This window comes from Cebus imitator, unplaced genomic scaffold (genome assembly GCF_001604975.1).
Source record: "Cebus imitator isolate Cc_AM_T3 unplaced genomic scaffold, Cebus_imitator-1.0 Scaffold102, whole genome shotgun sequence".
NCBI classification, from domain to species: domain Eukaryota; kingdom Metazoa; phylum Chordata; class Mammalia; order Primates; family Cebidae; genus Cebus; species Cebus imitator.
In genome coordinates this window covers 2123764-2189718 of record NW_016107417.1, presented here as the reverse complement: position 1 = coordinate 2189718, position 65955 = coordinate 2123764, and the positions used below count along the sequence as shown (strand labels likewise).

Sequence of the window (65955 nt, the reverse complement as noted above, 5' to 3'; positions counted from 1 at the left end):
GACGCTGCCGGGGGACAGGGCCCCCCACACTGTCGGGGCCCAGGGCTGCTGTCCGCAAAGAGCGCACCTGGAAGAAAGGAGAGCTGAAGCCTAGCCAGGAGGAGGAGGTTTGCCCCCAAGTGAAGGTAGGAGATGGGGGGATGCACCAGACTCACAATGAAGTACATGAGCGCTGACGAGGTCCAGGCCAGCGCCACATAGTAGCCATCGCTGCCGAACAGCAGCCCTGTGAGCACACTGAGGATCATTCTGGGGTGGGAGGAGGAGAGGGTTGCTGACCCCAGGGGTCCAGGCCTGGGATTGGCCCTACCCCCAACACCCAGAGCCCAGCTAGACCCCGCCTCCCACCAGCACCTTTTACTCTCAATCTGTCCCCACAGGGACCCAGACCCAAAAGGGATGTGGAAGGCCCAGGACTCAGCCCCAGGACCTGGATCTGAGACCCTGTTCTCTCCCCATGACTCTCACAGGGTGACTCTCAACACCTCCCCAACCTCTACATGGCACTCAGGTCTTCAGGAGATTGCTGGAGACAACTGGTTCCCCTTAACAGAGCAGTGCTAGCGGTCACCAGGGACCGAGACATGACCAGGGTCATGGTTTGAGGCTACAGCTATACAGGCCCAGACCAAAGGCCACCTCCCCCTGGCCCACAGGTGCTCACCCCACATATTTGTAGCCACTGTAGGCCAGCAGGTGAAAAGTGCTCAGGTCACTGCGCACAGTGGCCAGGTAGAGGCCCAGGAGCAGAGCCAGCACCTCCATCACCACCCACACCAGCGCTGTGCTTGCACACAGGCCCAGCACCTCCGGGGAGAACCTGTGCCGAAGGAGGGGCGTCTCAGAGCCGGGCATCCTGAGGCAGGGGTGAGGGTGAGAGGTTGGGGCAACAAAGGGTGGGCGGGAACCACCACATATGCCCTAGGGAGGTGGAGAGAAGAGCTCACAGGAAGGGGAGGGTGAGGGAGGGGGTTGGCACTGACCTTTTCTGAATGCCCAGTGCCATCCCAGCCAGGAGCACGTAGGTGATGAAGGCCATCGCTGCCAAGTGCCACAGAGATGCCATCAGCCTGGCTTCCTCAACCAGAGCTGCCCTACTAGGCATTTGGGGCTGCTAACGCATCCATCTTTGCCCCGTACTTCTGTCCCTGCATAGCCCAGCACGGCCTGACCTCCACATTCTGCTCCCAAATGCCCTGCCTCTGAGGCTTGGCTTCAACATGTAAAACAGGAACAACAGTTCCAGCCTTACACGGTGGCTGCGACGGGCAAACGGGATGGAGGGAAGAACCCCTGCCCTGCCCAGCACACCAAGGCTGGCTGCCTGCCCTCAGTCCCACTGGCTGCCCTCACTGGAAGCTCCTCTGGGCTGGCCCCTGTACACTCACTCCCTGTGGGTGTCTACGATGGTCCTAGCCCTGTGCAGCCAACAGGGCAGAGAAGAGTCAGCTGCACATGTGGGCAGCCTGAAAAATGCCATGTAGACAGGCAGTTGTGGGAACCCAGAAGAGAGCCACCACAAAGGGATAACAACATGCCTTGGAGGACAAGTAATAATGATGTCCTTCATTTCCTATGTCCTTCCTGTGTGCCAGGTGAGGTGTTGAGCCAGTATCACCTCACTGAATCTCTCCCACAACCCTTGGGGTAGGGACTATATTAGTCCTGTTTTACTGAACAGTACAAATAACCAGCCGGACGTTCAACAGCTAGAAGCTGCAAAGCCAGGCCTAAACCCAGAGCTCCAGGCTGGGGAGGGACACAGTCCAAATCAAGAGACAGGAAGGTCTCAAAAGGGTATCCTGGGGACACTGCAGACACATCCAGGAAGCTCCTTACAGGTCACCCTGCACTACCTCCCTGGTGTCTTGCAACTGCCACACATACACACAGCAGCAGCAGCCGGTGCTGCCTCGGTAGCTGAGCTTCTTCCTATTCATCCCTCAAGGCACAAGTCCCCGCCACATTCCCCGGCCCAGGTCAGAGACTCACTGGGGATATAGAGGTCAGGGGCGTTGAGGTCTTGCCGAGGGGGAAGAGGCACATCACGACTGTACTGCACTTCCCAGTTCTGGCAGTGGCAGTAGCGGCCACATCAGGAGGGGAAGAGAAAAGAGAGAAGGGGATTGAGGTCTGGGGGCCAGACTGGGGCAGGATGAGGAAGGCCCACCAGCTCCTTTGGTAGGAAGCTCACCTGGTGTGTGTAGGGGAAGACCAGCAGCCCTAGCTTCTTGGCCACATAGGCTGAGTCCACAGCAAAAAAATACTTCAGTTTGTTCACAGACACAAAACGGTGCAGCTGGGAGGGGAGAGAGGAGGCAGTGGGCAAGCCGCACCCCAGGCCACAGGGTGCCCCTCTGCGTGCTCCTTCCCTGAGGGCACTGTGAGGAATCGGGTAAATCCTGAGATACCCCAGCCCTAGCCAAAAATTCTGCCACCCGTGCCCTGGGGGCAGGCCACACCTCCTTGTGCACCATGTCCTTCCCATGGGATGCAATGGAGCTGCCATAGGCCATAGCCACATTGGCCATTGGGTCCCCAAGCAAGTGGTTGACACTGAAGGCCACGTCTGCTCCTGGGGCTGGGTATCCCCCGGGCTGGCTGGAATAACCACCGCTTGTGTCCTCGAAGAGGGGAGGGGGATCCGGAGCTGCCCGGGCCCTGTGCTTGGAGCCTGTGGGTTTGGAGAGATCAGAGTAGGTGACAGAAATACCAAGCATGAGCCCAAACCACCACCCCCTCCCTGGCTGGACGGCCCTGCACGGGTCTTGCAGGCACAATCACTGAGGGGATCCCAAGTTGGGCGAAGGGGAGCTAACTGAGAAAGAACTTTGATAAGGGATCCTTCGCGAGAAATCCGTTGCTAAATGTAGGCAAAGGAAGAGCCGAGGCAGTGCCTAGAAAGTTGTCCACTTGGGGTTTCTGGAGGCCTCTTAAGGGAAGTGACCTCTAAACTGAGACATAGTGAGCAGAAGTTTGCTATGTGAAAGTAACTGGGAGGGCATCCTAGCGTGAACAAAGCGGGGAGAGGCGACAGCTGGCTACCCGGAGTCCCTGGACAGTGCTCAGGGACCCCGCCAGGCTCACAACAGTAAAAGGAGTTTCTGGAGGCGGAGGCGGACCCCGTATGCCCCCGATTCCGGCATGGGACTCCCAGCTGTGCTGCCACAGCCCGGTCTCAGGACTGGGCCAAGAGGGCGAAGTCCAGGACGCGTGGCAGCGTCGCGAGGGGCAGGAACCCGAGTGACACCCCCGCCCTGGGCAGAGGTCCCAGTCGCTATATCCCTTGGGATGAGCGGGCCGCGCCGCCGACTCTCCCCGCGCCGGCCGCGCCGCGCCCCGCCCGCACGCGCCCCACGCACCGTGGGCTCCGTAGCCCGAGTGATAAGCCATGGCCGCGACGCTCGCTCTCCCCGAGGGCCCGCTGCGCCGCCTCGTGGGTGCGAATACTAATAAAGCAGCTGCTCCGCACCCGGGGTACCGACCGAGGCCACCGGGCCGCGCTACACGTCCCCCGCCCCGCCGGTCGCGGCCAAGCGGCGTCATCCCCCGCGCCTGTCATTGGCTCAACGGTGGCGCCGGCTCGCCTCTCCCCTCTCCCAATTGGCTACTGCCGGGCTCTGGACTGAGCGGATTCGGCAGAAGGCAACATCCGGGTTAGGGGCAGGCGGAGCGACTTCTGGTGCCTGGGATTGGATCACTGCCTTGCCAGTTGACGGTGGGAATACCCAATAGAAGGGTTAAGGGAGAAGGTGGGCGAGAATTATTTCCGCGCCTGCGCGGTGAGACACTTGACGCACACTGCCACGACTACACCAGGGAGACAAGAGGAGTCTTGCGGCAGGAGTCAGGAACGAAGCTTCCCTAGTGGGACGTACTCCAGGAGGGAGTACGTCCAGTTTCGACCAAGCCCTGCCCTTCGGGGCCCCTGTCCCTCCCTCTCTGGGCATGTTTTCCTCCTCTGTCCCCCACACTTCACCGAGTCCTGGAACGGAGCCCCGGAAGCCCCGGAGGTGGTGGTGGGAGGCTGGACCTATCAGGGACAGAGCGGCCCAGCAAGCCCCAGGATGCTGACTCCTCCCACCTACCATTCCTATTCTCCGCGTGGGTGCTGTCCGTCGTCCGGTGCTGAAAATGCCCTCGCACCTCTGCCGCCATCCTGTAGACTTTCGGGGCCCTGCTGATGGGAGGATTTGGGGTCTCGAACCACACACTCCTAGCGAGCACGTGGCCACACGCACACATACACGCATACTGCAAAACTGCGGCCCAGAGGATCCGACGTCCCAGAGATTGGGTGGTATAGGTGGGGCAGGACCCTGCCCTGGACCTGCCCATAGACTCTCCTGTAGTCCAGCAGATTTGGCGGCACAGGTGTCCTGATCCACCTCCTGAAGCTGCAGCCGAAACTCCTGAGTCATCACCGGGCCTGTGGTCTTCTCGAAATGAGGCCCCCGAGCCTCACTTGTAGTCCCAGGGGTTCCTTTCTCTCCACCCAGGTTCTGACCACTCCCACCAACCCTGGAGACAGTCTTCAGAGGCATCCCTCTCACAGACCTTCAGCCACCCCTTTCTAGAAAGCACGATCAGGTCCCCTGTGACCTCTCTAATTAGTTACCAGGTGTCTAGTTACACCAGATGACCTTACTGCTCCCCAAACTCAGCCCACGTGGTCCGATTGCAGTGCTATTGCCCAGAGGTCCCCTCCACCTGGGATGCCCTTCCCTCTCATATCCACTTGTCCACAAGCCTAGTTATCTTTAAGAGTCAGTTCAGCTCGTGCCTCTCAAAGGGACAAAGGGAGCAGAGACCTGACCTGGCCAGGGGTGGAGGTCATAGACTAGGTTCTAGGCACCCCTGGGTGCACTGAATTTGCCCTGCATGTAAGCTCCATGAGGACAGGCCCTGTTGTCATTCTCCACTTCTACCCTTGTCTTCCCAGTGCCAAGCACAATACTTGCATACAAAAAACACCCAATAAACATCTGTGTCCAATAAATAAATAATAAATAGATAAGACCCTGGACCAGTTCTTTCCTCTGTCTACATCTCAGTTACCTCATATTTAAGTGCATAGGGGTGTTTATTTTTATTTTTATTTTATTTTATTTTTTGAGGCAGAGTCTTGCACTGTTGCCAGGCACCAGGCTGGAGTGCAGTGGCACAATCTTGGCTCACTGCAACCTCCACCTCTGGGTTCAAGCAATTCTCCTGCCTCAGCCTCCCAAGTAGCTGGGACTACAGGCGTGCACCACCATGCCCAGCTAATTTTTGTATTTTAGTAGAGACGGGGTTTCACCATGTTGGCCAGGATGGTCTCCATCTCTTGACCTCGTGATCCACCCACCTCGGCCTCCCAAAGTGCTGGGATTACAGGCATCAGCCACCGCGCAGGCCTTTTTTTTATTTTTATTTTTATTTTTGAGATGGAGTCACCCTATCCCCCAGGCTGGAGTGCAATGGTGTGATCTCAGTTCACTGCAACCTTCACCTCCCAGGTTCAAACGATTCTCCTGCCTCAGCCTCCTGAGTAGCTGGGATTATAGGAGCCCGCCACCACGCCCAGCTAATTTTGTATTTTAGTAGAGACAGGGTTTCACCATGTTGGCCAGGCTGAAACTCCTGACCTTGTGATCTGCCCTCCTCAACCTCCTAAAGTGCTGAGATTACAGGTGTGAGCCACCACACCCGTTGGGGTGTTTAATTGAATGGTTTTTGAATTGCTCTTTGCCGGAACACGTGCACATACAAAACGAATTAACCCACCAGTATTGCAGCTCATTTTCGACCCAAATTGTCTAGTTTGGGAGCAAAGCCAGACCCAGGCACAGGTATGAAGATCTGAGGCCCTGGAGGGCCAGGAAGTAGTACTAGGGCCACGTGTACCTGGGAGGGGGTCATCCAATGTAAGCCAGTTCCCATGTCCCTGCAAGTCACGATGAATGCTTGTGAACTGAATCCAAACCCTTTCTATGTCTTTCCTTCCCTCCTTCCTTCCTTCCTTCCTTCCTTTCTTCTTTCTCTTTCTTTTTCTTTCTTTCTTTCTCTCTCTTCCTTCTCCCTCCTTTCCTTTCTTTCTTTCTCTCTCTCTCTCTCTCTCTCTCCTTTTCCTCCTCCTCCACCTGTTCCTCCTCATTCCTCCTCCTCCTTCCAGACAGGGTCTTACTGTGTCACACAGGCTGAAACATAGGGCATGATAGATGCTTATAAACTGAACCAAAACCTTTCTTTCTTTTTCTTTCTTTTTTTCTCTCCTCTTCCTCCTCCTCCTCCTCTTCTTTCTTCTTTTGAGGCAGGGTCTGACCCTGTCACACAGACTGGAGCACAGTGATGTAAACACAGCTCACTGCAGCCTCTAACTCCCAGACTCAATTGATCTTCCTATCTTAACTCCCAAGTAGCTGAGAATACAGGTGCACAGCCCAGCTCATTTTAAAATTTTTTGTAGAGGCAGGGTTTTACCATGTTTCCAAGGCTGCTGGAACTCCTGGGCTCCAGCGACCCTCCCACCTTGGTGTCCCAAAGTGCTGGGATTACAGGTGTGAGCCACGCAGTCCGACCTCTATCCCCATTTCTCAGATGGGAAAACTGAGGTTGGGAGTGGAGCCTTCTGGCCCAAGGTCACGAAACCTAGGGTCCCTTGTATCTTGGCCCCAGTCTGCCCCCCTTAAGTTGAGCCCAGCACCGCTTCCCAGCCAGTGAGACTCATCACGCCTTTCAGCTGTTACTGCCCTCTTCCCCAGCAAGTGAGGCTTCGGGGATGGGGTCTGGGTGGGCTTAGCTCTGGGCCTACTCCTTAGAGATGGGACCCCGCGGGCGCCCACCCACTTTGGAGATTCTCCTTCGTTTTACAGTCCCGGAAGCCAAGGCGACAGAGGGTTAGACCAGCTCAAGGTCGCAAGCGCGAGCGCGGCTGGAGGAGAACCCAGGGGTCCAGCCACCCAGCGGGGCTTCTCGGGGGCAGGCGGAGCGTCCGCGGTGCCAGGCGCTGCCGGCGGCGCCGCCGGTGCCGCGGGGGCGGGGTCAGCGGAGGGCGGGGCGCCGGGCACCCGGGCCGCCAACGCCGCCGCCGCCGCCGCCGCCGCGCTCGGGCTCGAGCTCCGCGCACTCCCTCCGCGGCCGCCGAGCCGAGCGGACGCCCCCGGGGGCCGCGCTGCAGCCCTCCGCGCTCCCCCCTATCATGCCCGGTGCCCGGGCTGGGGCCGCCCAAGCAGCCAGGACACCATGCCCGAGGACGGCGCTGGCGACGGCGGGGAGGTGCCCGCGCTCATCCCGGACGGCGAGCCGCTGCGGGAGGAGGTACCTGGCGCTGGTGGGGGGGCCGGAGCCGGGCCTGGGGCGGCGTGAGGGGGACCAGTGCAGAAGGCGACCCCAGGAGAGGGGCTGAGGAGGGAAGTCTCAGAGCCCCTATGGTCAATGACGTCATTGGGGTCACCTGCGTCCTGCCAGGGGTCCCTGGGCCCAGGGTCCCGCGTTGGGGGTAGGGGTGGGGCGGCTGGGCAGCTATGTGGGGGGCGACTTCCGCCCCCGGCGCCCCCTCATCCAGCCTCGCCCGTCCTGTGACGTCAGCGCCTGGCCCCCACAGGTCCCCATGCCGCAGCGCGGCGGGGGATGCTGCCCCCACCTCCAGGGCCGCGGGGTCAGGTCCCCAGCCCGGCCCAGCCGCTCACGAGGTGTTTGGGCAGTGCCTGCAATGCAGCAGCAGTCTCAGGGCCTGGAGGGGAGGAGGGGAAGAAGAAGGGTGGTGCCAGGGTACCCCTTCTCCTTGTCCCGGAGGTGAGGACTGAGGGCCCATTCTGCTGGCTGCGACCCCGATGGCCCCTCCTCAGCCCTAACCGGGAAGGTCTGCAGGACCTGGGGCCGAGTGATGTGTGGGGTAATAGGGTGGTGAGTGGGGCTGTACGTGCGTTTGGGTGAATGTAGCCTGCTTGTTTGTGTGTGCTGTGTGGGTGTGTGTGCCCTACACCTTGGGTGGAACCTGTGTGCCCTGTAGTCAGGTGAGGGGTGAGTGGGTGCCTGGCTCAGGTTGTCACCCAGTGGTCTATGTGTGTGCATGTGAGCAAATCCTGTCGTGGGTGGCTCTCTCTCTGTGGAGTCTGAGGGGCGTGGGTGTCAGATTGCTGTGGGGGGCAGGGAGACGTGCAGTGTGGTCAGGTGAAGGTCTGGTATGTCTCTGGGTTCACTGCATGTGTAACATGTATGTGTGTGTTTGTCCTGTGGTGGATGGGTCTGTGGCATGCCTGTGTATCATCCTACAGTTGTGGGAGTCTGTGCCCTGGGGACAGGTGAGGGATTGGAGTTTTCTGCGTGACCGGCAGTGTGGCCCTCCATGGTGGGTGGGTCTTTGATGAGCATGTGTTGGAGGGGCGTGGACAAGTGTGTGTGCACCCGACAGGCCTTGCAGGTCAGGTGGCGCTGTGCTCCGTGCTGGATGATGGGGACAGGCAGTGTCTGGGCTGGGCTGGGAGGTGGTTCCTCTCCTCCTGGGCCTCTGGAGGCCTGGTAGGTCTGGGGCAGGAGAGGTGGTCCCTTAACCCCTCTTTTGTTATTTCACTTTCTTCCTTCCCTTTGGACCCTTTCCCTCTCCCCACTTTATCCCTACCAGCTTCTCTCTCCATAGGCACCTGGGGGGTGAGGTGGCCAGGCTGGCATCTCTGCCAGGGAGGGTGTGGCAAGCCCTCTGGGCCAGGGAGTGGCCCCTGATGCCCAGCAGCTGTGTCTCACCCCCTCGTTTAGCACAGATGGGGAGTGGAGGACAGCCCTCCATCTGCTCCCTGCCCCAAGACTCGCACCTCCCCCGTTCTCAACACTCCCTCTTTCTTGTTGACTTAAAGCCTCTGCCGAATCTCCTGAGTCCTATAGAACAAGGGACAAGAGGGAGTCTCAGGGTAATGGTGATCATATTTATTCCCACGACCAGACCCTGTGCTAAGATCTTCACACATATGATCTCATTGAATCCTCACAACAGACTCAGTTTACAGATGAGGAAATTGAGGTCCAGAGAGGATGAGGGAGCTGCCCAAGTCATACAGTAAGTGGTGGTGCCAGCACTGGCTCCTGGGCAGTGAAACTCCAAAGACCATACTGTTTACCCCTCAGACCCCCTCCACCCTGGCTTCCCAGACCAAGGGGACCAGGAATCAAGGCCCAGAGAGGGCAGAGATGTAGCTAAGTCCACACGGCAAATCAGTGCAGAGCCAGGACCAGAACTCAGTTTTCTCAATAGCCAGTGCGAGGATCCATTCCTCCTGGCTGAGGTGGGCCTGGTGTGTCCTATGTGTGGTTGGCTGAGTGCTGGCAGGGCACAGTGGAGGATGAATTTGGGGCAGGGAGGCCTGGGTTTGAGTCTGCAGTGCCACTGTTGAGTGAGCTGGAAATGTGAGGCCAGGAGCAAGCTGCTCATCCCTCTGAGCCTCAGTTTCCTCCTCTGTAAAGTGGAGCTCACGGCATCACCTCCCTCAGCCAGGTTAAGCAGAGTGCAGGCCCCACTGATGGCCCCACCTGACACAGCTTCCCTCTCTCTGCCCACCTGCAGCAGCGCCCCCTGAAACAGTCCCTGGGAAGCTCCTTGTGCCGCGAGTCGCACTGGAAGTGCCTGCTCCTCACGCTGCTCATCCACGCCTGCGGGGCCGTGGTGGCCTGGTGTCGCCTGGCCACGGTGCCTCGGCTGGTCCTGGGGCCCGAGGCTGCCTTGGCCCGGGGTGCCGGGGGCCCACCACCCACCTACCCGGCCAGCCCCTGCTCCGATGGCTACCTGTACATCCCGCTAGCCTTCGTCTCCCTCCTCTACCTCCTCTACCTGGCCGAGTGCTGGCACTGTCATGTGCGGTCCTGCCAGGCGCCACGCACTGACGCCCACACGGTGCTGGCGCTGATCCGCCGGCTGCAGCAGGCACCGCCATGCGTCTGGTGGAAGGCCACCAGCTACCACTACGTGCGGCGCACCCGCCAGATCACGCGCTACCGCAACGGCGACGCCTACACAACCACGCAGGTGTACCACGAGCGCGCCGACAGCCGCACGGCCCGCGGCGAGTTTGACTACTCGGCGCATGGCGTCCGCGACGTCTCCAAGGAGCTGGTGGGGCTGGCAGAGCACGCGGCCACGCGGCTGCGCTTCACCAAATGCTTCAGCTTCGGCAGCGCCGAGGCCGAGGCCTCGTACCTCACGCAGCGGGCGCGCTTCTTCAGTGCCAACGAGGGCCTGGACGACTACCTGGAGGCGCGCGAGGGCATGCACCTGAAGGACGTGGACTTCCGCGAGTCGCTCATGGTCTTCGCCGATCCCCGCAGCCCGCCTTGGTACGCGCGTGCCTGGGTCTTCTGGCTGGTGTCTGCGGCCACGCTGTCGTGGCCCCTGCGCGTCGTGGCCGCCTACGGCACGGCGCACGTGCACTACCAGGTGGAGAAGCTCTTCGGCGCCAGCTCGCCCCCGCCCGGAGCCATGCCCAGCGGGCCCCCGCTGTCCCGCGTGGCCACGGTGGACTTCACCGAGCTTGAGTGGCACATCTGCTCTAACCGGCAGCTGGTGCCCAGCTACTCGGAGGCCGTGGTCATGGGCGCGGGCTCGGGCGCCTACCTCCGAGGCTGCCAGCGCTGCCGCCGTTCCGTCAGCAGCAACTCGCTGCCTCCCGCTCGGCCCAGCGGGCCCCGCCTGCCCTTCAGCCGCAGCCGCCTCTCGCTAGGCGCCGGGGGCCGGGCCACGCCAGGGGTCTTCCGCAGCCTGAGCGGGGGGCCGCTGGGGCGCCGTGGAGAGGACACCGAACCTCTGGAGAGCCCGCCCTGCTACGAGGACGCCCTCTACTTCCCGGTGCTCATTGTCCACGGAGACAGCGGCTGCCAGGGGGATGGGCAGGGTGCGCTCTGAGACCCCAACGGCCCCCAGAGTGGCCCCCTCCCACCATCCCACCATGGGCTTAGATGCCCAAGTGATTGTCGTCCAAAACAGGCGGGAAAACAGACCAGCCACACACAAGGGGCGGGGGTGGGGTGAGGGTGGGGGTGGGGTGGGGTGGGGGGTCTTTAAACAGACTAACATGCAGTGACCCGTGGTCAATTTGGAGGAAACGGACGCCACCTAAATTGAGCCTAAGAACCGCCCCCAGCATGGCTTCCCCCGACCATGTTGCACCCCCCAAGATGGCCAATGATGTGGCCTGGAGGCCTCTCAGGAACGGCAGGAGAAGCTTCCAGAAAGGCTGGGACAGAGGAGTCCCGGGGCTAGCTGGCCCCTGCAGCACAGGCTGCCTGTGGACACTTCCCTGCCGGGGTTGAGGCCACACTGGGAGCCCTTCAGCGATGTAGAAGCACAAATTGGCGGGTTGGGGCCATGCCCAGCCAGGTTGGCTTCCCTGGGGCTGAAGAGCTGGCTGTGGTGGCACCGCGGCCTTGGCCCTGCTACTCACCCAACATTCCGTCCTCCTCTGATAGGCCCCTCTCTGTCTGCCCTCTTGCCCGCTGCTCAGGGCCAGTCCTGATTGAACTTAGCAGTGTGGACCCTCCACTGGGAGCCTGGTTCTGGGAGCACAGCCTTGCCCCGCCCACCCGTACTGTTTCACCTGGTGCCCCCCACACCCTCCCCCTCACATTCAGCCACCCCTACAACCTGGGGTTTTTTCTCAGGGCCCCACCTGGTTGCCACATCCCCTGGCCTCTGCTCCTGCCTCCCAAAGTCCATGTCTGCCCCCATCAGCCATGCACACCCAGGATACCCTCTCCCCTCTCCTCGCCCTCCCGGCCTTATCTACTCCTCACTTTCCTGATGATCTGTGGAGCCCAGGCCCAGAGGGCATCCGAGGGGCCCAGCCTCAGCCTCAGCCTCTTGGACGATGCCCCTGCTCCATCATGCAGGCCCTTGCTTCTCCCATCAACAGGTCCTGGCCCAGGGGACACTGTCCCTCCTCCAGGGAGGAGAGAGGAGTTCCTTCCCTTCCAATGAGGGCTTTCACGCCCTCTGAGAGGTGGGGGAAGGGAGAAGGCTGAGAAAATGCAGATTAAATAAAGGTATGGAATGGAAGGCTTGTGCATTCCTGGGTCGTGGGTCTGAGGCCACCACTGCAAGCATTATGGGCCACCGTGGTTCAGGGCACGACTCAGAGTTGGGCTCCACGAACAACGAGGGGAGCCAAGGAGAGGAACCCTCCCCTACCCAGCCTGGAGCCTCTGAGACTCAAGTGTGAGTCACTCTGAGCACCTGGCTTCCCTGACGCTGGTGTCTGGGCCCGGATCACTTCTAAGGCATTGTCAAGGTGGCCCTTCTTCCAGCTCAGTGGGGGGGATTCCAGTCTGCTGCTGGGCATGCTGAGGGCTAGGGGTGTGGTGGCTGGTCCCCAAAGTGGGGAGAAAGAGCTGTGGTCTGTGACTAGAGTTCGGTGCCCCCCAGCAGCTAACAACATTATCAGTTTGAGGGAATGGGCGCGAAGCAGGTCGGAGGACACAACGCTGGAAAGGGCAGCTGAGAGCCAGGGCAGGCTGGCATGGAATCCAAAGGCAGAGAAAACATTAGGACAAAGGAAGGTCCTGACTCCCTGACAGGCTCTGAAAGATTCCTGGAAGTGGCATCATCACACGATCAGCAGTGCAGTGTGTTCACTGTGCAAGGGCAGTGGGCATAGGGGCAAGCGTGGGTGGAATCTAGCCTGCGGGCCACTCCTCAAGCTGTGGCATGGAGCTACATCCACCTGGAGAAAGGGGACCTTTTTCCCATCCACACAATGGTGCCATAAGGGCCAGTGGTGACCCTGGGAGGATGCTGAGAATGGATGAATTTCCCCAAGCAAAGACAGCGCAGGCAGTGTCCTGGACAGCCGATGCTGCCCAGACAAAGGCCTCGCTGCCAGGCATGAGGTGAGGTATGACGAGGAGAGAGAAGCCAGAAGCCGTGGAAGCCTTTGCTGCAGCTCCATCCCAAACCCTAGAATCTGTCCTTAAACTGAAGCAAACTGGGCAATCTGGAGCCATGGAAGGTGGTTGGGCAGGGACAAGATACAAGTCAAGGTGGCATTTTAGGATATTTAGCAAAAGTCCAGCGACATGCTGCCTCCGTGGGGAGGGTGGAGTGAAAGACCAGAGCTCTCCCTGTGCATTCGCCCACAGCCTGTCTTCTTTGGGAGTGAAATAGATTCCTCATTCAGAAGCAAATTAGGTGGAAAACCCTATGGAGCCCAAACATTAAAGAAGGCTGCAGCAGGTGGCCGGGTACAGTGGCTCACGCCTGCAATTCCAGCACTTTGGGAGGCCAAGGCAGGTGGATCATTTGAGTTCAGGAGTTCGAGACCAGCCTGGCCAACATGGTGAGATGCTCCCCCACCCCCCACTGCCCCATCTCTACAAAAATTACAAGAATTAGCTGGGTGTGGTGGTGGTCTGAGGCAGGATAATCACTTGAACCTGAGAGGCAGAGGTTACAGTGAGCCAAAATTGCACCACTGCTCTCCACCTGGATGACAGAGTGAGACTCTGTCTCAAAAAAAAAGAAAAAAGGAAAAGAAGGCTTCAGCAGGTAGGGAGGCCAGCATAATGGTTCCAGCTCCTTGCCAAGGGAAAGACTTCCCTCTTCCACCATTCTGCTCTAACACCATAGCCAACAACTGCCCACTGGCCACTACCCATTCTCCTCCCTTCCCCAGTAACAGAACCCCAGTTTTGCTGCATATGGCAACGTGCCCAGCTAAAAGGCAACACTGCCAGCTTTTCTGGCATATATGATGTGACTGTGTGGCTGAATTCTAGGATATGAGATATAAACAGAAGATATTGGAAGAGATCTCCAAGAATGTCCCTTGAATAGAAACAATATTGGTGAAGGCCATTTTTGTCCTCTCTGCTTTGGCCTGCAGTCAGCCTGGATTGCATATGTGATAGCTGGAACTCCAGCAGCTATCCTGGATCAGGAAGCAACCTTGAAAATTGTAGCCACATGCTGAAGATAGCAGAGCAACAAGGTAAAAGATACTGGGCTTCTGATGACACCATGCAAATTTCTGTATCATCCCTTTGGTTGCCTACCTCCAGACTTCAATGAGAAAGAGAAATAAACTATAAGTCTTCTTAAGGCCACTGTTTTTTCTTGTCTCTGTTACCAGCAGCCTTTCCTAATCATCTACTGCCACATAACAAATTATTCTAACCCTAGTGACTTAAAAAAGCAGTAATTATTATGCTCTCTCCTGGCTTCTGTGGGTCAAGAACTCAGATATGACGCAATAGGAATGGCTTCTCTGCTCCATGACATCCAGGGCCTCTGCTGGAAAACTCAAAAGCTGGGGCTGGAATCATCTGAATGCTCATTCACTCACATGTCTGGCAGTTGATGCTGGCTGAGAACTGAGGGCCTAACTAGGGCTACTGGTGGGAACCCCCACACAGGGCCTCTCCACGTGGCTTGACCTTCCTCAAAACATGGTGGCTAGGTTCCAAGAACAAGTGTCTGACAGGGAGAAAGCTGCGTTGCTCTTTATGATCTAGCCTCAGAAGTCACATGGCATCACTTCTGCCCCTTTCCATTGGTCAAGGCTATTATGAAGGCCCACCCAGTTTCAAGGGAAGGGAATATAGGATCTCATCTCTCTGAGGAGGCTTGTCAATGTCACATTGTTAGAATAGCATGTGGGATGGGAGATATATTAGTGACCATCTTCAAAAATGCAATTGACCGCTGACCCAAATGCCGTTTGCCATTCCTAACTGATTGATACCTGCAGAGTGGTCTGCAAAACGAACACCAACTTCTTTTTTTTTTTTTTTTTTTTGACAGAGTCTCACTCTGTTGCCAGGCGCTAGGCTGGAGTGCTGTGGCACAATCTCGGCTCACTGCAACCTCCGCCTCCCGGGTTCAAGCAATTCTCCTGCCTCAGCCTCCCGAGTAGCTGGGACTACAGGTGCACGCCACCGCGCCCAGCTAGTTTTTGTATTTTTAGTAGAGACGGGATTTCACCATGTTGGCCAGGATGGCCTCGATCTCTTGACCTCGTGATCCTCCCACCTCGGCCTCCCAAAGTGCTGGGATTACAGGCTTGAGCCACCGCGCCCGGCCCGAACACCAACTTCTTTACAGTGCCAGCTTAAGGGAGGAAGGTGGTGGCATGTCAGATGTGGGCCTACTCAGGGCAGAGTGACCTGCTCAGATCATTAATGGGGGCCTTCAGGCCTATGGTAGACTAAATATGGCCACAAATTCTTTGCCACTCCTCTCCTTAAGAGGTGGAATCAGGCCAGGCACAGTGGCTCACATCTGTAATCCCAGCACTCTGGCAGGCTAAGCCAGGTGGATCACTTGAGGTCAGGAGTTCAAGACCAGACCAGCCAACATAGTGAAACCCCATCTCTACTAAAAATACAAAAATTAGCTGGGCATGGTGGTGTGAACCTGTAGTGCCAGCTACCTAGGAAGCTGACACAGGAGAATCACTTGAACCCAAGAGGCGGAGGTTGTAGTGAGCTGAGACCACACCACTGCACTTCAGCCTAGGCAACAGAACAAGACTCTGTCTCAAAAAAAAAAAAAAAAAAAAAAGGTGGAATCTGTTTCCTGTTTCAATCTGGGCTGGACTTCTGATGTGCTGTGGCCAATAGGATATGAGGGAAGAGATGTTGGTCCACTGTGAGGCTAGGCCTCAAGGACTCTTGCAGCTTTCACCTTTGCCCTCTTGCAAACCTAAGACCACTATCTGTGAAGATGCCCAGCCAAGCCTCCTGACAGATTTGAGGCTGCGTGGAGAACTGAGGCCCCCAGCCAAAAGCCAGCATCAGCTCCAGGTATGGGATAACCGAAGCCATCTTAGACACTGGAGCCCCAGTTGAACCACAGATGACAGGAGCCTCAGGAAGATGAGACCAGAGCCCCAAGATGGAACCAGCAGATGAACTACCAAGCTGATCCCCGCCCAAACTACTGTCCTACAGAATGAGGGAAAATAAATCTTTTTTTTAATTCACTACATTTTGGAGTGTTTTGTTACATGCAATAGATCACTGTCACAAAGCTTTAAACCCACCTGCACCTCACGAGGGAGGACACTGGGCCTGCACAGCCAGGAAGAGGAGGGACCCAGAAGCCCCAGTGATCATGAAGCTCTTAGCTCACGATCTCCGGATGGGAGACAGGATGGTCACATGTTCAGACTCTCTTGGAGCCAACATCAAGCCAGGGTGTTCCATTATAAACTATTCTCAAGAGGAGAATTCCTGCCTGAGGAAGGGTGCAAAACCTGCCTCCCAAACCCCAGTGGTCTCTGCCTCTGCTCTCTGACCGAAGCCTTACATGGGCCACACACCATGGCAGGAACAGAACCCCTCATTTCCACCCCACCCCCACCCCCAACTGCTCTTTATCTTCATCTCAGGAAATAGCGCTACCATTCAGTCAGTTGCCTAAGCCAGCCACCTGCATGGCAAGCCTCTTCTTGTTTTTTTTTTTTGAGACTGAGTCTTGCTTTGTAACCCAGGCTGGAGTGCAGTGGCATGATCTTGGCTCACTGCAAACTCAGCCTCCCAGGTTCAAGCGATTCTCCTGCCTCAGCCTCCCAAGTAGCTGGGACTACAGGCATGCACCACCATACCTAGCTAATTTTGTATTTTTAGTAGAGAAAGGGTTTCTCCATATTGATCAGGTTGGTCTCGAACTCCCGACATCAGGTGATCCATGCATCTTGGCCTCCCAAAGTGCTGGGATTATAGGTGTGAGCTGCTGTGCCCGGCGACACCTGGCCAATTTTTGTAAAAAATAAAACAAAATGTCAAACATCACAAAAGCAGAAAGATTGATGCAGTGAGACCCCTTCTACTCAGCTCCCAGTGCTGTGGTGATCATGAAACCCACAGCCACTCTGGGCTCCATCCATACTCAGCCCCACTTCTCTGGGCTCCAACTGGATTATTCAAAGAAGATCTAGAAGTTGTAGCATTTCATCATTGCCCCACATGATATTGACCACCCAGGATTCTACCCACAACACAAAACACCCCACCTCCTCTCCACCCCAAGCCACTGCCTTGCTCCAAATGCCCAGGATTCCTCCCCCATGACTCCAACAGGCCTCCCACGCCCACTCACCCCCCCAGCCTATGCAGAGACCTCACGTAAATAAAATCACGTCCCCACTGGTTTCTATCTAAAGTTTTCTCCCATCGACTCTGCTGTTATTCTTTACCTCAGCTCCCTTTCCATTTCCTTTTGGGCACTCACCATAAGTTACAATTATTTTCATTTATTTTGCATGAGTTTCTTTATCTGTTTCTTCTACTAGAATTAAGGCCATGGGAGGCAAATAGTCACAGGTGCAGACCCTAGAGTTGGATGGAATTCCGACTTTCCACTGCAGCCAAAGAAGCCCTGGGCAAGTCATTTACACTCTCTCTGCTTCTGTCATTTCATCTGCAAAAGGAGAGATGACAATAGAACCTATTTACTTCAGGCAGGGTGCGGTGGCTTATGCCTGTAATCCCAGCAGTTTGGGAGGCTGAGGCAGGGAGATCAATTGAGGTCAGGATCAGGCTGACCAACACGGTGAAACCCAGTCTCTACTAAAAATACAAAAATTGGCCAGACGTGGTGTCAGGCTCCTGTAATCCTAGCTACTCAAAACGCTGAGGCAGGAAAATGACTTGAACCCAGGAGGTGGAGGTTGTGGTGAGCCATGGCACCACTGCACTCCGGTTTGGGCAGCAGAGTGAGACTCCCTCTCAAATAAATAAATAAATAAAAGGCCAGGCACAGTGGCTCACGCCTGTAATCCCAGGACTTTGGGAGGATGAGGTGGGCAGATCATCTGAAATCAGGAGTTCAAAACCAGCCCGGCCAACATAGTGAAACCCCATCTCTGCTAAAAATACAAAAAATTAGCTGGGCATGGTGGCAGGCACCTGTAATCCCAGCTACTTGAGAGGTTGAGGCAGGAGAATCCATTGAACCTGGGAGGTGGAAGTTGCAGTGAGCTGAGATCTTGCCATTGCACTCCACACTGGCAGAGGATTGCTTGAAGCCAGGATTTCCAGACCAGTCTGTGCAACATACTGAAATCCCTGTCTTTAATTAAATTAATTAAAAAAATTTTTTTTGTGACAGGATCTCACTCTGTCACCCAGGCTGGAGTTCAGTGGTGTGATCACAGTTCACTGCAGCCTTGACCTCCCAGGCCCAAGGGATCCTCTCTCCTCAGCCTCCTGAGTAGCTGTGACTACAGGTATGCACCATCACGTTTTTCAATTTTTTTTAGAGATGAGGTCTCACTATGTTACCCAGGCTAGTCTCAAATTCCTGGGCTCAAATGATTCTCCTGCCTCGGCCTCCCAAAGTGCCAGGATTATAGGCATGAGCCATCTCGCCCAGCCTAATTTAAAAAAAAAAAAGAAATGAAAAAAAAGATCAAGTTCAAACCTCTGTAAGTAACTGAAATAAAAACATAATTATTTAGAAACTCAAACAATGTGGACATGTATGAAGTCAGTAGTAGGAGTTCCCTGTCTCTTTCCAAAGCCAAACTGGGAAACCACGTGTGGGGGTGCTAGGACTCGTCATGCTTAAGGTGGTGGTGCTGGTGGTTTCTGGGCCTCTCCCAGCAGTGGGATATAATGGAAAGTCAAATCGGATTTTGAACCTGGACCTCGGTTTTGAGCCCCAGATTCAGGTAGCCAGATGCCTTACCAAGCAGTCCACTTGGATAACTTCCCAACACCTTGAACTCAACACCGCCCAAGCTGACATCATCTATCTCCCCAAAGCACCTTTTTCACCTGTGTCTCCATCTCTGTGCATGGAATTATCCAGGAGAGGACCTTTCTTCTCCTTCAATTCAGCCAGTCACTGGGTCCTGTTCAAATCTTCCTGCCGGTCACCCCTCAGTGTTGCTGTCTTCTCCTATTCCAACTCTGCCTCTGCCTAAAGTCAGGTCACACTCTCCTCTTGCCTGGATAGTGCCCTAAGTGGTCTTCTCATAAGTAGTCTTGCTGTTCTCCTATCTAGTTACTTTGGTATCCTTGATCCCTAGTGGAGTCTCTGATGCATAGCAGGCTCTCAATTAATATTGAATAAATTAATGAACAGCGGGCAGGGGGCGCTAGTGGCCTCTACCTGTAATAGCCAATATGGGGACTCAGTGTAAGTTACCCTCTTAGGAATCAGGAAAATAGCCCAGGAAGGTGCTCTGTGGGCAAGCCCTTCAGTAGCACACCTAGAAAGGCAGAAAATGAAATCTACACTTCATTACTTGCCTATTAGTGAGAGAAACTGCCACATAAAAGTTGCCTGCCATTTTTTATCCAGCTGGTATTAAGACAGAAGTAGATGAGCGCAGTGGCTCACGCCTGTAATTCCAGCACTTTGGGGGGCCAAGGCAGGAGGGTTACCTGAGGTCAGGAGTTTGAGACCAGCCTGGTCAACATGGTGAAGCCCCCGTCTCCACTAAAAATACAAAAATTAGCCAGGCAGGGTGGCAGGTGGCTGTACTCCCAGCTACTCAGGAGGCTGGGGCAGGAGAATTGCTTAAACCTGGGAGGCAGAGGTTGCAGCAAGCGGAGATCAGAGGTGGAGGCTGCAGTGAGCTGAGATCATACCATTACACTCCAGCCTGGGCGACAAGAGTGAACGCTGTCTTGGGGAGGAAAAAAACAGACACAAGTACTTCTTTTCTGTACAAATACTTTTTTATTTAATTAATTAATTTTTTGACATGGAGTCTTGCTATATTGCTCATGTTGGCCTTGAATTCCTGGCCTCAAGTGATCCTCCTGCCTCAGCCTCCTAAAGTGCTGGGATCACAAGTGTGAGCCACTGTGCCTGACCGACAAGTATTTCTTATGTTCTTTGGACCTAACTTTTTTTTTTTTTTTTTTNTTTTTTAAGACAGGGTCTGTCTCTGTTAGGCTGGAATGCAGAGGTGCAATATCAACTCACTACAACCTCCACTTCCTGGGCTCAAGCAATCCTCCCACCTCAGCCTCCTAAGTAGCTGGGACCACAGTTACATGTCACCACATCCCGCTAGTTTTTTGCATTTTTTTTAGAGACAGTGGCTTCACCATGTTGCCTGGACTGGCCTTGAACTTCCGAGCTTAAGCCGTCTGTCTGCCTTGGCCTCCCAAAGTGCTGGGATTGCAGGCGTGAGCCACCATGCCCAGCCAGACCTAACTATTTATGATATGGAAATGTGGAGTAATTTTTTCACGACATCCACAGGCCAAAAAATACTTAACAGCAGTTCAATCGTTAGTGTCATGGAAAAATTACTATGTCATTTGGACCTATTTATGAAACAAAACTGTTGGGTATTTTTGGCCTATGGTGTCAGGAAAAAATTACTGAGACACTCAAGACAAGTAAAGTACAGTGTTCAAAATCTCTGCCTCAGGGACGTGGTGGGCTTCAGACATTAGTTGCTGCCAATTCAGCTCTCTCTATGAACAGTTTCTGGTCTCCAGGGCTCCCCAGAGCCAGTTAAAGCAGACAGTGTCTTTGGTAGCAGGTTCCTGCACCATCCTGAAGATACTCGTAGGTTTCCAGCAGGATACCTTGGTTTTCCTCACATAGAGTCCTTCCTCCTCTATAGTATCTCCACTTTTCAAATGAGAAAGCAAACATAGAGCAATAAGAGAATGTCCCTTAGGTCCCCCAGCCATTAAGCAATGGAGCTGGCATCCAAACAAGGATGTCTGATACAGAGTGCTGGCTCTTACCACTGTGCTAGTTGGCCTCCCAGAAAAATCACTGGACTCAGTGAAGCCAGGCTAACACATGGGCTGACAGATGCCCCAAGGCTGCACCTCGCCTGGGCACATGGTCCAGATCCCACGATCCCAATAAATGCCTTATTTACCAGTATCACCTGTCAAAACCACAGATGACGAACTCTCCCTGGGGAAGGAAGACTTCAATCTCTCTGCTCAATCTCAGTTTCATCAGCCTCTCTGAGAGTCTGAGTCTTGCAGCCTCACTACTAAAATTGAGTTTCCCAGAGTGTGAGCAGTTTCTTTTCTTTTTTTTCTTTTTTTTTTTTTTGAGTCAGAGTTTCACTCATCACCCAGGCTGGAGTGCAATGGTGCATTCTTGGCTCACTGCAACCTCTGCCTCCCAAGTTCAAGTGATTCTCTTGCCTCAGCATCCTGACCACGCCTGGCTAATTTTTGTATTTTTAGTAAAGACAAGGTTTTGCCATGTTGGCCAGGCTGGTCTCGAACCTCTGACCTCAAGTGATCCACCTGCCTCAGCCTCTGGAAGTACTGAGCTACCGCGCCTGGTCAGTTGTGAACATTTTCTGATTAGAGACTTGGTTATCACATATGGACTGGCATTGCTGTAGGGAGTAGAGATCACAGGATCTGCCTGAGTTCAAACCTCCACTTACTAATTGGTCAACTAGGGCAGATGGCTTAATGTTCTTAGGCAAGTGCCTTCAGCTTCCTACTCTGTAAATTGTGGTAAGAATGACACTTACTTTGTGGAGGTTGTTATGTTTAAGCCAAGTAAAGCCCTTAGAAAAGGACTGGGCATCTAAGAAGTGCTTCAAGGCTGGGTGCGGTGGCTCACACCTGTAATCCCAGCACTTTGGGAGACCAAGGAGAGTGAATCACCTGAGGTCAGGAGTTTGAAACCAGCCTGATCAACATGGTGAAACCCTGTCTCTGTTAAAAATACAAAAATTAACCAGGCATGGTCGCGGGCGCCTGTAACCCCAGCTACTCGGGAGGCTAAGGCAGGAGAATCGTTTGAACCTGGGAAGCAGAGTTTGCAGTGAGCTGAGATTGGGCCGTTGCACTCCAGCCTGGGCAACAAAAGCGAAATTTCATCTTAAAAAAAAAAAAAGCTTCAAGCATTTACTATTATTATCGTCATTATTTGGCACCAAACCCTACTTCCATGTGTAGTGGCTAGGGCGTGAGCATTGAAACCTGGTCTGGAAAAAAACCCACCCCTTCGCAACACAGCCCCCAGGGAAAGTGTGGAGCTTTTGAAGCTCTAGGTGGGCGTCAGGGGAACCTGGTCCTAGGAATTCTAGGCCGCCAGGTGAGAGGCAACGCTTTCGCCCCTGAGAACAGGATTTGTAGGGGAGGGACAGCAAGAGTATGACCAGGCAGACCTGATTTGCCCGGAGGTGGGCAAGGGCAAGGTTGGAAGCTAATGCAGGAAGCCAAGGGCCCAGGTGGAGCTCCGTGGTGTCAGCTCCCTTCCTCCTCAAGGGTTGCTCCCTGTCTGTCGCAGTAATGTTTGAAAATATTTTACTGGATTCCTAGCCTTGAACTTCAGCGTCTTTTGCCCTCCAGGCAGGTATTTTCAGATGTCGTAATCAGCACTAAGATTGTGTGTCTCTTGAGACACTGTCCCTGAAATCTACGACCTTCAGCTGGGAATTAAGGGCTTCCCCGCCCAAACCCACCCCTTCACAACACACCCCCTAAGGAAGGTGTCCAGCCTTTGGAGCGCCAGGTCGGGGCGGAGGGGAAACTGATCCTAGGAATTCTAGGCCGCCAGGTGGGAGGCGACGCTTTCGTCCCTGAGGACAGGATTTGTCGGGGAGGGCAGCAAGAATCCGACCAGCCAGCCACTTTAGAGACTGTCAGAGGAGCCTCAGCTCATAGGGTAGCTGGGGGGCCGGTGCGAAACTCCCTTAGGGACGAATTTCCAAATACGACGGAGGGCATCTGCGAAGGGATGGGCTGTTCTGCGGGGGCAGTCTGCAGACATTTAAGTAACTCAAACATTTAATGAATTAAGCAGCTATTTACTGAGCAATTAGTACGCTTTGAGAGAGAAGTCCTACCTAGGCCTCGCAGTGGCGGTAAGTCCGCGGGGCCGAGGCCAGGTGGCGCCAAAGGCCCATCGACGCCATCTGCCAGGCTGTCGAGGCCCAGGCTACGAGCTAGTCTAGAGAACCCGAAATCTGGGCGAACAGAAACAGTAGGTGGAAGGAGAGGGCTCCAGGGCCGGGTTCAAGGGTACCCTGGTAAGAGATGAGGGGTTCGGAGGACTGGTGGGTCTGGGCATACCTGGAACAGGTATCCAGGCCTGGAGTGGGCGGGGCTTGCGCCCAAGAGGGTGGGGCGTGAGTATGGTGGAAGGGGCCAGAACACGCGGGAGACGGGCCTGCGATAAGAGTCTGGGTTGCGCTCTCCACAAGGCGTTATTGTGCCCTAGGCCACAGCCAAAACGCTCTGGGTAGGCGGGACTCGAGGGCCCGTCAGGGGCGTGGCTTGCATCTTCCGTGGGCGGCCCCTAGGGCGGGGCTCCGTGTAGGTGTAGGTGAACTGGGGCCTGGGTGAGGTGTGACAGCCCTGCGAGGGCGCAGTTCGTCCCCTTTTGTGAGCTTGGGAGGGGCGGGGCTTGTAGCTGCGGGGAGGAGCTGAGGGGAACTTAACGCGTTCCCTGGAGGGCGGAGTTTGCTTCATCCTGGGACGGAGTTAAGATCTCTGGTGGATTCTCTGCAGAGTCCAGGGCTCTGTGAGGCAAAGCTTGCAGCTGTGTTGGGCAGGGCCTGTAGCACCGAATGAGGAGACTGTGTAAACTCGGTGCGGAGTTCAAACCTCCGGGAAGCCGAGACCAATTGCTCTGCCAATCTAAGAGCGCCGAGCGGAGGGGGCGTGGCTGATGCGTTATGGGCGGGGACTGGGCGGGGCTGATAAAACAGTGGGGCGGGCACGAACGCGCTGAAATCTTTGAGTTGGCAGGGGCGGGGTTTGTGGTTTTGGGGGCGGGCCTCTGGAGAGCTCCCGGGGGCTCTCGGGTTCTGCAGCGGGTGGGCGTGGCTCGTAGCTCCCGGGTCCGGGCTGATACCACCGGAGTCTGCAGTTCTTGGCCGCGCCCGCATGAGGCGGGGCCTGCGAGTCAGTGGGCGGAGCCCGGGCTGGGCGCAGGCCGGGGCTCTGCCCTGGGAGGCCGTCGGTTTAGGCCCGCACGCAGCTCCGCATCTGGTGCTCATTACAAGATGACAAAGAGCCGGCTCTGGGCCCCCTTCCCCACTCCCATCCCCCGCCTCCGACTGCAGTGCATTTAACTCCTTCCTGCACTCTGGGGGCTCTGGATCCCTATCTGAGGTCTTGAAGGGGACTCCAGAACTTCCCGTCCCGGCTGGCCTTGTCGCTCCCCACGCTTGCTCACCTCCTTCCCAGACCCAGACGTCTGGGCCGCCTCGCAACCCTCATTCGCATCCAGCAAACCTCCTCGACGGCGTCTCCAAGGTTAAAGCTGTGCAGGATCTGGTGGGGGCGTCTGGTTTGAGTTAGCGGAACGTGAAGGCGGGAGCCGGCGGGCAGTACGTAGCATTCCCTCCGCCCCCTCCGCAACCCCCCGGTTCATCCCCAGCTCCGGCCCCTCCTTTCCTGGTTCCCTGGGGCCAGCCCAACCTTCCAGCTCAGGTCCAGGCCCTAGGCCAGAGGGTGGCTTAGGGCTCCAGGTAGGGAAGGAGGCGCTGGGCCACTCCTCGCCTGCCCGGGTGGTCGCGGCGGCTCTGCCCCGTCCTAATTAGAGGCCCCTGAGAGGCTGTAACTGAAAAATTACAGAGGAGGTGGGAACTGGCGTCTCCCCTGCCCAGGTCTCACTTCCGCCCCACAAGGCAGTGTGCCCGGGTTGAGGGAGGTCACCCCCACCAGGCTGTGATCTTTGACCAGTCCCTCCTCCAGTTCCTGGGACACCTCAGTCCTGAGCAGCCGGAGCCCTCGCTCAAGCTCAGGTCTGCTGAGTTCTGTCTGTCCCCAACCAGCCCCAGCCAACACAGACAAGAGCAAAGTGTGGCCCCCCGCAAAAGAAGGCCTTGCTCCTGTGGCTGTCCAAGCAGTTAGCATGGGATCTCTCTGGGTTCCTGGTCCTTCCCATCCCAGCCTCATCCCCGAAGTAAGCAGAGGAACGCCTCCAAGAGCACCTGAAAACCAGGAGCGGCAGTCCCCTTGAGTGACCCTGAGCCCCAACCCCAACTTCTGTGAAGCCTGCAGGGGTGGGAAGAGAAGTGTCTGAGGAAAGTTAGGAGCAACGCACCCACTAGACCCCTCCACTCCCATAAATCACCATTCCCAGAGCCTACTTTGACCCCTAAGCCCCAGTTTGGCTCCAGTTCAGCAAAAGCCCTCATTCCACAACCCTCCCCCAGATTCAGCCCCACCTTCTTAGAGCTTTGGTAAAATGAGGAATAAATATGAAAATTTCCCCATGCCAAACCTCCCACTGCTGGGCTCAACTGTGTGACCTTGGGCAAGGCTCTGCCCTCTCTGGGCTCCTGCTAACCTAAGAATCTTTGAGGCATACCCTCCCTTAAAGGGATCTTACCTTACCTCCTTGAGGACCCAGACAAACTGAAGGAAGATCCTTCCTTTTTTCTGAGTCCTCCCAGAACCCCCTCAAGCACCAGTAGGGATCAGAAGCCTTGGGCAAGGTTGGCATCCCATTTATTGGAGAAGACCCCAGCACCCGCCCTCCTAAGGTCTTAGGGGCTTTGGTGTATCCTTGGTCACGAGCTCTGGGCCAGGAAGCAGAGTTCCTGAAAGCCAAGTCTAGTGGTTGAGAGAGAACCCTGGCTGGGCCCGGGGAGCAGGAAGCCATCTGTCCAGCTGGGCGCCCCCATGGGTCCCTGGTGCAGCCTCGGCCATGCGTCCAGCACACACCCCTTCCCCGTCCTCCACGAGGGGGGGTCTGTACCCCATCACACGCTGGTTCTGCAGGTCTGCACCCCTGTGAGGCTGCCCCTGGGGGGCATGGGTTCCGTTGGGCTCTTGCTCCCGGCGTGGGTGACCCAGCGATAGCAGTCGGTGATTCGCTTGTTGGGTGCATGAGGGCCACAGCGGGTGCAGTACACGATGCCCAGTGCAAGCAGGACCACCAAAAAGACACACGTTGGCACCAGGAGTGCCACCAGCAGCCACCGGTCATCCCTCTGGCTGTGCCCAGTTAGACCGGCCTCCCCCAGGGCTGTTGGGGCTGCTGTGGGAGATGCTGAGGGCAGCCACGGGGCCAGTTTGGGATGAGGGCCATCTTCCCTTGGGATTTGGGGGGCTTTGGAATGGGGATGTGTAGGGCTGATGGGTAATGTCTGGTTAGTGGGGCTCTGAGAGGGCAGGAGGGTGGGGAGGGCTGGGGGCTGGGTGGCAGCAGGCACAGAGACTTGATGGGCAGGGGACACAGGGGACCTGGAGGTGATGGTCACAGAGGCCTGGGCATTGGGGATAATGGGAAGCTGGGTGGCCTGGGTTCTGAGGATAGGGACATCTGGGGCTAGAGGGGGTTGATGGGCACTGACGGTGGTGATCAGAGGGGCACGGTTAGGTGGGATTCCAGGCAAATGAGTGGTGGTCTGGGTGCCAGTGACCTGGTTGTCTGGAAACATGGGGGACCGGTGGGCAGGGAACAGCTCAGGATATTTGGTTGAGATCATGGGGGGCTGGTGGGCTGGGGGCTGTGCTGGGTGAGAGACAGAGAGAATTCCGGGTTGGTAGGCAGAAGGTAGATCTGGATAGTTGGCTGCAATCACAGGGATCTGGTGTTCACGGGGCAAATCTGGGTATGTGGCAGAGATCACAGGGGGCTGGTGGGCAGAAGGCAGTGTGGGGTGCGTGGCAGAGACCACCACTGGTCGGGTGATAGAGAGCACTGAGGAGTGGTAGGGGACCCTGGGGGCACTGAGCGGGGGTGGCCAGGTGGGCTCCGGGTGGGGTTTCTGTGGGTCTCCGTCCTCTGGAAAGCTCGGTCTATAGGCCAGGGCAAAGTCAGGTGGCTGCGTAGGCTCCATCCACAGAATCCCAGGCATCTCCGTCCAGCCACCATCGATGGCCTCCCAGGCCTCATCTTCATCTTCCTCATCCTCCCCATCAACCAGCAACACATCCTCCCCGTCAACCAGCAACTCATCTTCGAGATCGTGGGAAGCCCGGGCACCTATGGCCCCTGCAGGGCTGCAGCTGATGCCATCAGCCTCCAGCTCATGACCCTCGCTACAATAACACTCAAAGCCACCAACGTAGTTGACACACATCTGCTGGCACACACCGGCAATCTGGCACTCATCTGTGTCCACGCATCGGTGCGGATCATCCTCCGCTGGCCGGAAACCCAGGCGACAGTGGCAGCTGTAGCCTTGTGCCCCACCGGGCTCACACTGCTGCTCGCAGGGAGCCTGGGCACAGGGGTCCTCACAACTGTGCCCGTCTGCTGCCAGGCGGAAGCCCTCAGTGCAGCGGCAAGACACGTGACCATCCACCTCCTCCACACATTCATGTTCGCAGCCCCCGTTGTCAGGGCCGCAGCCAGTCCCTGGGCACAGGGGCCCAGCCCGTGACCAGCCCACACCTCCCTCCGGCTGCTTCACGCAGAGCAGAGAGGCTCCCCTGCCAGCCTGGCACTGCACAGCGGCCACGGAGCCGAAGGGCAGCCACTCAAACTCTGTAGAGACCAGGTGGAAGGGTGTGGTGTAGACCGCTGGGCCGGCCTGGCCCGCCTCCTCTTGCAGTGCGGGGCAGGCGCCCTCGAAGCCAAACTGGCACAGGTAGCCGTCGACAGCCAGTGTGCACGAGCCCTCGAGCCAGCGGTGCTCGCCACCGGCCTCCAAGGCCACACAGCGCTGGGCCGGGCAGGGGCCTCCAGTGGCTGGCTGGGCCCAGTTGGTGAAAGCCGTGTCCTGGTCCCCTGTGGTCCACGTGAAGCCGCGTAGTGGGCGCTGCGGCTGGCATTGCCGGGCCTGCCGCTGCAGCCCGATCCACAGCAGCCGGCTGGCCGGGCCTGCACCCACCAGGCTGTCCACGCGCCGGGCCTCCTCGGGGGTCCGAGGAGTGGCCAGGTTGCCCCCCAGCTCGCGGCAGGCCCGCCAGGCCTCGAGGAAGGTGCGGCGCTTTGGGAAGAGCGCGTAGCAGCTGCCGGGGCTGCAGGCGGCGCGCGGCTCAGCAGCCCGGGAGTCTTGGCCCAGTGTGGGCCCTGCGGCCGCCCAGGCCAGCAACAGGCGCAGCAGCATCGCGATGCCCCACGACTGGTCCGGCCCCGGCCCGGCGGCAGCTCTTGACAGGGGGAGGGCCTGGGGCCTCCTGCGGGCGGGCTGGGGGCGGGTCTGGGGCTGGGTCCAGGCCTTGTAAGGAGTGGGCTGGGGCGGCTGCCAGCTCCCTGCTCCCTCTCCCCCGGGGGCCGCCGGAGCAGGAAGCAGTGGGGTGGGGGGCGCTAAGGTGGGGGGCGGAGGAGGGGAGGAGGCGCGGTTGACGGCCGCCGCAGGCCCCATGGGGCTGAGAGTCAGGAGGTGGGAAAAGCCTGCCTGCAGAGCTCTGCGAGACCCTCTAGCTGGGGCTCAGGGCGGTGGGGTGAGGTCGCTTCCCAGAGACTCAGAGACCCAAATCTGGACACGGCAGCCTCGTCACACCCGTGAGCAGTCTCAGCCCAGCTGCTCACCACGCACAGGAACATCCTCATGCCCTCCTCGCCCCACAGACTCGCGCATGCGCCTCCTCCAGCCCCAGCTCGGTGCAAAAGTGCTCTCTCTGCCAAGCTGTTTGTACCTTCACCTCACCGCAGACATCTGCTGGCTTGCAGACGACTCCCTTCCCACACGTGCACACATTCTGACATGCTAAGACCCTAGATGTACATACAAAAATGGTGTGGCATTCTACATGGTCTGACACATGAAGACATCCGATTCGGGGGCAGACCCTGGATGGAATCGTCTTGGTCACCCAGGCCCAGGCATCCTCCGCCTCTCATTTATTTACTGAGCCCCTCCCTACCTCAGCCTCTCCCCCTACCCTCAAGCTTTCTGGTTCCAGCCGGGCCAATGTGTGGGGTGTTGGGGGAGTGAGGGGGCCAGGGGCTGCCCTCTCTTCACTCCAGCTCAGCCTGGGGCCCTGGGAACCTGGGCTTAGAGGGAGAGAAAGCAGCCCCTAAACAGGAAATGCCTCTCTGGGCTCCTGCGTCAGGAAGGCAGGATGCATGGTTTAGGGGGCTGGGTGGGGGCTGGGCTGCACTCAGGATGTATAAGGCTGTGAGGGGACCCATGCAAGGCCATGTATGGGCATGGGGCACACAGTGACACATATGTGTGTATGTGACACAGGCATCACATGTGTGGAGCCCTCCCTGCCCCCTTGGCCTGCTGCGTGGGCCTGGCCAGGGTCCTCTTCCCACCCTTCCTGAAGGCCTCTGGAGGCATGTGCACTGAGCCCACCACCCAGGACAGCCTCTGGGGAGCTGGCTGGTGGATTAACCCTTGCACACCCACCACACTCTTAGCAGAAGCTGGAAACAGGGTGGGGAGGTGGGGGAGAGGCTCTGCCCTGTGGTGAGCTGCCCTGGTGCAGCTTCCGACTCTGCCACAAGTGGATCGGCTTTGTGACCGCAGGGGAGTCACTGACCCTCTCTGGGTCTCCTTTTTTCTCAGTTGCAATATGGGGGTAATGAGTCCAGGAATTTTAGCTCAGCAGGGCTGTGATGTTGTGTCACAGCACTCAATGTTTGCAAATGTGCTTTGTCAGCTGCGGAGCCTGAAGCAAATGTTCCTCAGTCTTCTGAGCGTATGTAGTGGGTGGGACCAGGGTGCATTTTGTAAACCACCTTCCAGTGCCTGGGCTGGCCCTGCAGACCCAGCCCCCCACCACCCCCCTGCCCCACCAAGAACCAGGACTTGCCATATGCCTGGAAGTCCCTTCTTATAAGGTCTATGCCTGTGAAGCACACAGAATGACTCTCCTTCTCAGGAGACAAAAGTCAAGATGGAGCAGTTCACCCTGTTGCTGGCTCAGGCCCCAAACCTTGAGATCATGCTTGACTCCTCTTTCTCCCACACCCCACATCCAGTGTCTCAGCGAATCCTGTTTGCCTCACTCTCAAAACAGATCCAGAATCTGACCACTTCTGGACACCTTCTTTGCCGCCCACCCCTGGCCCAGGTGGCCATCAGCTCCCATCTAGATTTCCCCAGCAGCCTTGCCCCTAGATTCTGTCCTGTCCTCTCCATCCTGCCACAGGGATCCTTTCAAAATCCAAGTTAGGTTTGGTCACTTCTCTGTTCAGAACCCTCTGAGGCCCCATCTTGCTTAGAGGAAAGGCCACATTCCTTGCCGTGGCCTCCAGGTCTATGTGATCTGTCTCCAAACTACTCATCCATCCCTCCCGCACACTCCCCTGGCTGCAGCCACGCCAGCCTCTGTTGCTGTTCCTTAAACGCTCCAGGGACTCTGCCTCAGGGCCTTGGTTTTGGCAGTTCCCCCTGCCTATAATGCTCTTCCTGCAATATCCAAATGCTCTGCTTTTTTACTTTCTCCTGGGCTCAGCTCAAGTACCAGAGTCCCTGACCACCTCACCCCACCCTACACTTCCCTTGGGGGTTCCTTGACCACTGGATCTTCCTGCATTTTCCCCCTCTGCACTTATCACTATCTGACATAAAATTTACTTGTGAAGTTAGCTGGGCATAGTGGTGCACCAGTAGTTCCAGCTATTTGGGAGGCTGAGGCAGGAGAATCATTTGAACCTGGGAGAGGGAGGTTGCAGTAAGCTGAGATCACACCAGTGCACACTCCAGCCTGAGTGACTTAGCAAGACTCAGAAGGAAGGAAAGGAAGGAAGGGAGGGAGGGAGAGAGGGGAAGGGAGGGAGGGAAGGAGGAAGGAAGAAGGAAGGAAGGAAGGAAGGTAGGAAGGAAGGAAAGGAGGGAGGGAGAGAGGGGAAGGAAGGGAGGGAGGGAAGAAGGAAGGAAGGAAGGTAGGGAGGGAGGGAGGGAGGGAAAGAAAGAAAGAGGATGAAAGAGAAAAAGAGAGAGGGAGGCAGAGAGAAGAGGAAGGAAGGAAGGAAAGAAGGAAGAAGGGAGGGAAGGAGGGGAGGGGAGGGATGAAGGGAAAGAAAGAAGAAAAAAATTTACTTGTGTATTTGCTTACTGCTTATGGCCCAAATCTCCCTGTGGGGAGTCAAGTTCCTTTTTAAAGTTTCCTTTCTTGTTAAAGAATAAGTGTGTTAATAACTTTTTAAGCCCTATCCTATGTAGCTGTTAGACATGCCGTGCTTACAGGAACAGAGTACGTTCTATGTCCTTGTACTTAAACCAAGATATCTGTGCTGGATGTGCTCACAGGCATGTCCCAGCTCTCCATTGCTTTTACCTGTTTAGAAAAGTTTTAAGTTATTAGCCAATCAAGTTTTAGTTTAGATTGTAAGGTCTGGCTCCAGCCAACAGAGATCAGATACAGCAGTAAGGATAACCCCAAATGCATAAGGGATAAATTTGTCTGTTTTCCTTTGTTCATTGTGCTCTCGTGGCAAGATGGCTAGTGGGAGTATCCTTCCTGCAGTCCAGGATGTAAAAATTATGCTGCTAAAAAATCCTTTGTCTCAGTGCTGTTGTTTCTTTGCGCCCCCAAGCATCTATTTTCAACATCCCCTAGCCAAGGTTTCCCAACCCCATTGGCATCATTGATATTCCGGCCTGGATAATTACTTGCTGTAGGGACAGCATTGTACATTGCAAGGTGCTTAGCAGTGTCCCTGGCTCCTACCTAGATACCGGTGGCATCCCTCCAGTTGGACCATCCAAAATGTCTCCAGACATTGCCAAATATAATGTTCCCTGGAAGTAACATCATCCCAAGAGGAGAATTTCTGCCCTCGGAGACTGTGAGCTCCATGAGAGTAGGGTTGTTATTTTGTTCCCCACTCTATGCCCAAGCCTGGAAAGCTCCTGACTCATTCACAGTGCCTCGTGAATAAACTTCAGAGACATGAAGAACCTGGCTCGGGTAGACGCAGTCAGGGAGCTGGGATTCTTCCTGCAGCCAAAGCCCACTTGTCCCCAACACTTGCTGGCCTTCCTCATGAAGTCAGACCACCTCTGGAAATCGGTAGGCTTTTTTGCGGATGCGGAAACTGAGGTACAAGGGATTTCAAAGAGTGTCGGTGGCAGGAGTGGAACTAGAACCAAGGTCTCCTATTCTTATTCCAGTTCTCTTTATGCTGTAGCTCCTTTAGGCATCATTTGAGGAGAGTCTGAGAGTTAGGCCTCAAGTCAAAAACCAAAGATTGGGGCAGGGCACAGTGGCTCATGCCTGTAATCCTAGCACTTTGGGAGGCCGAGGCGGGCCGATCACATGAGGCCAGGAGTTTGAGATCAGCCTGACCAACATGGAGAAAGCTTGTCTCTATTTTTGTTTTGTTTTGTTCTTTTGAGAAAGGGTCTCGCCCTGTCACCAGGTTGGAGTGTAGTGACGCGACCTCGGCTCACTGCAACCTCTGCCTCCCAGGTTCAAGCAATTCTCCTGCCTCAGCCTCCTGAGTAGCTGGGACTACAGGCATATACCATCATGCCCAGTTAATTTTGGTATTTTTAGTAGAGACGGGATTTCACCATGTTGTCCAGGCTGGTCTCCATCTCCTGACCTTGTGATCTACCCACCTAGGCCTCCCAAAGTGCTGGAATTACAGGTGTGAGCCACTGCGCCCAGACCCTTGTCTCTATTAAAAATACAAAAATTAGCCGGGTGTGTTGGTGGGTTCCTGTGGCCCCTGCTACTCAGGAGGCTGAGGCACAAGAATCGCTTGAACCCAGAGGCAAAGGCTGCAGTGAGCTGAGATCACACCACTGCACCTGCACTCTAGCCTGGGTGACTGAGACTCAGTCTCGAAAAAACAGAAACAAGATGGGAGGAAGGCATACCAGGAAGAAGGCACAGCCCGGGCAAAGCGACTGAGGTGGCAGAACTCAAGATGGGTTTGGAGAATACAAAGGACTCCACTAGGCCGAAGTAGGGGACATGGTCAGGGATCATGAGAAGGAGTGAAGAGAGAATATCAGAAAGGGAGTAGGGGCCTGGCTTGAAAGGTGTTGAAGTTGTCCCTGAAAGTCTGAGACTCCCTTCTGTAGGCCACAGGGAAGAGAGGCATGATAAGAGACCTCCATGGCTCGTGTGTGGTGGGTGGAGGGGGCCTGGAGGCAGGAGACCAGTTAGGAGGCTGTTGCAATAGTCTGGGAAAGGGAAGGGAGCTGGCTGGAGAGCCTGGCGGCAGGGCGGGCCGGGTTGGGGGAGGCAGCCTCTGGAGGCTCCTTAGGGGCAGCCCTGAGCCTGGTCCAAGGGTGTGGTGAGCCCAGTCATGATTCAGGCAATGGCCAGTACTGGGGCGTCTAAGGGGACAGACGGCTGCAAGCCGCCTGGCAAGTGGGTGGATGGGATCAGAGGTCAGGAGCCCAGCCTCTGTGGGGGTGAGGGGTTGGGGGGCAAGCAAGCAAAGCAGGAGAAGAAAGATCAAAGGCCAGATTCCAGATGTCTTGGCTGGGCCTACTTGCAAGTGGAAGGAAGCCTGAGTCAGCATGAGGGATGGGGAAGGCAGGAGGGGGCACCTCTGGCCTCTGTGAGGCTAAATGTCTGTTGGGTTGGGAATGAGACTTGGAGAGGCATCTGGTTGCCCAGTTTGGGAGGGTGCCCAGCACTCAGCAGCCTCCCCCAGATTGTGTGAGGTAAAGTTGAGGCTGCCCAAGAACTGTTTCTCTAGTGGGGCTGGGGAATGCAGTGGGCATAGCACCAGGGATCTGGGTTTGAGGGGCTGGAGAAGGGTTGGTTGAGATCTTGTTCTTCTTGCTAGTCTGTTTGAGCCTAGCAGAGAGAAGATGCTAATTGATATTGTAAATGCTTGGAGGATGGGCAAGTGGATATATGGATGGATGGAGGCATGCATGAGTGGATGGATGGATGAACAGATGGATGGATGCATGCATAAATGATGACTGAATGGGTTGGTGGCTGTGTGGATGGATGGATGCATGGATGGATGGAGGCATGCATGAGTGGATGGATGGATGGATGGACGGATGCATGCATAAATGATGAATGAGTAGGTGGCTGGCTGGGTGGATATATGGATGTTGATGAATGGGTGGGTGTGTGGGTGGATGGATGCATGGATGGTGCATGGGTGTGTGGGTGGGTGGATACATGAATAGATGGGTAGATGGATGGATGCATGTATGCACAGATGCATGAGTGGGTGGAAGGACGCTTGGGTGGAAGATGGATGGAGGTATGGATAGATAGATACATGCATGGGGGTTGTGGATGGACAAATACATGGGTGGTAGATGCATGGATGCATGGATGATGCATGGGTGCATGGTGGGTAGATGCATGAGTAGATGGGTAAATGGATGGATGCATGGGTGGGTAGGTGGGGGGGTGGGTGGAATACAGATGCATGGGTGGGTGGATGGAAGCATGGGTGGATAGACTGATGGATGCCTGGGGGGTGGATGGATGGAGTGTGGATGCATGGGTGGGTGGAGGGATGCATGGGTGGATAGATGGATGGATGCATGGGTAAATAGATGGATGGATGCATGGGTGGGTGGGAGAATGATTACGTGTAGAATAAGTGGATAGGTGGGTGGGTGGACAGGAGGCTAAATGGAAGGATGTAAAAATTAGTAAGTGGATGGATGGATAGCTGGGTGGGTGGGCAGATGTGTGGATGAGAAGATGTTGAGTTGCATGGTTAGATACAAGGCCACAGGCAGAAGTGGGAGGTCCTGAGTCATACCTAGCAGCCACCATGAAGAATGACATGCTCAGAACAGAACTCTTCGGCTCTGCAGAAGTGCAGCCCAGGAGGGCAGAACAGCTTAGGCTACCAATGGCAGGGATCACTCATGATGCTTCCCCTGGTACCACACAGCCTGTTTTCTGTTGGCTTCTGAGGCCAACATGTCTTCCTGGCTGAGGGTAGGGACAATGTACCTTCCAAACTCAGGAGGCCAGGTTCAGCTCACATCGGGGGTCAGGAGGCTGGGGGTCCCTGCTCTGATCATGGCCCATATGAGGGGAGCTCACCTGAAGAAGAACAGGAAAACAGAAGCCCATGGCCCAAGGAGACTTGTCTTGCAGCTACTGGGATAGGCAAGAAGCAGATGGTAGTTTTGGATGCCGTGTGTGGGCCTGTGAGGGTGAGGGCAGCCTGAAGAGGGGCTGGCCTAGAGAGGGCCCTGTGGAACAGCCAGGGTGGGGTATCAAGTGTGATTGGAGGGCGCCCCCTAGGCAGGCGTCCTGGACAGCCTTGGCATGCTAGGCCGCTGAGCCAGCACATTGTTTTGTGTACAAATCACCTCCTTTTTCCTTTTTCTTCTGTTCCCATCCTCCACCTCCCTCCACGTCTAAATTCTTCCCAAACCACCCCAGCCTTCAGGCTGTCAGGAGGAAGGGCTGACGAGTGGTGGGTGGGAGGCGCCTGGTCTTGGGTAGGAGCTGGGGGTCCCTCCCATTCCAGACCAGGCACCTACCCCAGGCAGGAGTTGGGAGGGAAGGGAGCAATTCCAGCGTTCTCCCCCTCCCCACCCTGTGTGCTTCTGGATGGGAGATCCCTGCAGGAAGGGGAGGCAGTGGTGCTGGGAACTGGGCCGGGTGGGAGAAATAGTCTTGGGGAAGGGGGGCTCAGGAAAAGTGTGGTCCAGACCAGGCCTAGCCCCTGAGGGTAAAGGATCCTGCCAGCTGAAGGGGGCTGAGGGTGGGGGGTGTCTTTACTATGGCGAGAGGCCACATTGTGTTCCTGGGTGCCTATGTGTGTGCGTGTGTGTGTGCATGTGCACATGTGTGCTTGCAAAGGCCTGGGACTGCTGTGAGTGCACAGCTGGGTGATGTGTGTGTGTCCCCACAAGTCCATACTTGTGCCCACAGCTGTGACGGAGCAGCATATGGCTGCCCCCAGATTGTCCAACCTGGGCCCAGCTGGGACCCCAGTTCCCTCTCCTGGCAGAAGCCTGACCTGAACATCTGGCCACAAGAAAGGGAGTCCCAGAGCACGTGTCAGAGCTAGAAGGGCCCAGGCCTCCCAGCCCACTGTCAGAGCAGCCCTTCTCAGGGTCACAGTTTCCTCACCTGTGCAAGGGGTGCCTATGGAGTGGACACTGTGGTCCCCATGGTGTCTGCCAGAGGCCTAGCACCCAGGGCGACCAACTTGTCTAGATTTGCTGAGTACTTTCTTGGTGTTAGCACTGAAAGTCCCATGTCCTAGGACACCCCCATGCCCTCGCCAATCCCAACCAAGAAATCGAGATGGCTGGTCACACTTTCCAGGGACATTTCTGTTTCCACCACATCCTTCCCCCTGCTACCCCATCCCTGCTTCCCCCCACCCCGTCTCTGGAAACTTCTCTGAAGGTTCTTATTTTCCCCTTTGCTTCCTGTCCCGTGCCCTCTTTCTCCTGCCCCTTACTGTCCCCAGGGATCTACTGTCTCCAGTGTCTCACTCTGTCTCTCTGGCTGTAGGGTCTTTCTCTCTGCTCCCCTCTCTTCCCTCTCTGTCTCTGGAGTCTCTCTGTCTCCTCTCCTGCCTCAGGATCATCCCGGGTTGGTTTCTGGGGTCTGTCTCTCTGTTCTCTGCTCACTTTTGTCTGCCCTCTCCATGTCCTGTGTCTCCCTGTCTCTGTCTCAGGGTCTCTGGCTCGCCACCTTCCCTGGGTGGTCCAGGCCTCCCTCCTGTCTCCTGGCACCGCACCCCCTGGGGCTGGCTGGGGTGGGAGCCAGGTCTGGGGGCTGTGACCAGGCTGGGAAGGGGAACCCAAGCAGACATGATATTTATGTTAGGACTTCAAAGTGGGGCAGAGGCCGCAGTGGGGGTGGAGGGGTGGAGGGTGGAGGGAGGGAGGTGCTAGCAAAAGCCAGACTAAGGTCAGCACTGGCCCCTCCCAGCTGAGGGTCTCCTTGGTGACACACACCTCCCAGTGGGACCCTGAGACTCGGAGTAGGGACAGAATGGACTATTTTGGTGCAGAGTTCCAAGGAAGGCACTTCCTGCACCCCCGCCCTGCCCCCAGCCCCATCCTTTCTTCCTGTCACCCTGCAGCTGGGTCTGGGCGCTGTGGGCCCCACCTCCTCTGAGCATCAGCCTGGCCCAGGAGGCGAGGGTTGGGGGTGGGGTCTGGGGGTGGCAGGAGCAGAGGGCTCGATCTCAGCAGGAAAACATCCCTGACGCGGAGACAGCCCGTGCATTCCCGCCTCTCTGGCAGAGGCCTCGCCTGGCAGGGCTGTGCAGGGCTATAACCCGGTCGGCCCCGACCCAGCCAGGCGAGCCCAGCCCTTTGGAGCCTCTGGAGTCCACTTGAGCTGAGAGCCTGAGGGCCTGAGGGGCCAAAATGGGCCAAGAGGGTCACCTCACCCCTGCCCCCCACCCTTGGCCTAACCCCTGCTAAAGACACCCAGCTGCTGGGACCTGGAAGGCTTGGGGTCAAGGGCCCTGGCCCTGGGTGGGGTTGGTGGGAAGGGCCGATTGTCTCATCCTGCGGCTCAGCTCTGAGCCCCGAGCGCCTCCCAGGGGCTGTGGCCAGCAGGCACACTTCAGGCTGAGCCACCCCCCAGGAAGCCCTCTGCCCCCAGACTCAAGGCTCACTCTGGACCCAGTACCCTGTGCTCCAAAGCCCACTCAGGCCCCAAAAGCCCCAGCCCCTGGGCCAGTGTCTCCACCAGGGTCCTCCCCAGGCTCTTCCCGTGAATCACTCAGGCTGGAATCTGATGAGCTCAGGCCTCCCGGCCCAACGCCCAACACTGCCTGCCTCTGCCTCCAGCCTGGCTGGTGGGGTCGCCACGCCCCTCATGGGGGTCTTCTCAACAACCCACATCTCCCGAGGGTCCAACATGGGCTGGGGTGTGTGAGTGGTGGTGGGGCAGGCCAGGGCTGGAGTGAGGCCACTGAGGGGAGGGCATCGACCACTTCTGTGTGCTCCAAAGTATAAAAGGTCTGTGTGTGTCTCTGTGTCTGTGTGTCTATGTGTGTGTTTGTCTTTATGTCTCTCTGTATGTGTCTGTGTGTGTCACTGAGCGTATGTGTGTGTCTTTGTGTGTGTGTCTATGTGTGTGTATGTCTTTATGTGTGTCTCCACGTGTGTGTATCTTTGTGTGTCTCTGTGTCTGTGTGTGTCTGCCTTTGTATGTCTCTGCATGTGTGTTTGTCTTTGTGTGTGTCTCTGTGTGTGTATTGGTCTTTGTGTGTGTGTTTGAACTTCTAATGCTTGGAGAGTGGGAAGTGGCAGACGTGTGCCATGTCTTGGGAAAGTGTGCGCCACTGCGTCTGAGTGGGGGGGTTGAGTCTGCTGGTGGCGGGGTTGAGTCTGCTGGTGGCGGTTCTGCTCCGGCAGGTCTAGTGCTTCATGAGGTCCCCGTGTAGGTGGTCCCCATGTGTCTCTGTCAGCCTGTCCCCATGCGTGCATGTGTGTCTGGGAGTCACGCTCTGAGCCCAAGAGCGAGGGTGCTGAAATATTTCAGTGTTTGCAGATCGAGGGATGTCTGCGTGGGTGGCTGGTCTGTGTCAGGGTGTGTCTGGGAGGAGGGGCACTAGTGTGTCTCTGTGTCCCATCCCGTAGGAGTGAATGGCTGACAGTGTCAGGGTGTGCCTGTTCATCCTGGGGGTGCCCCAGGGTGGTTACACGTGCCTGTGGCTGGCAGGGTGTGCACCCTGTGTGGGAATGTGGGTCAGACGGTGTCACTGTGTGTTAATTGTAGGCGTGAACATGGGTTGCAAGGCCATGGCAGGGTGCTAGACAGTCTGCGCTGAAGGTATGGCAGGGTGGGGTGGGTCTCAATGACTGCCTTTCACTGCACCCCTTTCAGGCCACCCAGTAGGCCTCTGGCTCCTGGAGCACCCTGGCCCACAGAACCAGAGGTATTTGGCCCTTCTCTCACCCCCATTCGCAGGGTCCCCATTTGGAGGACAGTCCCAGGAACTCACTGCCAGGCACTTTCCTCCTAGCTCCAGGCCAGGAGCACAGAGTCCCCTGGGTCCTCTGGACAGCCTTCTCAGTGGAGGGGACCCCACACAGGGCCAGGAGTGAGGCATACTCGCCCCTGGTGGCAGTGATGAAGGACGCACCACCCTGCACCCCAGGAAAGCAGAGGGACAGTTTAGGCTGCGTCTTTCTGAATCAGTCATTCCACATAGACTCACAAGTGCCAATTCCGGCCTGGGTATTGTTCAAGGCCCTTGAGATTTAGCTGGGAACAAGGCGGGGTTGGCTCTGACATTCTAGTGGGGGAGACAGACAATAAACTTGCATACAGAACCACCTTGACATTAGGAGTGATAAGGGCAGCATTTCCAAGTAAGGAAATGACTTGGCTGCTCTTTAACAGATCCGAACGTCAGAGTTCCAGTCTTGCCCTGCAGCAGGGGATGCTGGACCAGGCACATCGCTTTTTGGAGCCTTGGCGTCTTTTTCCATAAGGACAAAGGCTGGGGGAGGGGTGACATGGACTCCCTAGCACACAGTGGACTTTCAGCTTCTGCCCAGATCACACCATGCAGATAAAGAGATGTAACATGTTTCCCTTTGGCTGGAGCTGGGGGTGCTTGGTGCTTGGTCTGTAACAGACGTTTCTGTTGTTGTTGTCTGATTTTTTTCGGAGTCTTGCTCTGTCTCCCAGGCTGGGTGCAATGGCACAATCTCGGCTTACTGCAGCCTCTGCCTCCCAGGTTCAAGCGATTCTCCTGTCTCAGCCTCCCAAGTAGCTGGGACTACAGACACAAGCCACCGTGCCCAACTAATTTCTGAATTTTTAGTAGAAACGGGGTTTCACCATGTTGGCCAGGCTGGTCTCGAACTCCTGACTTCAGGTGATCCGCTCACCTTGGCCACAGAGTGCTAGAATTACAGGCATGAGCCACCTCACCCGGCCTATAACAGATATTTGATAGGAGGGCTGAGTAGACAAATCAGTCCCTCTGCTTTGGAGAACGGCAGAACCTGGTGTCCGAGCACTTTGCCCTGTAACAAGGCACTTTTCCTGAGCAAACCTGAGTTTCCTCATCTGTAAAATGGAGCTAATGAGACTGCTTTTACACTGGCCCATTATTGTCTGCCTTGCCTGGAGGCTCTGCCTCAGGATCATGTCCTTGTTGATGCTGATTTGACCTAGACTCCTGACCAATCAGTTTCTTTCTTTCTTTCTTTCTTTTTTGACTCTGTTGCCCAGGCTGGAGTGCAGTGATACGATCTCAGCTCACTGCCACCTCCACCTCCCAGATTCAAGCAATTTTTTTGCCTCAGCTCTCTAGTAGCTGGGACTATAGGCACATGCCACCACGCCTGGCTAATTTTTGTATTTTTAGTAGAGATGGGGTTTCACCATGCTGGCCAGGCTGGTCTCGAACTTCTGACCTTAGGTGATCCACCCTCCTCAGCCTCCCAAAGTGCTGGGATTATAGGTGGGAGCCACCGCGGCTGGCCCAGAGTTTCTTGAGAAGAAAAACCACAAGACTCAGGCAGCGGCAGCCCCCTGTGGTGCTCCATCACTGGGGAGGGTGGGAAGGGGGATGGTCAAGTCTGCTGAGCCTGACAAGGGTAGGAAGGGCTTGCAGAGGCCCCAGAGCCTCATTCCCGTGAGACTAGCTGTACATCCGGCCCCTGGGATCCTCAGAGCACCCTCTATAAACATTCCAGGTTCTTCCTCTGGGACTGAGCTTGACACATCCTGTGTTTGATTCCCAGAACCCAGCCCTCCCTTATACTCCCCAGGTTTCTGCCTCACTGTCCCTCACTCCTGGTTATCAAACTCCAATCAGTGGACAGTATTTATTGAGCACCTATGGTGTTTGTGCTTAGCATTAGACTATGCGAGGCACTGCAGGGGGTCAGGGGAGGGGGTGAAACAGGGAAGGAGGAAGAAGAGCCAAGGGGACACCTCCTATCAGTGAGGAGCTTGGGAGGGCATGGAAGTGGGGAGGGAAGAGCTGCCAGTGGCCTAGTGAGAAATTTGGGAGCCCTGCAATGGGACTGTGTCTGGATTGCTCATCTGAAAGCCCATGTCTGGCCACGCACGGTGACTCACGTCTGTAATCCCAGCATTTTGAGAGGCCAAGGTGGGCAGATCACCTGAGGTCAGGAGTTTGAGATCAGCCTGGACAACATGAGGAAACCCTCCTCTCTACTAATAATACAAAACTTAGCCAGGTGTGGTGTCCCATGCCTGTAGTCCCAGCTACTCAGGAGGCTGAGGCAGGATAATCGCTTGAACCAGGAGGCGGAGGTTGCAGTGCGTCGAGATCACACCACTGCACTCCAGCTAGGCGACAGAGCAAAATTCTATCTCAAAAAAAAAAAAAAAAAAAGCCAATGTCCACGATTTCCACCACCCAGTTGTCATGTCTGACATGTGGACCGATGTCCCTTTGTGCTCGGTGCCCGAGGAGAGAGCCTCTGGGGTCGTCCTCCAAGGGGGGACAATTCCTTCCTTCCTGGGGATGGCCCCAGAGAGGTTGGCCTTACCGAGACCCAGACTCTAAGGGACCTGAGGGCCTGAAGCCTCGGCCCCTACACTGTCCCCAGGTTGCCTGATGCCTGAATGCATGGCCAGGGACTCCCCTCCACACCCCCCACCGCGCTGCTGCAGCCCTGGAGGTGCCCTTGTCCCTCGGTGGGTGGTCACCCTCTCAGCAGCTTCCTGGGCCGTGCATGCCCCCTTGTGGTTGGTTGTCGGCACTTTTTCCTTGTTTAGATTTGCCGCCTGCTCTGGGCTCCCTTGGGGGCTCCCCAGCCTTTGTAGGTGGAGTTGGAACCTGATGCCCTGGTTTGGGTGGGGGAACACTTGAGGACTTGCTGTGTGACATCCTGGGAGTCACTTTCCTGAACCTCGGTGGGCCCAACAAGCCATGGCCAGGTAAAGCTTTCGTGAGGGCCAAGAGTGTTGTGCAGAGAGCATGGTTTCCTAACGCCTCTCCATTCTGGAAGCTTATTTGCCGGCTAGTGGATCTCCTGGAGACGCTGGAGGGACTGGGAGGACTTCCAGTCTTGGGGAGAAACTATAACTTGGGTACTTTCTCCCCAGGGCCTGATTTCTAGGGGAATAGCCTCCCTGGACTGGGCATGAGCAGGTGGGAGCCCTGTCTGGCAGGGACCAGACTCCAGGAGAGTTAGCAGCCCAACTCCCCCCCACCGTTTCTGCAGTGAGGTCCGCTTGTAGCAAAATCACACATTTTGATTCCTGGAACACTTCTGGGAGCCGGGGAGGGCAGCAATAGTGTCCCCGATTTACAGATGAGACTGAGGCTCGCAGTGCAGGTCCTTTCGGTTTCAAGGGCAGGGATGGGCCTCAAGCCTTTGCTGCTGTTCTGAGGCCTCTAAATCCTCCTGACCCCCAGGAGGAGTTGGAACCTTTCAGGGCCCAGAAGTCCCAGCCTGGCAGGGGCTGCTTGGGTAGAGCCCAGCCTGAGCTGCACACATGGGGGTGGGGGTGAAAGCAGCCGAGACCACCACCCTCCCCACATTGGAGGTTGGCCATCGGTTGGTTGGATTTGTCCCCACTTGACACACTCCCCGTTGTAGGCTGGCTCGCCCTCAGCTGGGAGAAGAACAAGAGGCAAGGGGCCTCGGGCACACAGTCTGGGAGTCCTCCAAGCCCCCTCAGCTTTATTCTATTTCCTCAGTTGTGGCAGCTCCCCCAGATTCCCCAGAGACAAGTATCAGACAAAGGTGATGGCAAACACAGGACGGAGCCTGGGGTGGGGCTACTGGCGCTGAAAGGACTTCTCAGCAGGCTGTGGGTCTCCCGCCCCAGTGACCCCTTCTGGCCACTTCAAGCTACTCCTCTGCTTCCCGGCTTCCCTCTGCCTCTGGCTCCCCCGGCCGAGCAGGCCCTCCCCTGTCCCAACCCTGGCCCCCTTCAGCAGTTGTCTCAGACTCTTCACGAGTGTCCCTGGGGCTGGCTTTGACCCCAGTATCCCCATCTCCCCGGCACCCTTGGTCCTCCCCTCTGCTCCCTGCCTCTGACTGCCCACTGCCCTCCTCCTCTGTTGCAGGCCCCTGGGTCTCAGGCCACTCTGCTCGGCGGTAGATGAGGTAGCCTGTGGTGGGCAACCTGTGGGCCAGGGCTCCAGGGGGCAGGCGGTGGTAGCCCTGCTCCTTGTACAGGAAGAGGCCGAAATTGTTGGGCTGGGTCACTCGGAATTTGGTGGCACAGAGCTGGTTCAGGGTGGCGATCGAGGCCTCTGGGGGCACGGCCAGGGTCTTGGAGGTGCAGCCACTGCTGGGGTCCTGATAGGCTACTCGGAGAAGGTGCTATGCAGGAAGAGAAGTGAAAGCAAGTACTCAGTCCTGGCTGGCATGCATCTGGGCCCAAAGCTGAGGGGCCAGTGTGGGCTGTGCGGGGACAGGTGGGGAGGTAGAAATCCATTGGGAGAACCAAGTGGCAAAAGCTCTGTGAGCTCCAGGGGTGGGCTTGTGGGCCACAGCTGTAGGTGCAAGGACAGCCCAGCAGGGAGCCCATGAGCCTGAGACGAAGCTTTGATAGCACACAGTCTGTGCCCCAAGCGCTCTCCTGCATTCACTCATTTAATCTTCACATCAACCCCAGGAGGTAGGTCCTATTACCCCATTTTACTGATGAGAAAACTGAGGCACAAAGTAGTTAAGTAACTTGCCCAAGTTCCCACAACCCAGTGGCAGAGCTAGGATTCAAACCCAGGATCTGGCTACAGAGTCTGGACTCTTCACCCGGGACAGGAAGGTGAAGGGCGGGGATGGTGTCTGGCTCTGAGGACACGGTGGAGGGCCTGTTACCTGGAAGCAGTGGATAGCAGGCAGGCGGCGTTGCTCCCAGAGGCTGAGGGAGCGCCGCAGCTCCTGCACGGGGCTCAGTGGGAGGGTGTGGGCCTGGCCCAGGCCACTTAGCAGGGCCAGGCTGGCAGAGAGGCTGGTCAGGTAGTAGCCACCTGGGACACAGTGTGGAAGAACACAGCTCAGGCTGGGTGTGGGGCACCCCATCCCCTCTCCCCTTCCCTGCTTATTCAGGGCCCACCCGGACAGGGAAGTTGGCGGGGGTCCCTCACCCTCTCCGGTGAGCAGAGTGGGCTCCAGCAGCTCCGACATGTACTCGGCCTCCAGCAGCAGCTCAGGAAGGTCGCAGTGGGCCAGGACGAGGCTCAGCAGAGGCAGGAACTCGTCAGCACCTGCGCCCTCCCCTGTGGGAACACAGTGAGAGGAAGGAGCTTCAGGTGCAATCCTTGCTTTAGGCAGCAAACCCTCCCCTCGGCCTAGCAACCGTAAAGGGGCTGCGGAGAGGACAAGCTGCTCTCTGGGCCTCAGTTTCACCATTTGTGAGACAGGATGGTGGGCTCATTCTCCCCCACAGTGCCGTTCCAGGGTCCTGGGGACCTGCCGCTGGGGGGCCTGCCTCTGACTCAGAGGGGCAGGGCAGGGTGAGGTGTGGCAGGGACATACCATCCTGGGTCCTCAGGGCTGTGTAGAGCAGCTTGCAGGCCTGCAGAAGCCGCTTGACCTGGGCACTGGGTGAGTATGTGCGGAGCAGCTGCAGCAGCTTCTGGCGCACCTGCTCCATCTCTACTGGGGAGGGCAGGCTCAGGTGTGACCCAAAGGCTCCGGGCCCCTGTGCCCGGGCCAGGCGGAGGCCCTCAGCTAGTCGGCCCAGGGAGCCATCTGCAGCAAGCCGGCGCCGCAGGCGGGCTGCCAGGATGGGCCGGAGAGGCTTGAGCACAGAGCGATGCAGCGACTTCTCCAGCACATGCTCTGCCGGAGGAGGGGCAGGGAGGGGTCAGGGGAAACAGGGCAGGACTGGAGGTGGGGGCAGAGGTCATGAGAGAAGGGAGCAGGGGTAGAATTGGGGAGGAGGGGCAAGGAAAGCAGGAGGAGGTAGACTGGGTGAGATGGGAGAGTTGGGGGAGAGAGGGGATGGAAGTCTCCCGAACAGTAGTAAGAAAAGGTGGGTTTGTAAAGCAGCAGAACAGAATCAGACAGGCTGGCACTGGAGGGGAGCAGAGGGTCGGATGGGGCAGTGCTGGAGCTATGGAGAGATGGAGCCTCACCCAGCCTCTTAGGCGGCAGCAGCTTCTCAGGGCCCAGCTCCGCGCTCAGCATGGCCCGGGCCCGGCTCAGCGCCTGGCGGATGCCCTGCAACTCCTGGGGCTCGGGCCTGGCCCGCACCTGGGTCAGTAGGTCCTGCACCAGCTGGCCCGCGGCTGTGTGTCGGTCCTGCATCAGTGCCGCTGCAGCCCGGCCCACCTGCCGCTCTGGCCCAAGTAGGGAGCAGAAGGCGGCGCTCATGGACCGAAGCAGAGGCCGCCGGCGGCCCAGGTGGGGTGAGGTCGCTGGGCTCCCTTGGGACCCTGGCGCCCCCTCCTCCTCAGAGCTGCTGGGGGAGCCGCAGTCCACCTCCTGGAGGGAGGGCAGGGGCGGAAGGCTAGGGCCGCCACCTGCTGGCACGCGATACCCCACTGAGCTCTCCCTCCGCAGCAGCTGGCAAGGGGGCAGCCGCTCTGCCTGGCTGGGGGCTGCCCCTGGCAGCATGGGGACAGGGGGAGGCGGCACGGCAGGTGGAGACAAGGGACTGGAGGTCTCTGTGGACACACGCACTTTGAAGCTTCTCTTGAATTTCTCCCGCTTGGTGGGCCCCAGGTCCCCTGGGAACAGGGGGTTGAAGAAGCACAAGGCAGCTCCGGTGCCCTGGTCCAGCTCTTGAGGGGACCGGGCCTTCAGCTGGGGCAACACTGGGCCTCCAGCTGGGCCCCGCTGAGCCTTGATGTTGAGGGAGGAGCTCCAGAACTCTAGGGAACAAGAAACTAACTGGTGCCTCTGGGATTGGTTAGGGGAGGGCTCCTAAGCAAGGAAAGGCACATGCTTCGGGCTGTGTGCTGCGAGCCTTCCCTTCCCCTCAGACTCAGCTTGTCCATCTGTGCAATGGGTGGCAGGGAGCCCTTACCAATGCCCAGATGGGAGATGGCCTCCAGCTCTTTGTGGGTGGCTGCCTGCTGGATGGCTGTGGGGAGCTGGAGCGGGAGGAGAAGGATGTCCCTGAGGCCAGAGAGGGGAGCAGAAAGGAGTGAGGGATGTTTGGGCCGAAGGGGGTGGGGAGGATGGGCTGTCCTAAGGAGCAGGGCCCGTGGACACCAGGCACCCTGTGGGCAGACTCACCGGGTGTGGCAGTAGGCACAGATGAGCTGGACTAGGTCTGGGAACATGAGCTCTGAGCCCTCCAAGGAGATGCCTGAGAGAGGAGGGAAGTGAGGTGCTTCTCTGGGGAACCTCCCTGCTTCCAGCCCTTCCCGCCAGGCCAGGCCCTCACCGCCAGGGCTCTCCAGGATGTAGTGGCTGGAGACGAAGGAGGGGCCACTGGCTTCGGGCAGCCGCATGCACAGGGCCTGGCACTGGCGGGTGTTCGATTTCCGCACAAGGAATGTCTGCAAGTGGATGGGGCTCAGGCAGCTCAGGACCTTGGCATCCGGCCCCTCTCCCTCCCACCCCTGACTGGCCAGTCCCTGGATGTCGGGCAAGACTCACCCCCGGGGGCTCTGTCCTTAGCACGTGCAGAGCAGCCGCCGCATTGGCTTGTAACTGTAGCCACACGGGCCGGGTGAGCAGCAGGCGCTCCCGCAGGCTCACAATGCGCCCCGGCCGCTGCGGCCCGCCTGCCTGCCTGCCGCTGGCATCGGGTACGTCGTACAGTGGATCCTGGGCTGGCCTGGGGGCAGGCACCCAGATCTGAGCAGGGGCCAGGGGCTGGGACCTTTACTCACCTCTTCCCTGCTCCCGGGATAGGCTCTCCTCTCACAGCCCCTCCCTGCCCCACCTGGCTGCCATGCCAACTTCACTAACTTTTCTCTCTCCGGGTGTCCAGGAGTGAAGCTGGACGGGCTAGGGGCTCCAGGAAGGCCCCAGTCTGGCTCTCCAGGGCTTTCCATGGCTGGGAGCTCCTTCAGCTTCAGGAAGAGAATCCAGCCCCAAGGCAAGGCGCGCACATCCCCAGTGAGTAACACTTCCTGAGGGCGGTCCGCCTGTCACACCCGCCAGTTAACTCTTGTGTGTCCACCCCGCCTGGCCAGTGCCTGCCTTTTCTGTTCTGGACCCTGCTCAGTGGTCAGGGATCCCCTCCGTGCTAGCTAGCCCCACTCTGAGGGCCCCAGCTGGGGGGTGCCACCTCAACACAGGGCCTCCTGCAGCCTCCCCTTAAAATTGCACAGGTGGGTGGGAAGTGGTTAAGCAGGCCAGACTGGGTCCCCACAGGCCCCAGCCACGCCCTTCGCCCTTAGGGCACCTCTGGGTCTGTGGTCAGTTGCTCATCTGCCCCAGCCTCAGGTCAGCCTTGTGGGAGAGCACCCTCTACTGTCCATAGATGACTCATTCCTGAGCCTGGGTTTTGGGATTTCAGGTTGCCATGGAAAAAAGATGCTGCATCTCCATGGAAACCAACCTCTTTGCTTAACTGAGGTTCTGGGGGTGGTTCTGACACTCAGAGCTAACCAGGGGGAGTCTGGCTGTGAGGTCGCCAGCACATGGTGCTGCTGTTGGCTGCCTCCCACGCACACAGGCTCTGCCAGCCTGCCTTGCCAATCTGCCAGGCAACTGGGACAGGTGCAGACATGACCCAGGCTCCAAGCACATGCACCCACCCTCCCCACCCGAGGCACTCTGCCAGCAGCTTCCGACTCTGCCCAGCACCCACCTCCCCACCTCCCCCTCCCCTGCCTGGCCCTATTCACAGTGCTCCAGCCACTGCGGGGTAGTGCGAGGAGTGGTAATCTGCCGGCACCCCAGAAGTCAGCCTGGTTCACGTGCTCCCCACAGAAGCTTTGATTCTCTTGCAAGGTAAATCACACACACACGGGGCACGCGGAGTTCCAGGAAAGGTTTTAATTCCAGTCCTTGAAATCTGGGAGGCAGACACCAAGAACTGCCCTGAGAAAACCTGGGGGCCTGGCTTCTTGCCTCCAGCTCCAGCCAGGGTGGACAGCCCTCCAGATACCACGTCTGACTCAGAGTTCCTGCCAGTGGGGCCTGGCTTCCTGGCCCAGAGGCCAGGGAGCCTGCCTGCATCCAAGGTCAGCAGGAGGATGTGGCTTCGACTTCAGCTGTCTTCTGTCAGGGGAGCCCCAAGAGGTGGATCTTCAGGAGCGGGAGGAGGCTCAGGGATGGAGAAAACAGCTTTGCCTGGCCAGGTCAGCTCCACGGCCACAGCTGTGCAGGCCTTAAGGAGGGCAGAGGACTCCAGTGCCAGCTGGGGCGGTTGCAGGGGAGGGCCCTGCAGCACCACAGGAGCCTGGCTGGGTGGACCCTGAGGGGCCTGTGGATCCACCTGTCTGCAGCAGGAAGAGGAGAATCCTGGGTGCTGTGCCAGCTGCTCTGAGGGTCCCCTGGCTGTGAACAGCAGAGTCACGGTCCTGTGCATATGCAGGAAAGAGAAAACTGTCACCAGTGAGGAAGCTGAAAGGAGGCAAGTAGCCACTTACTGAGGGGAGTGGCTTTGGGCTGGCCCAGGACAGGCCTCCTGAGCAGCTCCCCGGCCCTCACTGAGCCCTCCTGAGTGGGAGCTCCATCAACCCCATCCTGGTTCCTGCTCCTCAAACTCCTGCAAACCCCTCAAATCTAGATCATCTTAACTGTCTTGGGCCACTGATTGTGACAGCCACAGCCCCTCTGTGCTCCCTCCTGGAGGCTGAGCTGAGGGAAAGTGATGGTGAGGGGGAAGGGACAGCCATGGTTCTTACCATCCGATTTTCTCTTCTGAGGGGACACAGCTGCCCTAGCCTGGGTGGGTGAGAAGAAAAGACCCCCTGAGAACCCACCTCCAGGCTGGCAATCCCTGTCCCCACCCCCCACCTCTGTGGCATGCCGGCTGCTGCCTCAGTGCTGCGCCCCCAGGGCTGGGAGCATAGGCCCTCCCAGGCAGAGCTCCCACACACTTGACCGCTGGCCAGCTCAGTTGCTCTCCTGCCTTCCCACCACCCTCCCACTCCAACAAAACCTGCCCTGGAACAGGAAGGGGCTGACACAGACTACAAGTCCCTTATCCCAGGGCCTCCTCGAGCAAGAGGACTTGTGAGCCGACTGCGATCCAGGGACCCTGGGCTAAAGGTGGGGGAGCCTTGGTAAGCAGAGAACTCCTAGGCCTGCAGATGGCAGAGCTGCTGCCAGGGTTGGGGGGCCCTGAGGTGTGTCAGGGGACATGGGCGGCAGCAGCCCCACCTTTTTGATAGCTGTCCAGTCCTCCAGGATGTCGATCTCCTGTAGCATGTACACGATGTACGGGCCTGTGGTGGGGGTCAAGGAAGCCCAGTGGAGGCGGCAGGTGATGAGGGCAGGGGCAGGGTCACCCACCAGACATTCGGGAGTGGGGGTGCAGCAGACAGCATGAACTGGGAGTGGAGGACCTGGGTCCGAGCTCAGGTTCCACCTTCTACCTCTTAGACCCTGGTTCTGGGGGTCCTCCTGGAACCAAATCCATGGAGGACACCAAGTGTTGCCTGACGTGTCACCTCGTCTTGAGGTCAGCTGGCCGAGGCCCATCCCATCTCACCCTGTAGCACTGGCCCTCACCTGGCCCCATCCCCCATCCAAAGACAGATTCAGGGCTTGTCCCTCCAGAGACAACTTCTCCCTTCCCCCAGTGCTCCCTACATGCTGTCTCCATGCCTTCACCTCCCATTCGCTCAAGCCACGGCCTTCCAAGATTCCTCCCTCCCTGCCTGGGCCTGCTCTCCAGCACCAAGTGGCCGTAATGACTAAGACTAGCTGTTGCAGGAATGCCCTCAGGGGTGCAAGAGGACTCAACTCTGCCAGGACAGATGAAGGCACAGCAGGCCCTGGACTAAGCATAAGCTAACCCTGCCTAGGGAGGGGCAGAGGCAGCTGGTGCCCTCTGGAATGTGGGCACCCCAGAGTAAGGCACAGGCACTGGGGGAAGACCAGGAGAGGCCTCACAGAGGAGGTAATGTTTGAGATGAGCCCTGGTCAGGGGCAGGCAGGACTTTCAAGAGGGGGGTAGGAAATACGCAAAGGTGCCCACAGAAAGCTGGGGACCCACTTGGACAACCCTGGGAGACGGAAAGCTCTCAAAGACCAAACCTCACGCAGGCTCAAGTATAGTGGCACCATCACGGCTCGCTGCAGCCTTAACCTCCCAGGCTCATGCAATTCTCTTGCCCTCAGCCTTCAGAGTAGCAGGACTATAGGTGTGCACCACCATGCCTAGATTATTTTTGTTTTTTTTCTAGAGATGGGTTTCACCATGTTGCCCAAGCTGGTCTTGAAATGAACTCCTGGGCTCAAGCAATCTACCTGCCTTGGCCTCCCAAAGCGCTGGGACAAGAGGTATGCACCACTGAGCTCAGGCGATTTCTGTTTTCCTAGGGTCCACACAGCCCAGGGAGACCCAGGACCCCGTAAGAAACTGCTGACAACTGGATTTGCCTGGACATGGTCACATGACACCAAGCAACCAGGAGTGCGTCTATGTGACTGTCTTCCATGTCCTCTACACCCCCACACCCCAGGTCTGGAGCTGATCCTGCCCACTTTTAGGCCACCTTGGGTGAAAGGATACCAGAAACAAGAGGTGCCTTCTTCCTTTTGCTGGGCGGCAGGGAGTCCCAAGACCTGGAGCTGCCTCTGGCGTGCAATTTGTCGTCCCACCACTCTGCCCCCAGACCCAGAGTCAAAATTGGAGTGCTGGCCCACAGGACGCTCCCTCTTCTGAAGCCTCTGCCCCCACCATGAGCCAGCCTGGCCTCACCTCCCCTGCCCCATCACCACCCTGGGCTTGCGGTAGGAAGCCCCTTAGGGCTGTTCAGGTCCCAACTACACAACCCTGGGAAGAGGCTGCTGTACTTCTTGAGCCTCATCTGTTTAGTGGACAGTGGGATAGTGACAATTTCTGCCACCCTAGGACTCCACATGAACACTGGTACTGTGAACATGGAGGGGACTACAGCTACTGTATGGGACTGCATGTCACACTGATACCTGTTTTGGAAAGAGAGCAGGGGCAGAAGAGGGCAGGGGGACCCACTCTGCCTGAGCCCCCATTGTGTGCCAGGCCCTTTCCAGGCCTGGTCTCCTTCAGTCCTCACACTGACCCCAAGAGGCAGGTCGTCTGACTGTCCCCTTGTGCAGTTAGGAAAGCTGAAGTCCAGAGCGGGGTGGGCATTGACAGAGCCGGTCTCTGGCGCTCACCGGAGCTGAGGTCCAGGCTCTGGCGGTCCTCCTCCAGCCTCTGGATCCGCTCCTGCAGCTCCCCCTGCAGCGTGTCATAGAGCAGCAGCTTCTCACTCTAGAAGAGGGGCAATAGCTCAGCAGGAGGAACAGGGGGAGGCCACTGCAGGCCTTGCGCCCGCCTCACCCCGTATGCCGTCAGGCCCACCTCCAGGTGCTGTTTGGCTCCCTGCAGCTCACACTCGTACTTATTCCTGATCACATCCAGACAGAAGCCCTTGTAGATCCCTGCAGAGGGTGGGAGGAGGGGCCCTGCTTGGCTGGGGAGCCCAGTGCCCACAAAGGAGGGCTGAGAGCAAAGGGTAAGGCTGGGCAGGAACGAGAAAGGAGGGTGACAGGGTGCCATGGATTCTGGGAGGGGAATAGGGCACAGAACCACCCACAGACCTGCCACCTGAATGCGAATCTTGAGGCTCCGCTGCAGCCCCCCAAGTGGCTCTGTGTATTCAGGGGCTCTCTCAGCCCCCACTTCCTCCAGCCGCAACCGCAGCTGACTCAGTCGTTCCCTGAACAGCCTGGGTGGGGAGAAGGCAGCAGTGCACCCATTTGCTCACCCATTACTCTTGGGCAAACACATACCCAGCACTATTGCACAGCAAGCCCCATGTCAGGCATGCACTCCCTGGGCACCAGCCATGCCTGCCCAGTTCCAGGTCCACCACCTCCTCATCCCAGATCCTCGCAGACCCAGCCCAAGGTATCTCCACACTCACTTCTCCTTTAGCTCCGAGAACTGCTTCTCTAGGTCCAGCATCTCACTGACACACTCACTGCGGCGCCGCTCATAGTCCTCATCATCCATCTCTGGACAAGAGGCCAGTAAGGGCTAGCTCTGGAGAGGAGTGGCGGATACCCACGTGTGTGTGCATGTGCGTGCATGTGTGTAGGTGTTGTGTGTGCATATGCATGTGTGTGTAGGGGCTGTGTGTGCGTATGCATAGGTGGTGTGTGTGTGTGCGTGTGTGCGCGTGTGTGTGCGTGCGCGCGTGCGCGCGCGCGTGCGCGCGCGCGTGCGTGTCCAGGCTCTGGCGGTCCTCCTCCAGCCTCCAGCTCTGCTCTTGCAGCTCCCCCCGAAGTGTGTTATAGAGCAAGCTGGTGTGATCTTGCGTGTTTGTGTGTAGGGGCTGTGTGTGCATGTGTGCTTGTGTGTAGGGGCTGTGTGTGCATGTGTGCTTGTGTGTAGAGGCTGTGTGTATATGTGTGCATGCTTGTGTGTAGACGCTGTGTGTGTGCATGTATACTTGTGTGTAGAGGTTGTGTGCATGTGTGCTTGTGTGTATAGGCTGTGTGTGTGTGCATGCGTGCTTGTAAGGGCTGTGTGTGCATGTGCGTGTGTGCTTGTGTGTAGGGGCTGTGTATGTGTGTGTGCTCCTGTGTGGGGGTGGTGTGTGCATGTGCATGTGTGCTGTGTGTAGGGGCTGTGTGTGCGCGTGCGCTTGTGTGTAGGGGCTGTGTGTGCACGTGCATGTGTGCTTGTGTGTAGGGGCTGTGTGTGCGTGTATGCTTGTGTGTAGGGGCTGTGTGTGCATGTGTGCTTATGTGTAAGGGCTGTGTGTGCGTGTGTGCTTATGTGTAGAGGCTGTGTGCATGTGTGCTTGTGTGTAGGGGCTGTGTGTGTTGTGTGTAGGGGCTGTGTGTGTGTGCATGTGTGCTTGTGTGTAGGGGTTGTGTGTGCATGTGTGCTTGTGTGTAGAGGCTGTGTGTGCATGTGTGCTTGCATGTAGGGGCTGTGTGTGCATGTATGCTTATGTGTAGGGGTCGTGTGTGCTTGTGTGTAGGGGCTGTGTGTGCATGTGTGCTTGTGTGTAGAGGCTGTGTGTCCATGTGTGCTTGCATGTAGGGGCTGTGTGCATGCGTGCTTATGTGTAGGGGCTGTGTGTGCATGTGCATGCGTGTTTGTGTGTAGGGGTTGTGTGTGCACACACATACATGCTTGTGTGTAGGGGCTGTGTGTGTGTGTGCAGGGGCTCACCGGAGCTCTCCTCTTCTGACTCTGTCTGGCTGCCACTCCGATCCTCCTCACTCTCTTCCTCCTCCCCATTCATCTCAGCAGCAGAATCGCCCTCTGCTTCCATCTCTTCTGTGTCTTTGCTTGGAGGCTGGACAGGCATCTGGACTCTGGGAGAAGTAATGAAGCCATCACTCACGGCTGCCCTCAGTTCAGAGGGGGAAAGAGGCAGTGGGGAGCTGAACCCAACCGGACCCCAGACGGGGACAGCCAGGAAGTGACTGGCCTGGCCACACCTTGAGCACATACTGGGTGACAAGGGTGCAAATGGCCATCTGCACCTCTCACAGAAGCCTGGGAGCTGTGGAAATGCTCCTGCTCTTGGAAATGCTCCTAGCGGGCACTCTCCATTGCCTATGGAACTGGACCTAAATTTTTCTTTTTTCTTTTTGAGACAGTCTCGCTCTGTCGCCCAGGCCGGAGTGAGTGGCGCGATCTCAGCTCACTGCAACCTCCACCTCCCAGATTCAAGTGATTCTCCTGCCTCAGCCTCCCGAGTAGCTGAGATTACAGGTGCCTGCCACTATGCCCAGTTAATTTTTTGCATTTTTAGTAGAGACGGGATCTCACCATGTTGGCCAGGCTGGTTTCCAACTCCTGATCTTGTGATTCGCTCACCTCAGGCTTCCAAAGTGCTGGGATTACAGGCATGAGCCACCACACCCAGCCAATTTTCATTCTTTTTTTTTGAGACCGAGTCTCACTCTGTCACCAGGCTACAGTGCAGTGGCACGATCCTGGCTCACTGCAACCTCCACCTCCTGGGTTCAAGCGATTCTCTCCTGAGAGGCTGGGACTACAGGTGCGTGCCACCATACCTGAACTGGATCTACATTACTGACTGGGGCTTTCAAGGTCTTTCACAGAGTAGACTTGCCCTCCCGGTCCAGCTCCTTCAGCCCACCATCTAAAGGCCAGTGCTTGCCCTTCTATTTTCTGCCCTCTGCCTCAGCTGTTTCTTCTGCCTATAATGCCCTCAGCTTCTCTTCTGGATAACGTTACAATCCCCTTGTCTTTCACTGTGCTCTGGGTCAAATCCCATTTCCTTCTGCCTCCTCTATGACCTCAGGTCATCAGTGCTCCCCCCTCTCTCTTGTGTCTTCAGCTTCTCCCTCTTAGCAACATCCTTCCCATGAAACTTTCAATGTGCTTGAGTATTTTCTACCATTAACAAAACACAGAAACACAAAACCTTAGCCTTCCACCTGACTGCTCCCTGTCTGCCAATTCAGTTATACTTTTCAAGGTTTCATGCACACTGGCTGTTCCTAGTTTCACCTCCCACTTGTTCGATGTGTTTCTGTACCCACTGATCTCAGCTGAAACTGATCCTGTACCATTAACCAATGATTTCCTACCCATCCCAATGGGTAATGCCAATATTTTTCAGTGCTTATTTCAATTGTCTGCTCAGCAATACTGAACACAGGTAAGCATTCTTTTACTGACTCATCTAACATGTATTGAACATCTAAGATATGCTAGGTACTGTCAGGCACTACGGTATGCAGGGGGCCCAAGTGTGATTGTCTTTGACCTCAAGGAGTTTACAAGTTCTTGGGAGAGAGGGGCAAAGCAGCAAACTATAACTCTGGTACGAGGAGAGTTAAGACCAGGGCATAAGGGAGGGGTATATAACCAGGACCTGAAGGCTGATGCAGCAGGGAGGGCTTCTAGATGAAGATGGACCAGCTGGGTGAGCTGTGCTGATTGAGCGAGGGAACATTGTAGGTCAAGTCAGTAGCAAAGACCCACAATAAGAGAAGGAAAGCAGCTGGGGGTACATGGGTCTAAGTCTCAGTGAGAAATCTGAGCTGCAGAGATTTGGTCATCACCCTACAGCAAGTTCTTCATGCCACAGGAGAAGGTGCGACTAGCAAGGCAGAATGTGTGTGGTCAGAAGACATCCATAATGGAACTCCCAGGGTCACCAAAGAGGCAGATGAGGAGACTCCTACAAAGGGGGAGGCAAACCCGAAGTCGTGGAGAAAGAGAATTTCAGAAGGAAGCCAAGTACTTCCCAGTAGTAATTGTACTAATGGTGCCAAGTACTGCCAAGAGATCACCCAAGAGGAAGAATAAACAGTTTTCTCAGCAGATAATCTCTCAGCCCCCTGCAGGGTTCTATTTCACTGTGATATTCTTCCAACTTCTCTGGACACTGCTTTGTAGTCCTTTAGAACACTGCAAACAGTACTCCCTCCAGGAAGCTTTGTTTGTATCTCCTGTTTGCCCATTCTCACGTCTGTCCCCCCAATCAGTCTATGAGCCTCATTAGGGCAGGGGCTGCACACACATCTTATTTACCTAGCATAGTACTAGCTCACTTGATGACTGGAAGATTTGCAAATACAAAGTTAACAACAACAACAACAAAATTGTGAGGCAGAGATTAGCTTTTACTTTTTGGTAGTCCCAGGTCCCTGTAATGGTAGCAAACTGTCCTGTCAAGCTATGCATCGTAAGCCTGGCCTAGGTGAGCGTTCAGTCACATTCCTCAACAATTTCACTAATGACCTCAACATGAACTGAAAAGCTCAGTTCTCCAAACCAGTTCCCAACATTTGCAATGCCTCTTCACTGTTAGTATATTCACTTTGTAAGACGCAGCTTAAGTCCTATCTCTTCCAGAAGCCTTTCTCTCCTCCAGCTGGTTCTGATTATAAGTGAGTTAAGTCACAACTTTCCCTCCTTGCCCCGGGTGCAAAAAACAGGTAACTATTCCTGCTCTGAGTGTTGAAGAGCTCGCAGGTGGTAAGGGATGGAAAAGCACATTGTAAAGCGCTGTATACAGGCAATTTATCTTTTCAGAATGGCAGCTTCTCCGGGGCAGGCCTCCAGGGAAGGCAGACCCTCCCCACTCTCGCACAGGTCAACCCAGCTTTTCCGCGGCGCCCAGGGAGCCTCCTGCTCCCTTCTAGATGAGCCGGAAAAGGCCGGAACATTGCTGGCTGGCCCGCGGCCCAGCGCGCGTCAGGTCGGTTAAATCGCTGCTTCGGCCTCGGAGTAGGAGATTGTGCCGGCCCCACTGGACTAACCCGAGAGGCTGAACCAAAAGCCATGCATGGCGATACGCACCGCGGGGGCTGGAGCCTTTGGCCTCACGACCGAGATTCCCTGAGAGGTGCCCGTGGTTGCCGGTACCGGCCACTGCCGCCGGCCTCCCGTAAGACCTGCGCGGCTCCCTCTTCTCCCGGAGGCAGAGCCTGTCGGTGCTTCCGTGTGCTTCATCAGGAGGCGACCGTCGGGGGTGTTCACAATTGGACAGTTGGGTCCCGAGGCATGCTGGGATACCGCGGGCCGGTCTCCATAGCAACTGGCCGACATTCACGCAGGCCTTTGGCCTGCAGGGAAGGCCCTGAGGTTTCAGTGCCTTGCAGGCGGCGTCCTTCGTTCGTGGCCACCTCCCCACCGTGTGCAAGGGGAGAACCCGGCCCCGACCCCTCCACCCCCAGCTCAGGAGAGTAACGGAGCCAGCTGTGGGTGTGAACACGCATTTATTTACACATTGTCATCGGTAGGCACATACTCAGCCCAGCCTGTTGAAGGGACAGATCTGAGGCTGTCACCCATGGAGCCTGTAGACCCTTCCCTCCTTCAGAACTCCTGAGGCCGAAGGCCTGAGAGATCCAGGAATTTTAGGCTTCTGCCCAAGAGCTAAGAACTAAATTTTATGCCTTCATCTGATTTCTTTCCAAAAAGTCCATTTCATTAAGTACTCAGACTTCTTAGCTCCATCCCATTCATACTTCTTGCTCTCCTGCCCACCCAAGATTGTTAATAACAATAACAATAACAACAATAATACTGCGATAATATTAATACTTCACATTTGTACGAAGCTTACAGAATGTTTTCACATATAGCGTCTCATCTGAGCCTCCCAACAGTTCTGTGAGGTAGGTATTCTCACCTCCCTTTTTACAGACAGGGTAACTGAGGCCCAGAGAGGTAACAGGATTTACTCAAGGCCACACAGCTAGTTAGTGGTAAAGCTAGGACTCGATCCCAGCACCCCATATTCAAGTCCAGTGTTTCAACACCACAGCTACCTCTGTAAAGTGGAGTCACATTTCTTACCCCAGTCAGGCCTAAAGGTGGCCTGAGGAGCCAAGAGGCTGACTTCTCAGACTAGGGGAGGGAAGGGCTCAGCAGCGTCGGGGAGAGTTGGGGTACTTGGTCTTCAACTCCTGTTTGAACTGGCGATAAAGGATCTTATTGTGCTGATTTTCAGCCTCCTTTTGGGGATGGAACTTCAACGCTTCTTTGAAGCCCTTATGAACCAAGAAACCTTCGTTCAGGACCTCAAAATCAAACCCCGCCATGTGCAGCTCACAGGCCTGTAGGGGGAAAGACAGGTCAGCAAAATTTGATGACATTTACAGGGCTGAGACTGACTTCCCTCAAGCCATAGTCCAGCGTCCTCACCCCTCTGGAAGCATCCTGGATCTTCCATACCATCCACCCAACTCCTAAATATGATCCCTCCTGCTTCATTGCCTCCTTTCCATCCAGGGCCACTTCTTGTAACTCCCTGATCCCACCACCCCTCCTGCCCCAACCCCTGCCCTCTCCCTTATGAGCACCTGGCTGATTCGGTTGAAGCCGTACTGCCGAAAGCGCTCGTCGAAGGTGGGCACCTTGCCTCCTGCCACGTAGAATGGCTCCCAAGGGTCCTGCCAAGGCACCACGTAGGAAGGCCGCAGCAAGCTCTCTTCTGGCAGGTTGACCCAACGGGAATAGTTGGTGGGTGCCTGGCAGGGGGTGCACAGCCCATAATAGAAGGGCCGAACCTCGCCCACCTGGTAGAGCTGCACCAGCTCGTTTTTGTTCATGGGCATGCGGCGGGCTCGTCGGATCTCGAAGGCAGGCACCACCAGCGCGGTGCCTCCCCACTGGTTGCTCTGATCCAGCATTTCCCGCAGGCCTCTCCACAGTCCCTCGCTGGGCACCATGTCCACATCGATCACCAGGGCATAGTTGGCCCCCTCACGAGCCAGATTCCTCAGCAGATTATTAGGGTAAGAGACATTGGTGCCTAGGGCATAATTAATCCCAGGCTGTGCCACCCTGGCTAGCTTGTCAAAGACCTCCTGGCAGGACCGCAGCAGGGCAAACTCCCCCGGCTCCCGGGGGTCGGGCACAGCTGCCTCGTAACGCGAGGGGCACACGAGGTGCATGGCAACCCTGGCGCGCATGTCGGGGCAGTGGCTGCTTAGCGCGTAGGCCAGCACCGTGGCCAGCTGCGCCTCCTCCTTGGTGGCCGCGAACACCGACACGGACAGCGGGCCCTCCCAGCGCTCCAGCAGACCCGACAGGTGCAGCAGGTTGTCCACGCTGGCGTGAGTGGCCAGGATCACATCGTTGGGGTCCATGGTCGTCTTCAGCAGACCCCTGTAGACGCGGTAATCGCCGCTGGCGTCCAGGACGCCTCCGGAGGCCAGCGCGGTGCGGAGCTGCGCCTTGACCTGGTCCACGGACCGTGGGGACGGGGGAAAGAACTCAAAATATTGGTCTTGCTCCTCCTGCCCATGTAGTCCGGACAGCAGCGACAGGTAGAGCAGCTGCAGCATCGCCACCAGCATGAGCGCGGCCAGCAGCAGCTGGTAGAAGGCGCACCGGATGGCGTAGGACATCTGCATGGCTCTCGGGGCTCGGGGCGCGCAGCAAAGACCACCGGCCACAGACTACGCCAACCGCCTCAAGCCCGGATTTACCGCAGCCTGCCGAGCGCAGCCGAGACGAGCCGAGGCCAGCCGAGCCCCGCGCGCCGCCCCGCCCGCCGCCTGCCGCCGCCCCTAGCCCCGGACGCGCCAGCTCGCCCCCTGCGAGGGAGGAGGAGCCACGGCCTCGCCGCCCGGCCGCGCGCTGTGCAGACGCCCCGCCCGCCCGGGCCCCTCTGGCTTCCCGGGACGCGCGCTCCTCCTTCCCCGCCGGCGCGCGCACCCCGGACCGAGCGCGCCCTGAACGCCCGGCGCGCTCGGCCGGACTCTGAGGAACCCGCAGCAGAGCTCGGCTGCAGCATGGTGAAGGGTGGCTCGGGCTCCCGGCTGAAAGGAAATCAAAACGCTCCTTTCTTCCCGCGGCTTCTCCTCTCCCCGGGTCCGAGGAGGTTAGCGTTGCCAGGTGGGTGATAGTGCCCGGAAGGTGCGGAGGAGATGAGAGATAAGGGAATGTGGAAAGAGCTGTTCCACGTAGGACGAGGTGGCCGAGTGGTTAAGGCGATGGACTGCTAATCCATTGTGCTTTGCACGCGTGGGTTCGAATCCCATCCTCGTCGGCCCTATTTTGTAGGGGGGGGAAAATTTTCACTTCTGCCTGTTTGGAGCAGCAAGCTGGAGAAAACTGAACTGGGGGTGCTAGTGGGGAAGGCATCTTAATTTTCACATTCTGCCTGTTTGGAGCAGCAAGCTGAAGAAAACTAAACAGGGTGAGAGTGGAATTCGATCCCAAGTCTCTCTGGTCTTTATCGACCACTCATCTCCTGCCTGCTCCTACTCCAGGTATCTGTAGCTCTGGGCAGAGGCCAAAGGCGTTTTCTTTCTCTTTATAAAGAGGGCCCAGGGGTTGGTGGCACAGACAAGACTAGAACCGGGATTCTGGCCAGTGCGAAGTTGGGGGCCAGCGTATGATCTGCAAGAATTAGGGAAGTCTCCATTGGAGGCATTGCCCTCCCTGTCCGAAGTAGTGGTACTTGGGGTTGGGGGAAGAGTGGTAGTGGTGTTTGATCATTGAAATTATTATTCCACTCAGCCTATGGATTTCTTCCACTCCCCAGCACTTCTCCCAGAGCAGAGACCTTGTGTCGACACGCTCCCCTCCCCCCAACACACACAAACTCTTAAGCAGAAGGCTTTGAACATTCCAATGTCAGGCCGCCATGTATTTAATTAATAAGTATTTGTGGATTAACTGATCTATGGACTCTTTAGAACAGGAGAGGCCGAGTGAAGGGCAAGCACTGCCACTGGTAAATCGATTACCACGTATTCCTCAACCTCTTAGGCTGAGCCAGGGAGGCCCCATAGGGTAGAGTACTCTGAATCTTGGGATGTCGGACAGAAAAGACGGGGCTTCAAATAAGGATAAAGTGTTTGCCCCAATATTTCACAGGCACTAGGGTGCCAAGTTTGTTGAGTTGAAGAGTGATCAGAAAACCTTTATTTTGGAGCCTAGTGCAAAAACGCACACTGAGTATCTGCTCCCTGCCAGGGACTGTGTTAGGCAAGAGGGATGGTCCTTGAAAGAGACACAGGTATTGTCCTTGGGGGTTTCCACTGGTGACCTTGCCTGAAAAAAGGAGAAGGGCAAGTGCAGAGCCCTTCAGCACAGGCCTTGCATACTGGAGGCTCAGAAGCCAGACATGCTGCCATGTGGGTTTTCTTTGACCTCAGTGTTTTGTTTTTTATTTTTTAATGTTATTATTATTGTTATTTGAGACGGAGTTTTGCTCTTGTTGTCCAGGCTGGAGTGCAGTGGCATGATCTTGGCTCGCTGCAACCTCCGCCTCCTGGGTTTAAGCGATTCTCCTGCCTCAGCCTCCTGAGTAGCTGGGATTACAGGTGTGCACCACCATGCCTGGCTTTTTGTATATGTTTTTTTTTTAGTAAAGACCGGGTTTTGCCATGTTAGCCAAGCTGGTCTCAAACTCCTGACCTCAGGTGATCCATCCACCCCCCTTGACCTCCCAAAGTGCTGGGATTACAGGTGTGAGCCACCACAACTGGCCCTATTATTATTATTATTATTATTATTTTTTTTTTTGAGATGGAGTTTTGCTCTTGTTACCCAGGCTGGAGTGCAATGGCGTGATCTCGGCTCACCGCAACCTCCGCCTCCTGGGTTCAGGCAATTCTCCTGCCTCAGCCTCCTGAGTCGCTGGGATTACAGGCACGTGCCACCATGCCCAGCTAATTTTTTGTAGTTTTAGTAGAGACGGGGTTTCACCATGTTGACCAGGCTGGTCTCAAAGTCCTGGCCTCAAGTGATCTGCCCCCCTTGACTTCTCAAAGTGCTGGGATTACAGGTGTGAGCCACTGTGCTCAGCCTCCTTAGTGTTTTAAAATATCAGTTTTTTAAAATATCAGTTTGGGGCAAGGCGCAGTGGCTCACACCTGTAATCCCAACATTTTGGGAGGCTGAGGCAAGTAGATCACTCCTGGACAGGAGTTCAAGACAAGCCTGGCCAACATGGTAAAACCTCATCTCTACTAAAAATGCCAAAATACAAAAATTAGCTGGGCATGGAGGCACTGGCCTGTAATCTCAGCTACTCGGGAGGCTGAGGCAGGAGAATCACATGAACCCTGGAGGCAGAGGTTGCAATGAGCCAAGATAGTGCCATTGCACTCCAGCCTGGGCGACAAAAGAGAGACTCGGTCTCAAAAAAAAAAAAATCAGTTTGGGCCAGGCTTGGTGGCTCATGCCTGTAATCTCAATGCTTTGGGAGGCCACGGCAGGAGGATCACTTGAGGCCAAGAGTTCGAGACTGACCTGGTGAACATAGTGAGACCGCCCCCCCCATCTCTATTAGAAAAGAAAAATGTGGTGGGAAGTGGTGGCTCACACCTGTAATCCCAGCACTTTGGAAGGCTGAAGTGGGAGGATCATGAGGTCAGGAGTTCGAGACCAGCCTGACCAACATGGTGAAACCCCCGTCTCTACTAAAAATACAAAAATTAGCTGGGTGCAGTGGTGTGCTCCCGTAATCCCAGCTACTCAGAAGGCTGAGACAGCAGCATTGCTTGAACCCGGGAGGCGGACGTTGCAGTGAGGTGAGATGGTGCCATTGCACTCCCGCCTGGGCAACAGAGCAAGACTCTGTCTCAAAAAGAAAAAAAAAAAAGAAAAGAAAAGAAAAGCGTTTGAATCATGTTAGTAGTTAACTTTGGTGAATCCAATTTCATGTAAAATCCACCTTTCTGCCTTTTATTTATTTATTTTTTTGGGATGGGGTCTCACTCTGTCATCCAGGCTGGAGTATAGGTCTGCAATCATGGCTCACCATGGCCTCAACCTCACGAGACTGGGACCTTTCCAAGTAGTTGGGACTGCAGGTGTATGACACCATGCATGGCTAATCATTTTATTTCACTTTATTTTTAAGACAGAGTCTCACTCCACTGCCCACACTGGAGTACAGTGGCATGATCGCGGTTACCGCAGCCTCAACCTCCTGGGCTCAGGTGATTCTCCCACCTCAGTCGCCTGGGTTACTGGGCCTACAGGTGTGTGCCAACACACCTGGCTACTTTTTGGTACTTTTTTGTAAAGATGGAGTTTTGCTGTGTTGCCCAGGCTGGTCTCAAACTCCTGGGCTCAAGAGATCCTCCCATCTTGGCCTCCCAAAGTGCTGGGATTATAGGCATGAGCCACTGAGCCAGGCCTACCTTTTATTTTAAAGTTTGAAAGATCTGGCAATGGCTGGCCTACATCCCACCAGGGTGACAATTGGCCACAGCACCAGAGTGGCCCCCACTTTGCAAACAGTCTTCTCTTTGCCAAAATGCCAACCCTGCCCCTTTGTCTGCCCGTGCCCTTTGAGCATTTGAGTTTCATCTGAAGTGCTCATACAATACCCATTTACTACCTCAAAGAAGATTCACCTGCCCCTCTGCCCTCAGCCCCGTCTACAGTGTTAGCCGCACAGCAGGCATCATCAATACATATTTGTTGAATGAATAGATAAGATGCTTATGGGCCGGGCAAGTGGCTTAAGCCTGTAATCCCAGCACTTTGGGAGGCCGAGGTGGGCAGATCCTGAGGTCAAGAGTTTGAGACCAGCCTGGCAAACATAGTGAAACCCTGTCTCTACTAAAAATACAAATAAAAATTAGCTGGGTGTGGTGGTGGGCACCTGTAATCCCAGCTACTCGGGAGGCTGAGACAGGAGAATCGCTTGAACCCAGGAGGCAGAGGTTGCAGTGAGTTGAGATCGCTCCAGCCTGGGCGATAGTACAAGACACGAGACTCTGTCTTAAAAAAAAAAAAAAAAAAGATGCTTACGAAGTGAAGTGTCTCCAGAGACCCTAGTCTAAGGGGACACTGTAAAATGGTGACTGGGCCTTGGTGTGATGTCAAGATCAGAGAAAGCCACATGGAAGGCCCAGAAGTGGCAGAAATCTGCTGCTGTGGGTAGAGGCACCTGGCTGGGAAGAGGGACCGTCTGTAACAAAGAGGGGAGTGGGAGATTCAAAGACCAGTATAGCCAGGTGTGGTGGTTCTCACCAGAGTAAGACCTTGTCTCAAACAAACAAACAAAAAATGGGTTAATAATCATTAACAAGGGATCTGCTGGTGCCTTTATTACAGGCCAGATGGCAGGGCATCCCTGGGCTCTCCCCAGAGAGACTTGTGTTACAGTTCTCCAGAGAAACAACCGTGTGTGTGTGTGTGTGTGTGTGTGTGTGTGTGTGTGTGTGTACATGTGACAGAGAGCAGGAGAGAGTGATTGATTTTGAGGAATTGGCTCATGTAATTATAGGGACTGGCAAGTCCAAATTCCACAGGGCAGGCTGGAGACCTAGGGAGAATTCGATGTTGCAGCTTAAGTTAAAAGGCAGTCTAGCCAGGAGTGGTGGCTCACACCTGTAATCCCAGCACTTTGGGAGGCCAAGGCAGGCAGATTGCTTGGAGCCAGGAATTTGAGACCAACCTGGGCAACATGGTGAAACCCTGTCTCTATGAAAATACAAAACAAAAATTATCCAGGCATGGTGGCACATGCCTATAGTCCCAGCTACTCAGGAGGCTGAGGTGGGAGGATTGTGAACCCAGGAAGTTGAGGCTGCAGTGAGCTGTGATTGAACCACTGTACTCCAGCCTGGGTGACAAAGCGAGACCCTGTCTCACTAAAAAAGGCAGTCTAGAGGCAGAATTCCCTCTATGTCTTTTTCCATTAAGGCCTTCAACTAATTGGATGAGACCCACCCACATTATGGAAGGTTGTGCTATTATAAAATAATAAATGGCCATGGCCAGGCATAGTGGCTTATGCCTGTAATCCCAGCATTTTGGGAGATTGAGGTGGGAAGATCGCTTGAGCCCAGGAGTTTGAGTCCAGCCTGGGCAACATGGTGAGACTCCATTTCTATAAATTTTTTTAAAAATTAGCCAAGTATGGTGGTGCTCACCAGTAGTCCAAGCTACTCAGGAGGCTGAAATGGTAGGATCACTTGAGCCCAGGAATTCAAGGTTACAGCAAGCTGTGATCATGCCATTTCACTCCAGCCTGGACAACAAGGCAAGACGCTATCTCAAAAACAAACAAACAAAAAGAAATGTAAGTTTCATCTCTCTCTCCAGTTCCTAACACAGAGTTCCTAAATCCCTTGAAATTTCCTGGGTGATGGAAGTATCTTTTATTCTAATGATGCAAGTCTTCATGGACTCCTGAATAGCCTCAGGATGGGATCTGGTTGCCAGAGGAACCAACCATGTGATTAGAGAGTTGGAACTTTCAGCCCCACCCTCTGAGCTCTGGGGAGGAAGAGACAGGCTGAAAATTGAATATATCACCAGTGGCCAATGATGTAGTCAATTATGCTAAATTAATAAAGGCTCCATGAAACCCCAGAAGGACAGGGTTTGGAGAGCTTCCAGATAGTGGAACCTAAGGAGGTTCCTGGAGGGTAGGGTGTCCAGAGGCGGTCTAGAAGCTCTGCACCCTGCCCCTCACACCCTGCCCTGTGCACCTCTTCCATCTGGCCGTTCATCTGTATCCTTTGTAATGTTCTTTATAATGAATGAATAGACATAAGTGGTTTCCTGAGTTCTGGGAACTCTCTAGCAAATTAAACCTGAGGAAGGAGTCAGGGGAACTTGGTTTTATTTTATTTTATGTATTTATTTATTTATTTGAGACAGAGTCTTGCTCTGTCGCCTAGGCTGGAGTGCAATGATGCAATCTCGGCTCACTGCAGCCTCCTTCAAGCGATTCTCCTGCCTCAGTCTCCCAAGTAGCTGAGATTACAGGTGTGTGCCACCACGCCTAGCTAATTTTTTTTTGTATTTTTAGCAAAGACAGGGTTTTGATCTCTTGGCCTGGCTGGTCTTGAACTCCTGACCTCAGGTGATCCACCTGCCTCAGCCTCCCATAGTGCTGGGATTACAGGTGTGAGCCACCATGCCTGGCAGGAACTTGGTGTTATATCTGGTTGGTCAGAGTGTAAGCAACTGGCCAGATGCGGTGCCTTAGGCCTGTAATCTCAGTACTTCAGGGAAGTTAAGGCAGGTGGATCACCTGAGGCCAGAAGTTTGAGACCAACCTGGCCAACATGGCAAAATCCTGTCTCTACTAAAATACAAAAAATTAGCCGGGCATGGTGGCGACTGCCTGTAATCCCACCTACTCAGGATGCTGAGGCAGGAGAATTGCTTGAACCCGGGAGATGGAGGCTGCAGTGAACCAAGGTCATGCCATTGCACTCCATCCTGGATAACAAGAGCAAAACTCTGTCTCAAAAAAAAAGAAAAAAAAAAGTAAGCAACAACCTACCGCATGCAATTGGCATCTGAAGTGGAGCAGGTGTGTTGGGCTGAGCCCTCAACCCATGGGATCTGACATTATCTCCTGGTAAATAATATCAGATTGGAATTGAATGATAGCACCCAGTTGGTGTCCACTGGAGAATTGCTTGGATGGTTTGTGGGGAGGAATCCCCACACAGTTTGGTAACCAGAAGTGAAGTGTGGTATTGAGTGTGAGACTAGAGAGAAAATAACTGGGTTTTCTCCTTCAGAGAAGGAAATCACCCTCAGGGAAGGTAGACTTAGAGTAAAGTCTACTGATTTAAATGTAAATTTTTTCTTAAAAAATACCTTCATAATGATGTCTAAACTGATATTTGATCAACTGTCTAGGTGCCATGACCTAACCAACTTGACAAATAAAAGTAACCGTCAAGAGACTCTACTGCTACACAGGGCACTGGGCTCCTCCCACTTGCCTCCCACAGCTCCAGCCAGACCCGAGACTCACCAGAGATTCCACCCCGAGTCCCCTTCCCAGGCTGGTTTCTGCTACCTAGACCCACAACCACCCAC

At 56.1% G+C, this 65955-nt stretch overlaps 6 protein-coding genes and 1 non-coding gene across 12 annotated transcripts in view; 2 read left to right on the top strand and 5 right to left on the bottom strand.

Moving 5' to 3' along the window:
• The window catches only part of YIF1A (Yip1 interacting factor homolog A, membrane trafficking protein), a 3699-nt gene extending 136 nt beyond the window's left edge, over positions 1–3563 (bottom strand). The window contains exons 1-8 of one of the 2 annotated variants that reach the window (XM_017537089.1): positions 3363–3563; positions 2463–2674; positions 2195–2299; positions 1993–2071; positions 984–1041; positions 665–820; positions 156–249; positions 1–67 (exon numbers count right to left, since the gene is read on the bottom strand). The exon at positions 1–67 is cut by the window's left edge and continues 136 nt beyond it. In XM_017537089.1, the coding sequence (XP_017392578.1) occupies positions 1–67; positions 156–249; positions 665–820; positions 984–1041; positions 1993–2071; positions 2195–2299; positions 2463–2674; positions 3363–3546 (955 nt within the window). In that variant the 5' untranslated portion in view covers positions 3547–3563. Of the gene's footprint in view, positions 250–664; positions 821–983; positions 1042–1992; positions 2072–2194; positions 2300–2462; positions 2675–3362 lie in introns of both variants that reach the window. The other variant, XM_017537088.2, reaches the window with a different exon arrangement.
• A 3522-nt stretch (positions 3564–7085) lies between these two features.
• TMEM151A (transmembrane protein 151A) lies at positions 7086–12019 on the top strand. The gene is made up of 2 exons (XM_017537079.2): positions 7086–7299; positions 9539–12019. The coding sequence occupies exons 1-2, from the start codon at positions 7225–7227 to the stop codon at positions 10868–10870; spliced, it is 1407 nt and encodes a 468-aa protein (XP_017392568.1). The 5' UTR covers positions 7086–7224; the 3' UTR covers positions 10871–12019.
• Positions 12020–25346: 13327 nt separating this feature from the next.
• CD248 (CD248 molecule) lies at positions 25347–27943 on the bottom strand. The gene has a single exon (XM_017537078.2). The coding sequence runs from the start codon at positions 27918–27920 to the stop codon at positions 25623–25625; it is 2298 nt and encodes a 765-aa protein (XP_017392567.1). The 5' UTR covers positions 27921–27943; the 3' UTR covers positions 25347–25622.
• Positions 27944–42276: 14333 nt separating this feature from the next.
• On the bottom strand, positions 42277–47103 carry RIN1 (Ras and Rab interactor 1). Of its 3 annotated transcripts, none has more exons than XM_037741574.1 (10): positions 46951–47103; positions 46197–46377; positions 45982–46096; positions 45831–45903; positions 45619–45710; positions 44726–45463; positions 44124–44429; positions 43733–43864; positions 43464–43615; positions 42277–42962 (listed from the first exon to the last, which is right to left on the bottom strand). In XM_037741574.1, the coding sequence occupies exons 3-10, from the start codon at positions 46046–46048 to the stop codon at positions 42486–42488; spliced, it is 2037 nt and encodes a 678-aa protein (XP_037597502.1). In that variant the 5' UTR covers positions 46049–46096; positions 46197–46377; positions 46951–47103; the 3' UTR covers positions 42277–42485. The 3 variants fall into 3 exon arrangements, with proteins under 3 accessions (XP_037597502.1, XP_017392566.1, XP_037597501.1); XM_017537077.2 differs by lacking the exon at positions 46951–47103 and adding an exon at positions 46512–46944; XM_037741573.1 differs by lacking the exon at positions 46951–47103 and adding an exon at positions 46512–46944 and having other exon boundaries at positions 44124–44243.
• Positions 47104–47528: 425 nt separating this feature from the next.
• On the bottom strand, positions 47529–56226 carry BRMS1 (BRMS1 transcriptional repressor and anoikis regulator). Of its 3 annotated transcripts, XM_017537075.2 has the most exons (10): positions 55990–56196; positions 52876–53021; positions 51617–51707; positions 51291–51418; positions 51052–51131; positions 50865–50961; positions 50236–50328; positions 48879–48943; positions 48401–48440; positions 47529–48073 (listed from the first exon to the last, which is right to left on the bottom strand). In XM_017537075.2, exons 2-10 carry the CDS (start codon positions 53012–53014, stop codon positions 48066–48068), a joined length of 741 nt encoding a protein of 246 aa, XP_017392564.1. In that variant the 5' UTR covers positions 53015–53021; positions 55990–56196; the 3' UTR covers positions 47529–48065. The 3 variants fall into 3 exon arrangements, 2 of the variants coding, with proteins under 2 accessions (XP_017392564.1, XP_017392565.1); XR_001827674.2 differs by having other exon boundaries at positions 48401–48943; positions 55990–56226; XM_017537076.2 differs by lacking the exon at positions 50236–50328 and having other exon boundaries at positions 55990–56201.
• A 163-nt stretch (positions 56227–56389) lies between these two features.
• Positions 56390–58718, bottom strand: B4GAT1 (beta-1,4-glucuronyltransferase 1). Its single transcript, XM_017537073.1, has 2 exons — positions 57498–58718; positions 56390–57251 (listed from the first exon to the last, which is right to left on the bottom strand). Exons 1-2 carry the CDS (start codon positions 58551–58553, stop codon positions 57060–57062), a joined length of 1248 nt encoding a protein of 415 aa, XP_017392562.1. The 5' UTR covers positions 58554–58718; the 3' UTR covers positions 56390–57059.
• Positions 58719–59109: 391 nt separating this feature from the next.
• On the top strand, positions 59110–59191 carry TRNAS-GCU. The gene has a single exon. It is a non-coding gene; the product is annotated as a tRNA-Ser (tRNA).
• Positions 59192–65955: the final 6764 nt, after the last annotated feature.

Coding starts and splice junctions, on each gene's coding strand:
- TMEM151A (XM_017537079.2), top strand. CDS start 7,225: ATGCCCGAGGACGGCGCTGGCGACGGCGGGGAGGTGCCCGCGCTCATC. Junction 7,300..9,538: donor GCGAGCCGCTGCGGGAGGAG/GTACCTGGCGCT, acceptor GCCCACCTGCAG/CAGCGCCCCCTGAAACAGTC.
- CD248 (XM_017537078.2), bottom strand. CDS start 27,920: ATGCTGCTGCGCCTGTTGCTGGCCTGGGCGGCCGCAGGGCCCACACTG.
- RIN1 (XM_017537077.2), bottom strand. CDS start 46,597: ATGGAAAGCCCTGGAGAGCCAGACTGGGGCCTTCCTGGAGCCCCTAGC. Junction 43,865..44,123: donor AGCCCTGAGGACCCAGGATG/GTATGTCCCTGC, acceptor GTGTTCCCACAG/GGGAGGGCGCAGGTGCTGAC. Junction 42,963..43,463: donor CTGCTATCCACTGCTTCCAG/GTAACAGGCCCT, acceptor CTTCCTGCATAG/CACCTTCTCCGAGTAGCCTA.
- BRMS1 (XM_017537075.2), bottom strand. CDS start 53,014: ATGCCTGTCCAGCCTCCAAGCAAAGACACAGAAGAGATGGAAGCAGAG. Junction 51,708..52,875: donor GTCAGAAGAGGAGAGCTCCG/GTGAGCCCCTGC, acceptor CCTCTTGTCCAG/AGATGGATGATGAGGACTAT. Junction 51,132..51,290: donor GATTCGCATTCAGGTGGCAG/GTCTGTGGGTGG, acceptor CACCCTCTGCAG/GGATCTACAAGGGCTTCTGT.
- B4GAT1 (XM_017537073.1), bottom strand. CDS start 58,553: ATGCAGATGTCCTACGCCATCCGGTGCGCCTTCTACCAGCTGCTGCTG. Junction 57,252..57,497: donor GCTTCAACCGAATCAGCCAG/GTGCTCATAAGG, acceptor TTCCCCCTACAG/GCCTGTGAGCTGCACATGGC.